This window comes from Chenopodium quinoa, unplaced genomic scaffold, assembly GCF_001683475.1.
Source record: "Chenopodium quinoa cultivar QQ74 unplaced genomic scaffold, ASM168347v1, whole genome shotgun sequence".
In the NCBI taxonomy this organism is placed as follows: Eukaryota; Viridiplantae; Streptophyta; class Magnoliopsida; order Caryophyllales; family Amaranthaceae; genus Chenopodium; species Chenopodium quinoa.
The window spans coordinates 2,155,733-2,222,500 of NW_018744304.1; the positions used below are offsets into that span (position 1 = coordinate 2,155,733).

Below are 66,768 nucleotides of genomic sequence, written 5' to 3' on the forward strand. Positions count from 1 at the left end.
CTCAATCCCAAGAAGTGTGTCTTTGGTGTTGAGTCTGGGAAGTTTCTCGGATTTTTGAGTGATTAAAGAGGGATAGAGGCTAACGCAGAAAAAATACAGGCTGTCATAGACATGCAGTCGCCTTCACTGTAAAAGAAGTTCAGAAGTTGACAGGTTGTCTGGCGGCATTGGGGAGGTTCCTCGGTTGGTCAGGCGACAAGTGCCTCTATTTCTACCAAGTTATTAAAAAGAAGACAATGTTTGAATGGGGGGCGGATGCAGAGGCGGCCTTTCAAACGATGAAACAACACTTGCACTATTTGCCAAGGTTGGTTAGTCCTTTGCCAAAAAAAGTGATGTACATGTACCTAGCCGTCTCTGACCATGCGCTCAGTGCTGTTCTCCTTGCTGAAAGAGGCGGCACCCAGCTCCCGGTCTATATCATCAGTCATGTTCTACAGAATGCAGGGTTGAGGTACCCCATGGTTGAAAATTTTGGACTTGCCCTCTTTATGGAAATCAAGAAGTTAAAACCTTACTTCCTGGCACATCCGGTAGTGGTTTACACAGACCAACCAATCAAGCGGCCAATGACAACCATGGAATCATCCGGCCGAATGATCAAATGGGCGATTGAAATTCAAAGCCTTGAAATTTCCTTTGAACCAAGAAAGGCAGTGAAGGGACAGGCGTTTGCCGACTTCATTGTTACAATGACAAGGTCGGCTGATCATGAAAACCTTGAGCAGGTTTGGAAGGTATATGTGGACGAGAGCGCCACCCTAAACGGTTGTGGTGCAGGCGTCATATATTAGTCTCCTGAAGGAGACAAGTATAAATATGCACTACGATTCAAGTTCCAAGCCTTAAATAATGAGGCAGAATATGAAGCCCTACTAGCCGGCATCCGCTTGTGTAAGGCGGCCGGGGCAAGGAAAGTAAACGCCTGCTTTGATTCACAGTTCTTTGTGAGCCAATATCATGGTGACTATAAGGCCACCCATCCGGCTATGATTAAATATTTGCAAGCGGTCAAAGAAGAGGCAGGGACACTTGATGAATTCCATCTAAGTCAGGTGCCCAGGTCCGAGACCACTCAGGCGGATGCTTTTTTCAACTTGCGTCATTCGCCTCCTGGGACACACCTAGGTCAGTCTTCTGGGAAGTTATGTAAAAAAGAAGCATTGAAGAAGATCCCATTGGAGTACTAGAACGAAGCTCAACCTGGATGGATGGCATCCGGGCTTACATAACAGACGGCACCCTGCCGGATAGTTACTTAAAGATGGTTGTAATTAAAAAACGAGCGACCAGTTTTGAAATTCATAATGGAGAACTCTTCAAAAAGGGATATCTCCAACCTTTATTGAAATGTGTCACCCCAGAGTGGGGACGAGAGGTTTTAGAAGACTTGCACTCAGACTTCTGCGCCTCCCTTATAGGCAGCAGGACCCTAGCAAAGAGAGCCAGGCGGCAGGGCTACTTTTGGCCCACTCTTAAAGCAGACGCCATGAAAATGGTGAAGAAATATGACAAGTGTCAAAGGTTTGGAAAACTCATCCACCGTCCGGCTACTCATCTGACGGCCGTCCATAGCCCAGTACCATTCGCCAAGTGGGGCATCGATATTCTGGGACCTTATACGCCTGCTACAGGCAGACGGAGGTATATCCTGGTTGTTGTCGACTACTTCACCAAATGGGTCAAAGCAGAGGCGGACAAAGGTATTAAGACTAAAGATGTTATCTCCTTCATTTGGAGAAATGTCATCACACGGTATGGGGTACCCATGTCTATGGTCTTTGACAATGGTCCTCAATTTGAGACGCCTGCTCTCAAGAGTTGGTTGGGAGACCAAGGGATCTCTCACTGTTTTGCATCAGTCGGCCGTCCTCAAGCAATCTACCAGGTTGAAGCCTTCAACAAGTTAATCTCAGATGGCATCAAAAAGAAAATAGAAAGAGCTGGCGGCCTACAGGCTGACGAATTTCCGCATGTTCTGTGGGCCATCAGGACGACTGAAAAAGGGGCGACTGGTGAAACCCCATTTCTCATGACTTATGGTGGTGAAGCCGTTTTGCCTATTTAGCATTATTTGCCGACTCTTCGAGTCATGTTATATGATGAGGAGGCTAACTAGGAGGTCATGCGGCTAGCATTGGACTCACTCCCAGAGCGCAGGGGCAATGCTGCCTTGCGCCATGAGATCTACCGTCTGAGAATGACGAGAGCCTACAACAAAAGAGTGCATAAGCGTCCCTTGAAAGTAGGGGACTTTGTGCTACGAAAAATGGAGGCGACTGGTAGGACCAATGAGCAGGGAAAGCTGAATCCCAATTGGGAAGGCCCATACCGAATCCATGAAGAAGTAAGAGGCGGCACCTACCACCTGGAAACACCAGACGGCAGGCAGCAAGCCAGAACCTAAAACGTAGACAACTTGAAAAAGTACTACTTATGCGACTTGTAATCTTATTTTGTACTTGAAGTATCAATGGAAGTTGTATTATCAACTTTTATTTCACTCATGGTACCGTATGTATAATGTACAGGCAACCTTATTTAATATTTCAAATTACTGCTCCAACACGAGCAAATTTAAGCTAAGTCTAAAAACTTAGCGGCTATGTGTTGTTCCTTTTAGAACAACTTATTGAGGCCAATGGCAAGATGATATAAGATTAAAACAATACGTCTGTCCCAACATGAGCAGGCGTCCGACGACATCCATTTGGGTGAATTCGTCGCAGAGAGCATCTCCTATTTGGGTGGCACATTGCTCTGTGAACTAATCAAATGAGACAAAGATAACAAAGACTACCGACTACTTTAAAAACATGCGATAATATATAATATTTGAGTCGGATGCGGACTATTGTTGCTCAGGGGCAACGCAGTAGGAAAGATTTGAGGATATAAGCTAAGTTCCACACTTAGCAGCTAATTGAGTAATAAGCTAAGTCCAAAGCTTAACACATGTAAGGAAACAACATGCGGCTAACGTCCGTCTACTTCTTCTATTTACTCAAAACAAGGTGACAAAGATTGATTAACCCCAAAGGTTAACTCATAGTCGCTCGACCTGAATAACCTAAAATGGAACCTAAACAATGCGAACGAAGCCGCCTATCCTTTTGATAAACAGACGGCATTCGGCCACTATTCCTATTTAGGTTAGCGAAACGATTAAAGCTACCGCCTGTAACCCAACAAGTGGTTGCTGCTTTAGTTAAGCATCCCGTTTGACGCCTGTTTCTGTACAGGTACAAAATAAACGGACAATTTACCAATCAATAAAATAAACTAAGTACAAAACTTAGTAGCTAAGCGTGGTTCATCTAAAGAACTATATTGAAGCCGAGATCCGGATAATGTTGTATGTTCGCCTGTGCATTGGCCGACTGACCGCCTGGTTTGGGGCAATCACCATTGTGATTGATTGACTTGGAAATTAGTCATACTCCATAAAGTGTCAAAAAATCCCAATCCAATCAATTCACCTTTGAAAACGAGGCGAACAGTTTCCCAGGGGCAAGAGTAGTCGGTATATAACGAAATAAGCATTCATGAAAAAAGCAGGTTACTTATACTTAGCAAAATTTATGAAATGCAAAAATTTTACGTAAGTGCAAATTAAAGAAGCCGGCCAAAATTTGCCAGACGATTCATATGAACAGTCGGCCAGATGACCGACAAAAAAGAGTTAAAATTGTTAATAAACCCGACCCCTCGGTCGGTAAAGATACAAACAGAGCATGCGGCACGTAGGCCGAAGAAAGTTAGAATAAAAACAAGAAAGGCTTAAGCAGCAGGAGGGGGTCGTTCAGTACCAGCAGCTGCATCCTTTTGTTCCCCGGTCGACTGCTGCTCTTTATTGGCATCCGCTTCCTCCTCCTCCTCCTGGTCCGACTCCCCCGAGGTAGAATCAGATGACTCCTCCTCTTCCTTTCCCTCAGCCTCTTGGGCATGGTTCATGACTTTCTCATTATACTCTTGAGAGGAGGCGACGAACTGATTATGCCAAGCCTAATAGCTGGTCTCCGGGAAGATAGCCCACCAAGTCATTTTCATGACGACGTTGCAGTCGTCCATCATGTCCTTAACCAGGGCCGCCTTTTCTTCCTCAGCCCTTAAAATATACTTCTTGGCGAGTTAGACTTCTTGGTTTTGTAGGCGAGCTTTCAACTTGTCCACCCGAGTTTGCAGGCCGGCTACTTCCTGGTCTGCCTCTTTGAGGGGCTCAAGCTTGGCCTTCAGATCCTTGACCTGCTACTCCAGCTCAGAGATCCTCTTCTTGGCCGCCTCTAAATCTGTTATGACTTGCAAGTTGCCAGCCGCCTGATAATACAGTATGTCAGTAGTCAGAAGTTTATTTTGAGCAATCTGGAACATAGCTGTGTCAAAAACAGAGGCGGCTTGAGCTTTCGCAGACTGTACCTCTTTGGTCTTTTCGTTTATGGGCTTGCGGAGACCGTGCACTCGCAGCATAGACTGCATTCGGCCAAAAAACAAACGTCAGTTACAGGCGGGCCACAAGTTATATAAACAAGAAATAGAAAATCTTTACAAGTATAGCTCAGCCAAAGAGCGAGGATGGCGTTCAGGTTAAGGGTGTCGACTCCTCTACCCGCCACCCTGTCCTCAAGGGAGATGGCTTTCAGCATGGACTTGGCCAGCTGTACAAGATCCGACCTTTGAGGGGCATCTGCACAATCAATACCCTGTAAGTACTTGGTATAAATGCGGCCAATAGACCGACTGCTTTCGAAAGGGCTGGTCGACTGCTGATTAAACTTAACCCCACAAGGCTGATTAAACTTAACCCCACAAGGGTTTGTTTGTATTTTTTAAAAACAAATTTTTGTATGTATGTGATAAATTTTGTTATTTTATTCATTATATATTTAGATAAAATACCTAATCTTAAAAGATAATATTTTGTATTTAATTTAAACTTTCAAATCTCATTCGACAATTTTGCTTATGTGGCATTTGAATTATTTAATTCTAAGAGAAATTACAAAGCTCTTATTATATTTAATTGACTATAACTAAAATTTATAATCCTATATGGCGCGTTAAGAAAATTTAATCCTACGTGGCTCTCTAAAAACTCGGAAAAAAACTCGCCTTTATATATGTACTAGATGAACCCCGTGCGATGCACAGTTTGTTTATATATTTTAAAACAAATATTTTTTGTATGTATTAGATAAAATTTGTTATTCATTTGTTGTACGAAATGTTTTTTTTGTAAGTATGTGATAAAATTTGTTATTTATTCATTGTACGTAGTATATCAGTTAATATTTTTATTTTAAAATAAATTGTAAATTTCCTTTCATTCTAACATATATTTAGATCAAATTCCTAATTGATCTTGTTTCAGGATTTTTTGATGTCCTGCGGGAGAGTTACAATTCCAAGACTGGTCTCTGGACGCTTGTACCTGCAAAACAACGGAAACTCTAGTTGGGTCGAGTTCCACCTCCGACGATCAATCTAGAACGTGTATAAGGAGTAAATTGCGGAAAGTAAAGTCTCTCTCGGGTTCCAAGAGAGTATCTACAAAAAGTAGTTGCTCAGTTTGAAGTGTCAGCGTGTTTTTTTTTTTTTTTTTTTTTTTTTTGAGGATATCTGAATCCTGTGTTCCCAGGGGGGAACATCTCCCTTTATAGGGTCTTGAAATGAGTGCCCAGTACTAGGTTTTTAGATACCTAGAACTGACTGGGCTTGTCTAGGAATTTGGGCCATTAGAGGCCACTTTCCCATTTGGCAATCTGCCTGCCACGTGTCGTGGCCTGATTGGTCCACCTTGTACCTCTCACGAGGTGACACGTGGCGGACTCTAGTTGGTCCACATGGATGACACATGGAAGAGTTAAATTGGTCCACGTAGCGGGAAAAATCCACCAATCATTTGCCCCTCACAGGGGTGACGTGGCTTGCCACGTGGCGCCTGTGACAGATGTCACATTCTAATTGGCCAACAGTTTTTACCGTTTTTTTTACTGTCTTTTGAAATTCACCCTCCTATAAATAGGGGATGTCCAAATAATTTTTTGGACATTTCCAAAAAAATTTCAGACAGCTCTTTGACTTAAGAACTTGTCATTTTTCGAGAAAGAACGACTTCCGCTTGCTACCAGACCGCCTGCTTTTACAGCCACCGAAGAGTTTTCAAGCACCTTTAACTTTACAGTTTTAAGGTAACCGCCTGTTTTTCTTTCGTGCTTTCTCTTTGTTTCTTTTTCTTTTTGAAAATGGTTTCCCAAAAGCACACGGCACGGCCAAGGTTAGTGATCAGCCGGTCACCGGGGACGGCTGAGTCTAGAACAAGGAGTGATGACTGCCCCTTGATAGACCTCTCTTTGCGAAGTACCCCGAGTCCGACTTTCTATGTGTCTGTGTAGGACACCATGGCTAGAATCAAATGAACAACTAGGGTGGTGAACTCGGACGGCTCCTCCTTTAGGGCGCCTGTCAGAGAACTGTCCGATGTGCGGCCTGGCGCCCCAAGTACCCCAGTGATTCCATTTTAGAAGAATCAGAGGAGGAAGTTCAAAATGAGGACTCGGGCTCTATTGGATAGGTCCCCCATGCGAACACTAAATATATAACGAATAATATAACAAAATTTATCACATCATACAAAAATTTTTTTTAAAAAAAAATACAAAAAAACCGTGCTCGACGGGCTTTATCAATGTGAGATGAAAGAAATATAAATAAAAAAAAAAGTAGTAGTGGGTTTTAGGTGGGGGCTATGATAAGATAAAGATACTCATTGTTTAGGGTAAAAATTAACCTAGACACATGGTTAAATCAGCAGGTGAACGTGTAACCCTAGGCATCGCTAAAAAATGAGCCAGTTAGGACATGACACGTGGCACCCCCATCTTTGGGAAATGGTGGTCTTCAGGCCCAAATTCCGAGGCACCGTAAAAACGGCGTAGTCCATTTAACTAGGTTAAAATGATCTAAGGAGGCACACGCTCCCACATACCTATAAATACTAACATTTATTGTTGGGTTTCATAGCGTCCAACGCTACGCGAAAGAGAAACCCGCCCAAGACCCGCTCACTAATTAAAGAAACTAAATATTGAATCACATAATTAACAACATAAAGAGAGAAAGAGAAAAGACATTATTACCCTCGACGCGTGCTTCGCTCGCAAATCGAGCTCTTACTTCAAAAGCTCGAGCGTCACAATCGTGACCGCCTCCAATGGCTCGTACCCACAAATCCGACCCGAACGGTCCAAGTCCCGAAGGTTAGTCGGGACCCAACCAATAAAAATAGAGTTTTACGAACTTAGAGGTTTTCTCACCTAATGGGAGATGCCTCATTGAGTTCTACTCAAGTAAATTCCCAAATGCCCAACCATTGGGTATTTATAGAGAAAATCAACTTGTCATCCCATTGATCAATGTGGGACAATTGCATTTTCCTACTAATTTATTTTAATCAAAAACAAATTAATAAACAATGCAATCAATGAGTTACAAGTGGCACATGGAGAGGAGAGGGTAGGTGAGGACCATTCCAAGAAGAGAGGGACCATAGCCTTGGTGCCCAAGGCAATGGCCACAACCCTTGGTCCCCACACACAACCGGATCCTCCATGTGGCTGGGACAGTTGGCTGCCAGCCAGCCTTGGCAGCCAAGGCAGCCTTGCTAGCGCCTGGCACCTTGGCTGTGCTTGCAAGCCAACACTGCTATCACATAGCGCAGCCAGCTAGCAAGTATCCCACCCACTGCCAGCATGCGTGCTGCTAGCGAGCCACGCATGCTGGGCGTTGCATTGTTACGCACACGCACAAGCACGCTGCTGCTTGGTATTGTGCTAGTGATCCATACGCACATGCACATGCATCGATGGTGCATGGTGCTGTGCTAGCAACGCACACGCACACGCACATGCAGCCATGGTGCGATGAGCAGTGCTAGGCCTTGCCTCGCGCCAGCGCCTAGCACATCTACACGCACATGCAATGTTGTGATGGTGCGATCATGCGATGGTGCTTGGGCGCATGGCCTGCTAGCACGCAATGCCCTAGCACGCCTAGTATGCTAGGCTTTTGGTGGATCTCGCCTAGCCTAGTACTCACATGGCTAGGCCAATGCGAGGTTACAGCTAGGTTCGTATTTGTAACTCAATTGATTTCGCGTCTATTCGAATTCTAAATTTGATTCGACTTGCGACGCTCGATCTCGACGCTCTAAGCTCGATATCCGACGTCTTTGTTTGTAAAACTATGACGACTAATAAAATCCTTTGGATTGATTCGTCGTCTCGGATCGGTTGTTCGATTGGGTTTGACCCGAAGGGTTTAGTCAAGATTAAGCTGTAATATTAATTGTACATTAATATTACTGATCAGAAGCGACCTCCACCTAGACATTCCGATCGCTTGATATTACTGAAGAATTAGCTTTCCGATAATTCTGAACCTTCTATCGGAATAATACACTTGTTGGAAGGAAACCATTCCTTTTCAATCTCCCACTTGTCCTTCCGGACAAGTGTGCATACAGTGTATAGCCCATTTCCTATGTCGCTTAATGTTTCTTTGTGAAGTATAAGGTAAGATTCATCATCATCCTTATTTTGTTTAGAAGTGTTTCTCAACCTCCAAGTTCGACTGTCAATAAGCAGATGATTTATAAAATCCATCTGAGCACGACCATGCATTTTCACAGTCTCGCTCTTCGAGCGGCCTTGTAAACAACAAAGACACATTCCCTACTGTTAATAGGGGGACATTCCTATTCTTGTACCGTAAGCTTCCCTTACTAAGAGGACCTAGTCACCCGAGTGTTTCCGTTATAATCCCCAGTTACGACAGATGTTTGACAACATCAAAACGACTAGTACTCAAACAAGAGAACTTCACGATACTCATGGTCGAGGAAAGAGGTTCCGATAGTTATAATGAGAAATGTACTTATGACAATTTTGAATCTCTTAAAGTACTCTCATAGGTTGATCCGGTGTAGTTCCAAACTACCACATGTGCAAATGATTTATGACAACTATGTCCTTGCATCATGAGAAACGGTGATGTAAATCATACTACACACTAATCTCAAGTGGTCATTAATCGTCCATCACTTAAATGACCTTGATTAGGGATAATTTTCGATTACAATGTTCAATGTTCACTTAACAGGTGTTTCTTTATCCATGACATGGTCTTGATACCCTGTTTTAAATATTCTTAGAAATCAAATGGACTCATTATTTAATTCTAAACCACAATTAAATAGTTTGTTAAATTTTATTAGTAAAATTTTATTCCACTATGAAACTTCCAAACGTTTCATCTTATGATAAATGGTTTTCTTCAAATGTTTTAAGAGTAATACTCTTCATTAAACATTTATAGAAATCACACTCATACTTAATATGCTTGATTTCTTTTATGCAATTGCGAATGTTGTCGTTCACTTATTGCATAGGTTTAGCTACTATTACTTTGCAAATCTTAGCATCTTCATTATCGAACAATTTTATAATAAGATGATAAAATTTTGAGAGTGTTATGGATCATATGTGATTTAGTATTTATTGTCCAAGTGATGAATACCACTCATTTTCATGACTTGAGATCTTTCAACTTGACAACCTACAATCAACGTTCGACAACGAACTTTCCATTGAACACTTTCTTATTATTGCCTTCCAGGCAACAATATTCTCAACATATATTTAAGTAACATTCTGATGTTGCTTTGCTCGGATTTTATTCCGAATGACTCACAATGATTTGGGAGACCCTAATAACTTGTGATTATGGAAATTTACCTTAAATTTCCGCACATTATACATGGATACGCGTCCATGTTACCATTCTCAAGCCACGACGCATTCTAGCTCGTGCTTATAAACGGCTAAGGATGTGCTTGCAACATCAATTCTCAAATTAGTTTCCATGCGTCAAGAACTTATCCCCTTTTACTTATCAAAGTACTTTGGATTTTTCTTGATCATAATCTAACGATTCATCACTTAGATTTAAATTGATTAGTATTTTATAATTCTCATGCTCTAAGCATGTAAGTTGAGTGACGACTCCATTTCATAGCATACATGATGGTTTTAATTACAGAATTATTCCCAATATGTTCCATTCATGTGACCTTTTAGCTCATCCAGTTTCACTGAGTCTTGCTAAATTGTTTGCTATGTGATACGGTTGAAAGTCTCTACTAGAGTCTTTCTTGTTTGATGACAGGAGGTATTTTAGGTCGTTTCTAAGACACCTCTATCAAATGATATTTGTAGTCCTAAACATGCAATTAAAAGAGCATAGAGGCAAGTTAAGGGTCGAACACAGGGAAACGATTAAGCACCGCTATTTATCTCCTAATGTTAATCTAATTCGATCAAGAAGTATGGTGGGTAAAGTAATGACTAAAGGGGATAGAATAACAATTAAAACAAGCACTAGGGGGAAGGATCAAACATGATATGAATTCAACGAAGTTGGGCATCGAAAAATAGGCTTACATGTAACCCAAGCAACTCATACAAGGCAATATCAAGAATACTCTCTAATCACCTATCGGGATTAAGAGCTTTCCTAGCTAGCATACACTCACACTATCGTCGTAAGGCATACAAGCTAAGGTCATGCAATAATCAATCACCTAATGACTATTCCTAAGTCGCACTATCGTCACGATTTTGTTCACGTCATTCAACCACAACATGCATATGGACATAAACATGGAGTGGCTAATAAGTATAAGCATAAGGAAGATTTAATCACAAATATTCCAAATTAACCTAGCCTAGCATACATCAAACTCAAAGCATATCTTCACCAAACCCCTAGCAACAAGAAATTACTCACTAGTCATAACTACAACTACAATCATACTAAGCAACATTATAACCAATGAAATAGTAAGAAAGACAAAGTTTTTATCAACTAAACTAACAAAGGTAGAAACTTTAATCATAAAAATAAGAGAAAATAGAGAAATATACCGAAACCTTCATTGAAATCCAAATAAAGAGCCATACATCATTCAATCTCCAAGCTTGACCATACATCAATGTTGCAAAATTACTTCTTCAAAAACTAAGAGTAAAACTAATGTTGATAGACAATGAAAATTACTCTAAAAATTATCAAGATTGTTCAATACAAAAGTGGCTAAAACAAAAACCTAGAAAAATTCCTTAAAAGCTCTCCTCTAAGGTTTCTATGCTAAAATAAAATCCCTATGATAGAATGTTCTCCCTCGTTAGCCGTTTTGCCTCCCCCTCTTGTTAATTTGGGCTGAAACCGGGATTTGAATCAGCAGCAAACAGGCGCGCCCGCGTTTTAAATGATGGTGCGGCCGCTCCTAGAAATGCGCGCCCGCTCCAAAGTGGGTATTTAATGGTTGGTCCAGCTCATCAACGCGCCCGCGCCTATAGGTGGCGCGCCCGCGCCATTTGCCTGGTCTGGATTTCTTCCCGTTTTGCCCTTGTTCCTTCCATCTCCGAATCAACGGCATACACCTGCAATCATAAAACAGGAAAGCAAGGCGTAATACAACGAAAGGGGAGGGAGCATAGACTACCTAAACCATATGAGTACACATTACGTGTCACAAAGGTAGAATACTCGAACTAGGCGGATCATAGCAAAAACATACTAAAATTGACCGAATTATTACTAAAACTACTAGAAAAGACTGTCCTAAGAGCGACATAAATGTCACTCATCAAATTCCCCCAAGCTAAACCTTTGCTCATCCTCGAGCAAAGCTAAAGGCAAAGGAGAATGAGAAACGATTATTCAAACACAAGCAAAATAAAATAAAACAAAGGGGGGAACGGAATTTACACTAACTCACTTTCGTAGGAATCACGGTTGTTTTTAGCATAAACAAGAAGCCATTTAAACCTCAAAGTCGCCAATGAGGACTAGTATGCTCTCGTGGGGGTTTCCAAATAGTTTAACCCACAACTCTTGGCAACATGCTCAAAACAAACCCAAACAAAGGAGCAAATAAAGAAGAAAATCAACTAAAAGCACGGAATAAAACATGGAAATGAAGAGCATAATGAAAAGACATGCATTGATGGATGACAATCTTTCTAAGTACTAAGAGTAAGCACGTTTTGGATGCCAATGGTTGATTGAAAGATAAGTTATGCTAAGCATAGAGAACTCTAACATGCTCCACTCCACCTGCATTCCATACATTCTTACCGCGTTCCCTCATCTAGATTCAAATCCACCCTTCAAGGTAGCATCTCATGACTCCACGAAGGAGCCGGAACAAATGAAACAAGGGTGACCCGACATCTTACCAAGTCATGCTCTCTCCATATGCTTGAAATCTAGCTCCCTCCACCGACTAGTGACTCAACCAATCCAAGTCGAAAGGACTTAAAAAGGGGTTGTAATGTAGGCTAGGAGGTAAAGGTGAGGAAAAATATGAAAATTTGGTGGTAAATCCTAATTGTGAAGCAAAGAATGGCGCCAATTCTCGAAAACAACGTAGAATATCACCAATTTCCAAACAAAAATACATCTCCCCCAAGCTTTTTCAACACAATCTCACAAAACTATAAATGAAATGCGTAGAATCTCTCCCCCAAGCTTGAATTGAGTATTGTCCTCAATGCGCAAACTAGGGAGGACACTACATCAAAATCTGATTCAAATTGGCAAAAATTTCATATATATTTTTTTTTTTGTAGCTCATGCTGTTGTCAACCTTGGATTACTTTGTCCGTGCCTTTTATAACTATGGACGGCTTTTTCCGAAATTCACATTTGCTTTTATTAAACACCAAAAATATCGAAGACAACCTTACTTTCCATACCAAACCATCATCTTCCAACTTATCAAACCAAAATCACAACAAACTTTCTTGGCTCAAACTTCACAATTCTACGGGGGAAAAATGAAATAAAAGGGCCATAGGGTTTGTAAGATGCTAAGAACAAGGAGATGTAGGCTCAACATGGTTAGCAAGGGGGATATGCAAATGAAATTACAAGGAAGCAACAAATGAAAAGCTAAACCCTAGGAAAGCAAAATAGTCACCGAAGAAAATGCCTTTGTCCTCCCTAGATATAGTTTGGTCGCGATCTCGGGTAGCTAGACATCAAGTTCTCGATCTAAGCATGCCTTGGTAAGGATCCTATGCCGCTCATACAATAAGTGTTGGAGGCTTGAACAAGAAAACTCACATTGGGTTACAAAAACTACCTTTAGGGCTTCAAATCCCCCAATGAGGGCAACACCTTCTTACCACAAACAAGTGAATTTGCGTTCGGTGGGCCTTACGAGTTCTAGCACAACTACCTTATCATAGACATATCTTAGAGTCAACCAATGGCAATCCAAGAACGTGGAAACTCTTAATCCTTAGGAAGAAAGTCATTTAAGAATGCAATCCATCAATTATTGCTCACAATAAATACAAAATATACAACAATCACATGATTAGATTTGAGCAAAAGAAAAATCCGATACAAAACAAAGGAGTATAAAGGCAAAAGGCATGCAAGCAAGCAAATAATTCCCAATCGTCAAACAAGGATCGTTCGGCATCAATACCAACGATCACCAGATTCCGAAGAATCAAGAGCACACAACCTCGAACCATTCAACTCCAATCTAAACTAAGGCTACCCTAAAGCACACAAACGAAAAATTGAGAGAGAAGAAAAAAAAAAGAAAGATCTCACCGAAATGACGCCCAAGTGAGAATATCCATAGTGAAAGCATGCGTCCTAGAAGGGGTGAGTATCCAAATAAAGAGAAAATAAACTATAAACACAAAAGGGGTTAGTCCGAATGAAGGCTAAAAAATATGAAAGATAAAAAAATGAAAAATGAAATTAAGAAATATAATGCAGCACTCATTCGGCTTTTTTTTTTTTTAGGTTTTATTTTTGCTTCACTATAAACTAATCTACCCTTACAAATTTACTAGATCTACTCTAAATTCAATCATTACCTCAGAAATCATCGAACCATATATTCACACGCCGGTCAATCGCCATGTCGGCGAATACCAGCGATCATCATCATCATCAGACACATCAAAAACTTAACAACCATATCAGTAAACAGGGGTAAAAACCAATGAAAGACAGGAGTCATGCAAATCAGCAGCAGCATAAAGGTACAAGTAAAACAATGAAAGACCGACAGGCAAGCAAGAATCCCAGCTGGGTCACTCCCTACCAAGAGTATATCTCCTACTCGTCAAAATAAGCATAGAAAAGCAGGGGAGAGATATATACTCAAGGGACGTAGCCTACTGGACACTAGAGCCAGGCTCACTTGGTGAGTCAGGCCGACGTGGCGGCTCGTCATAATTGAAGCCACCAGGGGGCCAAAAAGGCCCCAACCACCGTCAAAACCCGGCGGCCAACTGTAGTGACCTCTGTAAAGATCCTCTTGCCAACTAGGCAAAGGATCAGAGGGAGCGTCCTCAGACTGGGATTACAGAGGGGCGGGGTGATCGGGATGCACATAGGGGTAAGCAGGGTCCCCTCTAAAGTCACACCCGTCGGGCACACGATAATCGTACTGCCCGTCCTCTGGGAAACTACGGAGCTCCCTACTAGGCTCGGAAGGACCTTGCCAATAGGGGTAAGTGGGGAGATTGTCCCCCCCCCCCCCCCACGAAGGAACAGGGCCGTGCTGAGGCGGCCAATGAGGGTAGTTCACGGGGGGAGCAATCACTCCTCTATCCACAACTAAGTCATAGAGGACCAGTTGCTGCAGATGGTGGCCCTGCTGTGACTCATAAATTGCTTGCAACTGCCTAGCTATATCAGACAGCTGAAATGTACCTGTACCTGTGGGTTGCTGGGCAACCGGATGCTGCTGCTGCTCCTGAACCTCCTCCTCATTTCTTATCCCTACCTCATCGTCCCCATCAACATCGGGCACTTGCCCGCTATCTCTCAAAACTCTCCACACATTGGAGGACTGACGCGTGAGGGAGGTGAAGTGAGGCTTAGGGAGGAAACAATGGTGGGCTCCTCTAACTAACCACCTAAAAGCATTGGGGTTTTCCGTGGGAGTAATAAAATCAGAGCGGCGGAGTTGGTCCAAGTCAAGGTAAATATCCCCACTACTACCTACTGCCGTGCATAGAGGTAGAAGGTCAGTGTATCCTAACTTGGTGGCCAATCTAGTGACCATCGCCCCGTAGTGTAGATCCCCTGGCTTTTTCCCCTTTGCTATGGCCTGGCATGTTTGCATGAAGAGGAAACCCAAATTCAACCTCCTTGCATACTCTCCCTTTGTGGCTATCCACAGGAAAAGGACCTCTTCCTTAGTCAGCTTTCCTAGGTCCTGTTTACTAATGATAGAATACCCTAGTAAACGGTGTAGGATCCTAAGGGCAGGGTGCCAAATCTCACTGGCTATGGAAGTCCGAGTGTAAAACTCATTTGTACCTGAAATGGAACGCCACCAAGCGTACTCACTATACTCCCTAAAGCTCTCATAAAGAGGTAGTGAATGTCGACATCAGGGTGAAAGTCGAGGACTCGGTTGAACTCTGCCAATGACATGGTGTGGGGGTTGTTGAAGAGTTGGAAAGAAATTCGAAAGTCGTTATTTTCTAGACTATCCACTTGAAAAGACGAGAAAAACTCTAATGTGGATTCTTGGTAGGTCATGAATGAGGAGTTTACAAATTACCCTAGTCGAAGGTTGTCAAAAAGAATCCACAAATCATCGTCTATACCGAGTTTTATCATGTCTCCACGATGGTAGTGCCTAGAAGGTCGCAACTTACGTTTTTTCATCTCGGAGTATATGGAGGAGTGGCTTTTGTTTAAGAATTTCAAGGTCGGTAAGGCATTGGGTTGGTCTGACTCTGGGTTTTGGGACGATTATCCCGACTTTGCAGTTTTTCTCTTCTTCCCAATCCTTAGACTCATGACTGCCCACCTCTTTTTTTTTCTGTTTTCACTCCTTTTCAAAGCCAACTCCGGCTATTTCCACCCTTAACCTCCACAAAACTACAATGTACCTGTTCACAAGCAATAATAACCCAACCAACACAACGAATATAACCTAAGATAATAACCAACAACAACAATTTCAACAGAATCTAGCAGTAATTTCAACAATAATCAATCAAATTTCTCTAATAACCTAGAATAATCAAAATCCTTGCTTAAAAATTAATCAAAGAGAATAATTAACGAAGGAAATTGAATACCTTTACCCTTATGCGAAAAATTGTTGTTTTCGGTGTCAAATTGTTGAGGGTTTTGAGTAGCAAACGAGTTCGTCGCGGTTGGTGTTGAGGATGACTAATTGCTTGCTTTGATGATGAACAAACGGAGAAGATGAATGATTGAAGCTTGAGGATGATTGATTGAAGAGGATGGAAGAAGAAATGATCTTGAGTATGGTGGTGAGGAGCGGCCGCGAAGGGAGAGAAGGGTGATGTTGTGTTTGTGAGGGTTTGGGGAAGATTAGGGAAATAAAAGATGAACCGTATTTTTTTCTGAAACCCAGAATGGCGCGCCCGCTCCCGACAAAGGCGCGCCCGCGCCTAACCAGGCGCGCCCGCTTCCAAGGTAGCCGCGCCCGCGCCTAAGTGAGAACGCGGCCCGCTCCTAAATCGCGATAAAATCGCTCCAACTCCCTGGAAATCAGACCAAGCTATTGTCGCGCCCGCGCTCTGAACAAGCGCGCTCGCGCCACTTTGGCATCACGTGCCGCTCACAAATCGCGACAAAATCGCTCCTATTCTCTGGAATTGGGTGAGTATTTGGACCAGAGAGCTGGCGCGCCCGCTCCTAAAACAGGCGCGCCCGCGCCTACTTTTTGACGCGGGCCGCTCCTTAATCGCGCTTAAATCGCTCCTACTTTCTGGAATGGGAGCAATTAACATTCATATAACAGGCGCGCCCGCGACTAAACCAGGCGCGCCCGCGCCTTTCTGCTCTTGCGGATCGCGCTGAGGTTCTGTCTCTTTAGTATTCATTCAAGCACAATTTCTCAAAATTCCTCATTTTTGCTTTACTCTTGACTCTCTTTCCTCGTGGGCACACGCAATCACACCTACATCAAAATTGATTGGGAAAAGTGTTAGATGGATTAGCTAAAGCGATTTGAAAGAAAATAAAATTAAAGAGGTTAGAAACCGGGTTGCCTCCCGTAAGCGCTTCTTTAACGTCACTAGCTTGACATACTTCACACGGAATCATGGTGACTTGAAAACGTCAATGAGCGATAAATTTTCCGGCTTCACAATTAGTTGACCCTCATAGTATGGCTTGAGACGGTGCCCATTCACTTTGAATGGAGGGTACTTGTCATTGAATACCTCAACTGAGCCATAAGGAAAGACTTTGGATACTTGAAATGGACCGCTCCATCTAGACCTCAATTTCCCGGGGAAGAGCTTGAGTCTTGAATTGTAGAGTAGGACCTTTTGTCCTTCCACAAATTCCTTCTTGGAAATTTGAGCGTCGTGCCATGCCTTGGTTCTTGCTTTGTAGAGGCTTGCACTGTCATATGCGTTCATTCTCAACTCTTCCAACTCATGAAGCTCTAGAAGTCTTTGCTCACCCGCACTTTGGAGATCAAAGTTGATTTTCTTGATTGCCCAATGCGTTCGGTGCTCCATCTCTACGGGTAAATGGCAATTCTTCCCATAAACAAGCTTATAGGGGGTAGTCCCTATAGGAGTCTTGAAGGCGGTCCTATATGCCCACAATGAATCAATGAGCTTACTAGACCAATCCTTCCTTGTTCTAGCAACGGTCTTCTCCAAGATGACTTTCAACTCCCTATTTGTGACCTCCGCTTGACCACTTGTTTGGGGGTGGTAAGCAAGGCCTCGCTTGTGCGATACACCATACATTGAAAGAAGCTTGTTGAATGTATGGTGCTTGAAGTGTGAGCCTCCATCACTTATTATTGCCTTAGGAACACCGAATCTTGGGAAGATGACTTTCTTGAACAAATTAATGACCACATTTGAGTCGTTGGTGGGAGATGCCACGGCTTCCGCCCACTTGGAAACATAATCAACGGCAACTAGAATGTGTCGGTTTCCTTGGGATGAGATGAAAGGGCCCATGAAGTCAATTGCCCAAACATCAAAAATTTCTAGTTCAAGAATCGGATTTTGGGGCATCTCATCACGCCTTGATATGTTCCCCGTCCTTTGGCACCTATCACAAGTCTTAACAAATTGCCAAGCATCTTTGAATAGAGAGGGCCAAAAGAGCATGCATTGCAAAACCTTGGAAGCGGTCTTTTGAGCACTCATATGACCACCACAAGGGGATGAGTGGCACATTAAGAGCACATCTTGGAACTCTTCATTAGGAACACATCTTCTCAAAAGTCCATCCACCCCTCTCTTCAACAACATGGGGTCATCCCATATATACTTCCTTGCTTCATGCTTGAGCCTTCGGTGTTGTTGAGTGAAATCCGGAGGTATGGCACTACAAGCCAAGTAGTTCACAATATCCGCATACCAAGGCTCCGATTTTGCCTCAAGAGCATATAAGACATCATCCATTAGGGCATCTTCAATTGGTAAACCGTCTTCATGTATTCTTGCACCTCCCAACCTAGAGAGGTGGTCCACCACCACGTTCTCGGCCCCCTTCTTATCTCTCATTTCGTAATCAAAGTCTTGGAGGACCAAGACCCATCTCAACAACCTCGGTTTGGCCTCCTTCTTGCTTATCAAATATTTGAGAGCCGAGTGATCGGTATACACTATTGTCCTAGAACCAATGAGGTAGGTTCTAAACTTCTCAAATGAATGAATAACCGCCAAGAACTCTTTCTCGGTAGTTGTATAATTCCTTTGAGCATCGTTGAGGGTCTTGGACAAATAGTATATAACATGAAGTTTCCCATCCTTTCTTTGTCCTAGAACCGATCCAATGGCCTCGTCGCTCGCATCACACATTAGCTCGAATGGTAGAGACCAATCCGGTCCTTGGACAATGGGGGCAGTGCAAAGATCCTTTTTCAACCTACAAAATGACTCATGACAAGCTTCATCAAATACAAATTCTTTATCTTGTTGCAAGAGAGATGTGAGAGGCTTAGCAATCAAAGAGAAATCTTTGATGAAGCGGCGGTAAAAGCCGGCATGACCAAGGAAGGACCTCACTTCTCTCACATTTGTGGGAGGAGGAAGCTTCTCGATCACATCAACCTTTGCACCATCAACTTCGATGCCCGCTTGGGAGATTTTATGGCCAAGAACAATGCCATTTTCCACCATGAAGTGGCATTTCTCCCAATTGAGCACCAAGTTGGCACTCTCACACCTTTCTAAATAACGAGATAAATTCATTAGGCACTTCTCATATGTGCCTCCACCAACGGAGAAGTCATCCATAAAAACTTCCATTTCTTCCTCGATCATGTCACTGAAAATTGACATCATGCATCTTTGGAAGGTAGTTGGGGCATTACAAAGACCAAAAGGCATCCTACGGTAAGCAAAAGTACCGTAGGGACAAGTGAAAGTGGTATTTTCTTGATCTTTTGGGTCAATTGGGATTTGGAAGAATCCCGAATAGCCATCAAGAAAGCAATAAAAAGCATGCTTTGTAAGCCTCTCAAGCATTTGATCGATGAACGGTAATGGAAAATGGTCTTTGGAAGTGTTGGCATTTAATTGGCGGTAATCAATACACATACGCCATCCCGTAACAAGCCGGGTTGGGACCAATTGTTGCTTATCATTGACCATTATCGTCATACCTCCCTTTTTCGGCACTACTTGAACCGGGGATACCCAATCACTATGAGCAATTGGATAGATGATCCCTGCTTCAAGTAGCTTGGAAACCTCTTTCCTCACAACCTCTTGCATGGAAGAATTAAGCTTCCTTTGCCGTTGCGTACACGGCTTAGCACCCTCCTCTAAATCGATTTTATGCGTGCATAGGGAGGGGCTTATACCCTTGAGATCATCAAGAGTATAACCCAAAGCCTTCCTATGATTTTTTAAAACACTAAGCAATGAGGAGGTTTTCTCTTCCGTGAGGTTAGCATTGACAATGACCGGAAAAGTATCATTAGCATCCAAAAAGACATACCTCAACCCCGAAGGTAGTGGTTTCAATTCTACCTTCGGAGCTCCCTTACCAATGGAGATTTCCTCCTCTTATACTTGGAAGACTTCATATGTTTGGAGCATCTCTTGGTCGGGGGTTGTCTCCTCTTTCTCATCAAGCATTTCCTCATATAATTGCATCTCCTTTTGATCACCTACCTCATTCTCATTCAACAAAACATTCTCAAGTAGATCATTAGAAGCATGCATATGAGGGTATCTAAACTCATTCATCAAGTTTTCAATTGTATCTATTCTAAAGCATTCATTGCTAGAGGAAGGTTGTCTCATTACCTTATTCAAATCAAATTCGATAGAATCATCGTCAACCTTCAAGAATTGCTTTAGAAGTAGCTAGGAATGGCCTACCCAAAATTATAGGAATTCTTTCATCTTCATCCATCTCAAGAACATAAAAGTCCACCGGAAAAGTGAACTTACCAACTCTAAGGGGTATGTCTTCAACTTTCCCTATAGGAAATTTTGTGGACCTATCCGCTAGTTGGAGGGTGATGTTTGTAGGTGAAAGGTTTCCCACATTAAGCTTTTGGTAGACCGAAAAGGGCATTAAGCTCACGCTAGCACCTAGATCACACAAAGCCTTCCCCAAATGAATCTCATTGATGGAACAAGGGATGGAAAAACTACCGGGATCTTGCAATTTGGTTGGTAGCTTACTAGAGAGAATAGCACTACAATTTGCGGTTAGGTTAATAGTTTCAACTTCTCTCCTTCCATTCAAAAGGTCTTTTAGGAATTTAGAGTAGTGAGGCATCTCTTTCATAGCATCCACAAAGGGTATAGAAACATGCAAGCTCTTTACTACATCTAAAAATTTTCCGAATTGGACATCAAGCCTAGACCTAGCAAATCTTTGGGGAAAAGGCAACCTCTCATTCCTAGGTTGGAGATTAAGGGGTAAAGATGTTTGATCTTTGGTGCTCTCCTTTTCGGGTTCCTTCTCTTTCTCTTTCTCACCCCTCTCATTCTTTCCGGCACTTCCCTCTAGAATCTGATTCTCTCTTGATGACTCATCCTCAACCTCAAGTCCTATCCTCACATCGGGACTCTTCTCAACATTTAGATCACTCTCAAGGATCTTCCCACTTCTAGTAGTAATTGCATACATAGACTTGGGGTTGACACCTTGGCAAGGTAAAGAAGAAGATGAAGAAGGGGAGGATGAAGAACTTGATTGGGCAATTTGAGAGATTTGGGTCTCAAGCATTTTCATGTGTGCCTTGATTTGTTTCTTTTCTTCCTCTTGACTCTTATTATGGTTTTCTTGATTTTTAATGAAATTTTGAAGCATAGTCATCATAGGATCCGGAGGGGCTTCTATTTGGAGGGGTTGAGTAGGGGGAATTTGAGAATGGGGCCTTACTTGGTCAAAACCGGGGGGTCTACTATTTTGTTAGAAAGTAGAAGCATTTTGAGGTCTATTACCCCCGGAACCCTGATTGGAATTAAAACGTTGTTGGTTGTTGGAATAGTGTTGTTGGTTTTGATTCCAATTGGGCCTTTGGTTTGAGTAGCTTCTTCCATTGTAATTGGAAGAGTTTCCCCTACCTTGGCCTTGGTTATCATAACCACCACCACTTTTATTCCATTGATTTTGATTCCAACCTTGGTTTTGATTCCAACCACGGTTTAGGTTTTGATTCCAATTTGGCCGCATTCCATTATTTCCCTCACGGGGCACAAAATTCATGGCATTAACATCTTCAACATTATCATCATTTTCATGGGGAGGGGGACCTTCACTTATGGACATACATTGTTGAGAATTATGATCATAGCCTCCACATATATCACAAAACATACAACCGAGAGGCATGGCATTGTAATTAGAGGGAGAAGAAGTAGAAGGATTCATACCATGGCCTCCCTTGGGAGAAGGGGAGGAAGTATTTTGAGAACTTGATTTCATGAACTCCTCCATTTGTTTCGCCATCTTTGCCATTTGGTTGGAAAGATTTGTGATGGCATTGGTTTGCTCGACGGATTGTACCGTTCCTTTGCTAGAAGTGGCTTCCCTCTCACCTTCGTACCAATCCTCATAATTGCGCACAACATCTTCTATGATGCTCTCCACTTCATCTTCCCTTTTGTTCATGATTGGGCCTCCGGCTCCGGCATCAAGGCTAGTCTTTCTTTGAGGGGAGAGTCCTCCGTAGAATGTTTGGAGAACTTGCCAATTAGGAATCCCATGGTGTGGGCATTGCCTTTGTAACTCTTTGAATCTCTCCCATGGCTCACAAAGAGACTCTCCACCTCTTTGGCGGAAACTTTGAATCTTTGAGCGAGCCTCAGCGGTTTTCTTGTGATTGTAAAACCTTCCTAGGAACGACGTAGTTACCTCATTCCAAGTCGTGAGGGAACCGGGGGGGACATCCTTGTTCAACCAATGTTCCGCCGCTCCCATGAGTGAGAACGGGAACATCTTCAATCTTATGTACTCTTGGGAGACTCCGTTGATCTTGATAGTGTCACAATACTTGAGAAACTCTTTGAGATGCTCATGGGGATTCTCAAATTTCCCACCGGTAAATTGCCTCTTCTCTATCATTGAAATGAAATTAGGCTTTATCTCGAAATTGTTTGCTTGAGTGGTGGGGGCTAAGATCCCACTTTGAGAGGCATAAGGTTCGGGTGCTCCAAGTTGCTTTAGTGACCTTTGATCACCCATGTTTCCTTGATCAGCCATGCTTTGTTGATTATGGTATTGGGTAAATGGGTTGGGAATTGAGCCTGTGGATGGTTCGCTCTCCTCACTTGAAGTGGGTGAAGATGGGGTAGGGGAACTTCTTACTTCCTCTTGAAGTGGGTCTTCACCTCTCTCCCTTGCTTGTCTCCTCAATTGGGCTAGAGTACGCTCTAGCTCGAGGTCTATGGACACCAAAGGCCTAGAGAAATTAAGCCTCCTGTGCATATACAAAGCTAAGCAGAAAGTGAGCACTGACAAGATATGGAAAAACAAAAGAATAGAAAAGAACTAGTCTCAACAAGAAAATAAACACACAATGGAAACCGTTTCCCCGGCAACGGCGCCAATTTGACAGGCGGTATTTTAGGTCGTTACTAAGACACCTCTATCAAATGATATTTGTAGTCCTAAACATGCAACTAAAAGAGTATAGAGGCAAGTTAAGGGTCGAACACAGGGAAACGATTAAGCACCGCTATTTATCTCCTAATGTTAATCTAATTCGATCAAGAAGTATGGTGGGTAAAGTAATGACTAAAGGGGATATAATAACAATTAAAACAAGCACTAGGGGGAAGGATCAAACATGCTATGAATTCAACAAAGTTAGGCATCGGAAAATAGGTTTACATGTAACCCAAGCAACTCATACAAGGCAATATCAAGAATACTCTCTAATCACCTATCGGGATTAAGAGCTTTCCTAGCTAGCATACACTCACACTATCGTCGTAAGGCATACAAGCTAAGGTCATGCAATAATCAATCACCTAATGACTATTCCTAAGTCGCACTATCGTCACGATTTAGTTCACGTCATTCAACCACAACATGCATATGGCCATAAACATGGAGTGGCTAATAAGTATAAGCACAAGGAAGATTTAATCACAAATATTCCAAATTAACCTAGCCTAGCATACATCAAACTCAAAGCATATCTTCACCAAACCCCTAGCAACAAGAAACTACTCACTAGTCATAACTACAACTACAATCATACTAAGCAACATTATAACCAATGAAATAGTAAGAAAGACAAAGTTTTTATCAACTAAACTAACAAAGGTAGAAACTTTAATCATAAAAACAAGAGAAAATAGAGAAATATACCAAAACCTTCATTGAAATCCAAATAAAGAGCCACACATCATTCAATCTCCAAGCTTGACCATACATCAATGTTGCAAAATTACTTCTTAAAAAACTAAGAGTAAAACTAATGTTGATAGACAATGAAAATTACACTAAAAACTATCAAGATTGTTCAATACAAAAGTGGCTAAAACAAAAACCTAGAAAAATTCCTTAAAAGCTCTCCTCTAAGGTTTCTATGCTAAAATAAAATCCCTATGATAGAATGTTCTCCCTCGTTAGTCGTTTTGCCTCCCCCTCTTGTTAATTTGGGCTGAAACCGGGATTTGAATCAGCAGCAGACAGGCGCGGCCGCTCCTAGAAATGCGCGCCCGCTCCAAAGTGGGTATTTAATGGTTGGTCCAGCTCATCAACGCGCCCGCGCTTAAGGGATGCGCGCCCGCGCCTATAGGTGGCGCGCACACTCCTCTGGTGGCGCGCCCGCGCCATTTGCCTGGTCTGGATTTCTTCCCGTTTTGCCCTTGTTCCTTCCATCTCCGAATCAACGGCATACTCCTGCAATCATAAAATAGGAAAGCAAGGCGTAATACAACGAAAGGGGATGGGAGCATAGACTACCTAAACCATATGAGTACACATTACGCGCCATAAAGGTAGAATACTCGAACTAGGCGGATCATAGCAAAAACATACTAAAATGGACCGAATTATTACTAAAACTACTAGAAAAGACTGTCCTAAGAGCGACATAAATGTCACTCATCATTTGACTTAGTATTTGCCCAGCTTATACTTAGTTCAATCATTTACTTAGTTTTATACATATGGGTCGAAAGCCTTTTCAAGTTCTTCATGTTTAACACGGTAAATTCCTCTACTCGTTTAAAAATTTCATTAAGTCTATCCAATAGATCTTAATTCCCACTATGTACTAAGTGTCGCCTTTTGCTTGGTCCATTGTCGAAAATCCTTTCAAACCTAAGCATTTAGTATTTGATAGTCATTTCACAGTAGAGTTCACAAACTTCTTGTTGGACCATACAAGATTGACCCTTGCTCCCACTAAACTTCTTGTTTATAAGAATTTCTATGATTCTCCATTAGCCAAACCTTTTATTGACTTTAAGAGAATGCATGTTCCAATTCCTACATGCAATGCTTCATTTAATCCCACAATGGATTTCTTGAGCTTGCTTTCAAATCTAGCATTTATTTAGAATTACAAAACCCTTAGACTATTTCCATAGTTTCTTCCAAAATCCAATTTTAGGAAGGCGATTTTGTATTTTGCCATATTTCATATGCGCAATTTTTCTAGAACAATATTTTTCCAACATGCAACTTTAGCGTTCCGATTGGTGAAAAGGTTTTTATTAAAATCAAAGCCGTGAATTAATTGTATCATTTTCAACCAATCTAGCTTTGTATGCTTATGCATTTCCACATTTGTCCTTGAAAACTTATTTGCGATTAATGGGTCTGTCACCCTTCATGCAAATGAATCAAGTTCCAAACATGATTTACAAACATGGAGTCTATTTCAGATTTTATGGTCTCTAACCATTATTTGGAATTTGGATTTGTCGTAACTAATTTACAAGACACTATTCCCTCACCATCCAATGGTGAATAGTATGCTTGTAAGTCTTAGGTTTATTTCTAACTTAGTAGAAATTTATAGGATTCAATCCAAGCCTTTGGTGAATTCTATACCTATACGGGGTAATAGGTTAAGCATTTACATTGTCTATTTGATTCTGACCAATCTTATCAACTGCTTCTAAAGCATTTTGATTGTTAGTTTTATCAGGTTGACACTGTTGCTCGTCCTCTCGAACTTTGTTGAGTTCGATTTTCTTCCCACTTGTCATTTTGGAAAGGTGTTACTTTCCAGAAAGACACCATTTAGAGCAACAAATACTATGTTCTCAATTAGGTTGTGGAGGTAATGCCCGTAGTCTCACTTGAATACTTACAAAGAGACATGTATATTATCTTTGGGTAAAAGTTCGTTGTGAAACAAACAGTTAGCTCCTTCTCGAGCTATCTTAGCCCTTATTGAGCCACTTAGCTCCCACTGAGTCAATGAACTCCCACTGAGCTAAGAGCCCTAGTCATATACTTGAAAAGACGCTACAAACTATTTCTATCCATAACTAAATATAGTGTCCTTTCTTAGCTTCGACATTTTTGTTTAGTGTAACATTTAGTCATTTGTGCAAATCTTTAAGAACTTTATAGGAAGGGATGTGATCCATCATCATTCGAGTCATTTCCAAATGGCATCGAGGTCTCCGTCAAGAAACACTATGTTCTTTGTGGAGCTCATTGTGAAATTTCAATTTCATAAGTTTGATGTGATCACACTTGGCTCAAGAAAACATCGCTCGATCTAATCTAGCTAGACGTTGTGAATCTTGCCAAGTCGATTCTATACTTCACTGAACATTTGAGCTACTCAAGGTCCAGTTTTCTCACATTTGATAATATAGCCATATTCTTGCAAATTCTTGTGAGACATTGAAGTAATGAATTCCTTTTAGCTTTCGGAGTCAATTCTCTATACCAAGCACAATAGCTCCTTTGTTTGTCGATTTCAACAAGTAAGACTTTCTTGTCTTAGAACGATTCCGAATCAATCATTTATCAAGATTCTATCTAATAGAGCCTTGAGTACGTTCTTGTTGTTAGTGACGTTGCTAAAGGGTTTGGAACACAAATCATGTCCATGACTTGAACTTTGTGAGTTTCATGGTTGGGAAATGTTTGTTTATAATCAAGCATTCTTGACTCATGGCTTATGCGACCATGTCATTCAAGTAAACCTAGCAACTATTGCTTTTACTTTTGAATGTGAGTCTTTCCGTGTGTAAACGGATCGTTTGCTTATTATGGAACACAATGACCATTATTTGTTCCAGCCTTAGTTTTAAAAGGACTTTAAAAAAAACAAGTGACCTTACAACTGATGTAGCATTACTTGCTTCATTCTAAGATTGTAAGTCAATAACTTAGCTTGTCTTCAATAGTATGAGGTCACTTTCAAAGTGGAACACTCAAGTAGTATCCAATACTTGTGAAGATAACGAGTTGCTAAGTTGACCATAATAACATGAACTCAAGCGTAGAAAAGGAATCTCATACTTTTCTTTGTTCCTTGTTTCCTATATTTCTTACAGTACATCATCTCAAGCGTAGAAAAGGAATCTCATACTTTTCTTTGTTCCTTGTTTCCTATATTTCTTACAGTACATCATCTCATAACTTTAAGAATCATTTCTTTAAGTTCCTCGACTTTTATACTTTGTTAGGCATAATTAAGCATCTAATGCGCCGCAAAACAAAATTCTATCTTTTCAGCTAATTCGTACCTGAATTACTTCATCAATGAGTCCTACTCATAAGCGTATGAAGTGAAAAGATATGTTGGTTTGTCAACTACTGACAATTTTGAGTTTTTTCAACTCAATATTTCATGTTTGTCAAAACTACCTAGTATTTTGAAAATATGATATCCAACCGTCCTTTCGGACTTTAGTCGTTTATGAGAAGTTTTATCTTAGAAGTGCCCTTTTCTTTCTTCAAGAACCATTCTCGAAAGATTTCTTTTACCAATCAATGGAAACAATATAATTTGATTACGAATTCTACAAATATAAGTGCAAAGTATAACCATTTATCAAGTTAATATCATAATAAGTTTGAAATTTAAAGCCATACATGCAAACTTTCAATCTTATTACGCGTCTTATCCACGCATTATAAATTGTCCCTCTTAGGCGAGAATTAAACAATTTTAAGATCCCAAAAATCAGAAAGTGATTAAGCATGCTTTGGCTTGTCTTAACACTTAATATTTTAGGGTAAGCAATCCAATTGCTAATAGCTCCAAGCTACTCTTGGTTCGATAAAACGTCGCATCTAATGCTTCCTTGACATTTTATCTCCATTGCCACGACATCTAAGGACTCCTTACTGATATCGTTAAGCTTAACCAAGACAACTTGTATACCTAGTATACCTTACGTTCCTAGGGAAGTAGTGATGCCTCGCTTTGGCGTAGCCCATCACATACGCACATTAGTTCGGTAAGTGTTGTTCTTGGAATGGCATATTTTAGCTCAATATTATAGGGACCTAGGGTTTCTATGTTGGTTGATTTAAGTGAACTTAATTAATCATCGCAACATTTGAAATCCTAAACATGCATCTAGCATTCAAATATATATATAAGCATAACAATATATATAAAGCATAAGATAGATACATTTGGCAACTAGCATGACCCCTTGAAATCTTCAAATCTTCAAGAGTCTTCATCTTGGCTCGTCTTCATAGAAACACCATCTTGAGACATTTTCGCCAAAATAAAATTACTAGCTACTACGACTAGGATCAATCTAAATATTAAGGTACAAAAATACGCAACGGTACGCAGACCGTATTTAGATTTACAAAAATACATAACGGATCGCAGTCCGTATTTACTATCCTAATCGGGTCCCACTAGTTGCCATTTTCACGAAACCTGTGAAACAATATATCTTCCATTCATCCATTCACTATATGTGAATGGCCCATGCATTTTACAACGAAAAACAAGTAACAATGCATAACACGCGAAAACTAGTAACTAACTTAGGTGGTTAATCTGATTAACGCGCCTAATTAAAGCTAGTCAAAGTTGTTAAACATTTTATGTGATTAAGACGCAATTATATCATGCAATTAACAAAGCTCCCACTAAATTCCGCATCCGACATAATTAATTCAATTAATCAAGCCGATTAACCAAATTTAGTCAAAATCAAAATTTTGCAAGAGCCGGAAAGATCGAGGCCTAGCCTCGTTAAAATAATTAAATGAAATTAAGACGGCAAAATTTTGCAAAACGCATAGCCCGTGCATCGATAAAATCAGCCTACTCTTAACCGAGTGCCTAGCATCCTAGCCATGGGTTAGGCTTGCTAGGAACCAAGGCTACGGCTGGGGCTGCTTGGGCGCTGGCAGCATGCCTAGCAAGGCACTGCTGCGCTTGCCAGAACAAGCAAGCATCGCAGCATAATGCGCATGCTAGCATGCGTACAGGCTGGTGTGGCTGGGCCTGCTTGGGGCTCCCTGCCTTGCTGCTCAACAGCCATGCGAGCATCCCAGAAGCCTCGCACCACCTGCCACAAGCATAGCCCTTGTGCACCCTTACCCTTGCCACACAGCCACAACGCTTCGAGGTGGGAGCACCACCATGCGCGCCAAGGCAGCCACATGTGGGTTATGTGAGCAGCCCGGCTAGCCTTGGTGGCGTTTAGGTGATTTTACCTCGATTTGCGTGCTATTATTTCGGGATTTTAATCCCGATATTTGTGTGACATAGAATTAATTTTAGAATCAATTTAGGGAAAATTGAAATTAAAACAAGTCCAACTTAATTAAATTCAATTTAAATAGTGCACAAGCCTAAATTATTCAAGAACCATTCTTTATATTAATTTAGGTCTATCTTGATGCTTCAAAATTGAAAGGCTACACTCATAATTAATTTAATCAAATGTAAATTAACAATGAGATTTGACAAAATTAAGGGGTTTGAAAAATTAAACCCTTTCATCCAATGAAAATTTTTCCAACAATAACTTGTGTAAAACTGAAAAAATTACATCTTCCAATATGAAGATTAATCAAAATTCAATCACAAGTTTTGAACTTTAAGGACTTTAATCAACACAAAAATTATTAAATCAAAAAATTAATTCAACATGGAATTTAGCAATCAAAGTTCCAACCAAATAAACAATTAAAGATTGGATCTTTGAAATTTTAGGGTGATGTGTGGCATTTATGCCACCGTTTCAACCCCTTTCACTACCGATTTCCCCCGGATTTGTCACTTGCTTATGCCTCTTTTCACCCTTTTTATCTTGATTTTAGTCACTTTAGCTCCCTCTCGTATTTTTCCTCCCCTTTTGTCTTTTCTTCTAGTTTTTACCTCCTTTTTATGTGTTTTGACAGCTCCCAGCGCTCATGTGCGGATCACGAATTAATAGCTCGAGTGGAGATGCCAAAGGAGCTTGCCAAGGGAGTGGAGATGCCAAAATGGAGAGGGCGCGATGTTCTAATGGGCTGCGGGCGCGGACAGGAAAAGTCTGAAGCTAGCAGGAGAAAGTGGAGATGGCGAGCCACGGGCGCGTAGCATAGGGACCGCGGGCGCGGCATTGGCATCGCGGGCGCGGCATTCTGAGTTTGACGAGCCTATTTACCCAGCTTGGAGAGGGCGCGGCTGCCTCGGAGAGCCCTCTCCCTTGCCCTTTTTCCTCCTTTTTGGTAGAAGACTATAAATAGTCCCTTGCTTGAGTTTTTATCCATCCACTATTCCATTGGCCCAAAAATCACTTGTAGAGAGAGAAGTTCATGGTTTCTAGAGAGAGAAAACACTAGTGTTCAAGAATCAATCTTTGTAATCAAATATTCAAGCTTTCTTCTAGATTGTTGCTACTACTTTGATGATTTGGTAATCTTTCATCTTTATAATATCAATCTTTACTTTTGTTTCTCTAGTTTTTGATCTTCTTTGTTTTATTGCTCTTACTTGAGTTTATATCCATAAATATTCAAGCTTTATTAGTTTCTTTGATTTCCTTTCAAGTTAGAATCATGTTAGGTTGTGTTGGTATTGAATACATGCTTATGTTAGTTGTTATGGCTACTCCTTTCCTTCTAGCTTAGGTTTTTAGCTAGGGAAGGGGTGAAAATCATGTGTATTTGAATATCTATTGATTATTGATTGGGACTTATTCTTGAGTTGATGATTTGAGTTATAATATGCTTGGAGTTAGTGTGTGCACCTCTAATCCCAAGAGTCTAGCCCTTGATTGAATGCATGAGAATGATTTAATCCAGGTGTGAATGATTTCATCGACTTGCTTGAGTAGTTGCATGAGAATGAACTATCTTAGGTAGAGTTTATACTCCTAGAATCGGTTTCCCTTTGGTTTTCATTAGTACTCCTTGTTCATGATTGAATCCCCCTCTCCCTAGTGCTTTTGTCATTATTATCTCTCTAGTCTTGTCCATTTATTTGCTTTTAAAAGTGCTTAATCTATTTCCCTTATTTCTAGTTTATTCTAGGCTCAATAGTAGTTGGTTTGTCCATATAATTCTTCAAACACAAATCCAAATACCCCTTTTCTTGTTACTAGCAATTTCTCCTCGATTTCGTATTAATTGTGCTAAACCCCCGTTTCCTTGGGAATCGACCCTACCTTACCGCTATCTAAAGCTAAAATTGATAGAGTTGATAGGAGTTATAAATTGTAATTTTGATCTAGGATAGTAAACTAACGACCTATTGTCCACCGATCATAGGGGCTTCAAAATTGCAAGTTCATCACCATAAACATTCACACTTAAAGCATTTTATTTGCAATAATGTGAAAAATACAAGTTTATGTGAAAAGTGAACACACCAAAATTAAGCACCAATTATGACTTCATAAACATGCTTAATGAGGTTCATAATTGCAGTAGATTAGGGATGCAACCATACATTTAATCTACCTTCATCATGCAATAATTAATCAAAGTTAAAAGATTTAAAAAATTTCGTCAAAAACGAAAAACCCCTCGAAAAACATATTTCTGGGTGGATTTTGGCTTATGGACAAGTCTAAAATGGGCAGACACAATTTAGAACATTGATTCCACCCAAAAATCACTACTTATGTGTCGAAATCTGGGTTCATCAGCCAAAATTATAAAAATACGAGATTAAAATAATTAAAACGAGCTTCTAATCTAATTAGAAAGCACAACCAGAAATTTAAATCCATTTTAAATCACCTTAATTAATTATTAGTCAAAATAATTAAAGTGAGCGCGGCTCCGATACCGCTGTTGGGTTTCGTAGCGTCCAACGCTACGCGGAAGAGAAACCTGCCCAAGACCCGCTCACTAATTAAAGCAACTAAATATTTAATCACATAATTAACAACATAAAGAGAGAAAGAGAAAATACATTCTTACCCTCGACGCGTGCTTCGCTCTCAAATCGAGCTCTTACTTCGAAAGCTCGAGCGTCACAATCGTGACCGCCTCCAACGGCTCGTACCCACGAACCCGACCCGAACGGTCCAAGTCCCGAAGGTTAGTCAGGACCCGACCAATAAAAATAGAGTTTTACGAACTTAGAGGTTTTCTCACCTAATGGGAGATGCCTCATTGAGTTCTACTCAAGTGAATTCCCAAATGCCCAACCATTGGGTATTTATAGAGAAAATCAACTTGTCATCCCATTGATCAATGTGGGACAATTGCATTTTCCTACTAATTTATTTTAATCAAAAACAAATTAATAAACAATGCAATCAATGAGTTACAAGTGGCACATGGAGAGGAGAGGGTAGGTGAGGACCATTCCAAGAAGAGAGGGACCATAGCCTTGGTGCCCAAGGCAATGGCCACAACCCTTGGTCCCCACACACAACCGGATCCTCCATGTGGCTGGGACAGTTGGCTGCCAGGCAGCCTTGCTAGCGCCTGGCGCCTTGGCTGTGCGTGCAAGCCAGCACTGCTATCACATAGCGCAGCTAGCTAGCAAGTATCCCACCCACTGCCAGCATGCGTGCTGCTAGCGAGCCACGTATGCTGGGCGCCGCATTGCTACGCACACGCACAAGCACGCTGTTTCTTGGTGTCGTGCTAGCAATGCATACGCACACACACATGTAGCGATGGTGCATGGTGTTGTGCTAGCAACGCACACGCACACGCACACGCACATGCTGCCATGGTGCGATGAGCAGTGCTAGGCCTTGCCTAGCGCCAGCGCCTAGCACATCCACACGCACATGCAATGTTGCGATGGTGCTTGGGCGCATGGCCTGCTAGCACGCAATGCCCTAGCACGCCTAGCATGTTAGGCTTGCGATGGATCTCGCCTAGCCTAGTACTCACATGGCTAGGCCAATGCGAGGTTACGACTAGGTTCGTATTTGTAACTCGATTGATTTCGCGTCTCTTCGACTTCTAAATTCAACTCGACTTGCGACGCTCGATCTCGACGCACTAAGCTCGATATCCCACATCTTTGTTCGTAAAACTCCGACGACTCATCAAATCCTTCAGATTGATTCGTCGTCTCAGATCGGTTGTTCGATTAGGTTCGACCCGAAGGGTTCAGTCAAGATTAAGCTGTAATATTAATTGTACATTAAAATTATTGATCAAAAGCGGCTTCCACCTAGACATTCCGATCACTTGACCTTACTGAAGAATTAGCTTTTCGATAATTCTGAACCCTTTATCGGAATAATACACTTGTTGGAAGGACACCATTCCTTTTCATTTATTACAGTGGTAGCACAAAGACACATTCAATATTCATCAATTATTACAACAACATTTACTACTCTTATATCGAAAATCGAGAAAACCACTTTCTACCTTCAGCCTTTACTTTCCGTTTATTCCCTCATCCGATATTAACTTGATCGTTGGAGGCAGAACTCCGAACAACTGGAGTTTCCGTTTGTGTAGGCATAGGGCTCGCGGCAGACTGGTCTTGGTGTTATAACTCTCCCGCAGGACCTAGTAAAAACCTCGAAACAGATATAATGTTAAAATATAGTTTTTTTTACCAAAAAAAGGAATTGTAACACTTATCAAAACTTGGTCGCATTTGGTAATTGTAACACTTATTATAACACTGAGGGAGTACTAAATTGATGAAATTAGTCGGGCTTTTTCTTTTGAACTCATTTGTTATCGGGTTGGATATAAAGGTAGTAAAAACTGACGAGGCTGACGATTTGAAATTGATCAAAATAAAACTTTATTCAGATTTTGACTTATATGGATACAAATAACACTAACATAACTCAAATTTAATATAGACCCGACCCGATTCACACACCCGAAAGAATAACCTGAGGTGTCAATTCAGGCATTTGGGTAAGACTCGATGAGAGGTAGGGTCGGGTCTATTTTAAATTTAAGTCATGCTAAACTATCTATATTGTTTTTAAAACTCATAGGGACAATATGCTAACGCCCTGTGTCACCTTTACTTATGATTTGGTGTCACATATGCGACATGTGTCACCCTATGTGTCATCACTACCTTTCGTTCATTGCATTGTGTAGTAATGTATAGTTAATATGAAAAACTTTTCAATAGTGTGGCTTTAATTCTCTATAATAATGTTTAATTTACTTTAAAACTCTTCATTTGAAACTTTAATTCTCTATAATAATGTTTAATTTAATTGAATAACTCTTCATATGTATAACATCTATATTTAAATTTGACATATTTTATACATATTAATGAAAGATAATATAGATTATTATATTTTTATTCATTTATTAATATGTAGAATTGTTTAACATTAACCTGTTTTTAACGGGGCATCGCCCGGACCAATAACTAGTTGTGTTTATAAATGTCAAAATTTGAATGTGATTTAATTTTAAATCGGTATCAAATCGGGTCAAATGGATCAATTTTTGAAACCTCTACCTCTATGGATGAAACGGGCTTAACGGGTTGTCTCACCCAACGGCCCCAGACAAAACTTGTCAAAGGATATTCTTACACTCAACACTCAAGAGTACACTAAAGAGTAAAGACCAAGACATCTAGATTAGAGAGCTGGAGAGAGAGAATGAACCAGTGAGGAGGAAACTACTAACCTTACCAACTCCAATCTTTATTTCTTCATTCATCTTTGTTTTTCTCTCTCCTCTACAAATTCTGATGCTAAATTGTTAACCTAATACACAAATGAAGCAGAGGATTGAACCCCTTCGTCAGAGTTCAACCCTTATCAAACATGTTTTACTTGGATTAATAATATTTCTTGGCTTCTTTTGTCTTTATTTTGGTTCTGTTCTCATCCCCATTTCTCCTGCTCTTCACCGTGATGTTTTCTTCGATCAAGAAGGCGTCGATCCCGTCTTCGGTAGCACTCTTGTTAACGAGGATGACTCCATTGATAAACTCCCTGTTCAAGACGTTGATTCTCTGCTCCCTAAGAGTATACCTGTACGTATTTTTTATTATTTTATTTTATTTTAATTGTTTTTCAATAATTTGGGTTTCTTTTGAGATTGGAATTATGATTATTTGAGGTTAGAATTATGATTGTTTCATTAATTGAGATTTTTGTTATTAAATCCTGTAACTATTAAATTCTGTAGGAAAATTCTGTATGTTGTATATTTTTTTTTAAAAAAAAAATTTGAATTAGGATTGTTTTTCAGTAAATTGGCTTTCTATTGAGTTTGGAAGTATGAAATTTTACTGTTCTTTTATTTTAAAAATATGATTTTTTTGAGGTTGAGATTATGATTATTTCAGTAATTGGGCTTATTTGGTGATTGAATTGTGAATTTTTATTTGCTGCTGAAGCATGACTTTTAAATTTGTGATATATCTATGGTGCGTTGGTATGGATCACCTGATGTTAGATTTAAAAGATATCAGGAAAATTATTTTCATCATCGACATTATATGCGAGAATTCAATTGTTTTCAAACCACATGCTACTTATGAATATGGTTTACCAATGCACCAATTCTCTTGCTTTCGATTCGCTTTGCCTGTTCAGCACACTTCTATGTGGTGCACATCTTGGAAGCTCCCTCTCTTCAAACCCTTCTTAAAGAGCAAAGTGTCATTTTTTGTCTTTGCTCTTTTATGTATAGTTTAGGCTTAATAGAACAAGGTCGTTCTCTCTTATTAGCTTGACTTGACTTGAACGAGTTGGGTCCTTTCACATCAACATTGGTGTCTTTGCTCTTTTATGTATAATTTAGGCTTAATAGGACAAGGTCGTTCTCTCTTATTGGCTTGACTTGACTTGAACGAGTTGCGTCCTTTCACATCGACATTGATGCTGTGATTCTGAGTTCTCTCACTTATTTGGGTGTAAGCGTGAGGCGTGACACATTATTACCTTGGTGTGTTTGTTGCTCACTTCTTAACTGAGCTCTTATATAATTTTTCACATTCTGGTTTTTGATGGCCTAAACGTGCGGGTGCAACACTTTTGTGCACAAGACATGTACTATATATGTTAGATTTTTAGTTGGACATATTAAAGCAACATTTAACGTTAATGTGTGTTGGATTAACTTAAGAGCCTAATTGGATGATTGAAACAAAACAAATAAGTTATTCAATCAATAAATTGAAAAAGATAAATTTAATCACATTCAATACAATCAAAATTTGGAAATTTTCACTTTTGCTACCACTAAAACACCCCCTACTTCACTTTTGCTACCCCTCAAAAATTTTATTTTATTTTGCTACCACCTAAAATCACATAATTTAAATTTCACTACCACTTAACGGAATTTGTTAGGGTTCCGTTAAGTTTATTAAAAAAAATAAATAAAAATTAAATGTTTAAAAAAAAAAAAAGGGGAATTCACTTAACCCCAGCCCCTGGCAGCTCCCCCGTCTCCTGCCACCCCACCCACATCAACCACCTGCCGGACCACCATCACCCCAACCAGCCACTATTCCTGCCGGAGAACCTCACCAAGCCCCAACCCTTGCTTGTAACCCCACCTAGCCCCCACGTCGCCGCTTCCACATGAAACCCCGCCCACTTCGCCGCTTCCTCAAAAAACCCCTACCCACGTTGCCGTTTCCTCACGAAACCCCCACTTCGCCGCTTCCTCCGCTCAATCGAAGCTCACCATCGCCGAAAGCTCACCATCGCCAACAACCCCTAAACCCAAATCCACCATCGTTGAACCCAAATCGAAGGTCGCCATTGCCGAAAACTCAACCCAGAACCACCCACGATCCCAACCCAGACCGTACCAGAAACCAAACCACCAGCCCCTCAAACCAGAGAGAAGGGGGGTGGGGTTTCGGGGTGGTGGAGGAAGGGGGGTGGGGTTTCGGGGTGGTGGAGGAAGGGGGGTGGGGTTTCACGGGTTAGGGGTTTGGGCTAGGGTGGTGGCACGACGGGGAAAGGGGAGGGGAAGGGGTGGGGATCCTCCCAGCCCCTCAAACCAGAGAGAAGGGGGGTGGGGTTTCGGGGTGGTGGAGGAAGGGGGGTGGGGTTTCACGGATTAGGGGTTTGGGCTAGGGTGGTGGTGCGACGGGGAAAGGGGAGGGGAAGGGGTGGGGATCCGCCAAGGGGGATGGCTGGCTGGTGGTTGGAAGAAGAGATGCGGGCTAGGTGGTGGCTGTGGGGTGGAGGGGGAGTGGCAGGGGAAGGGGATTGGTGGCTGGGGAAGGAGGAGAGAGAGAGGCAGGGTTGAAGTGGGGCCCACAAACGGCAAAATTAACAGCTTCCGTCAACTGGTAGCAAATTTTAACAAATGTGATTTTAGGTGGTAGTAAAATAAATAAAATTTTTAAGGGGTAGCAAAAGTGAAGTAGGGGTGTTTTAGTGGTACCAAAAGTGAAAATTTCCTCAAAATTTTAATAAATTTCCGGTCTAGCAAAACAGCTAAAGAAGCTTTTACAATGTAACATATACTAGCATAATTTTATAAAACAAGCTACAAAATACACTGTAATTAATCATAGTTATTTTTATTTTTTATTTCTCTAGAATTCACTTTTTTACATTATTATAAGTTGTAACCTACATAATAAGTTTTCCAACACCCAACTCATATGCTACAAACAAGCTATGAATAAAGTATTAAAGTGCAACCTTGGGATGAATATAGTACAACTTCTTTCCCCTAGAAATGATTAATGTACAATGTAATTAATCATAGTTATTCTGTTTTTTTTTTTGGCTTATTCAAGTTTAACTAGGAAAAAAATAATGATAATTTCAAGGGTGCTATAAATCATTCAACCATAATTGTTTAACAATAATTTAGGATTCATTCAAATTGAACAACATTGATACCAACCAAGCAACTACTATTTAGTATATACAAAAATTTTAATTTAAAATTTAAAAGTGTATATTCAAAACATGATATAAATCTAAAGGATCATAATTATCTCATTTGTAAAATGAAAATGAGAAATATTATTCTCTCGATAATATATGCAAACTATAAAAAAAGGAGTGATTATTTGACAAAATATTCGTTCATATGTCAAATTTGATAACTTTGTTTTAAAACAAAGCATAAGCTAGTTTCTTTATGTTTCCAAAAATGTTGTCAACTTGAATTATAATAAATCAATATCAGTAGTTTTAATATTGTTTATATCAGTAATGCACACATCACGTGCATATAGGGCTAATATGTGAGGTAGATGAAGTGGATTCTACCTCAAACATCATCTTAACTTTGAGTAGATGTATCTCCTATCTTAGATATATTGTGATGGGTGTCTATTTTACATTTGAATAAGGTAAAAATGGACCCCTTGTTTGATTTTGGACAAATCACTAATGCTCAGTTGACTCTTCCTCCTCAAATTCTGTTTGGTTTATCTGGTGAGGGTTAGAGGGATTTGTTTGTTTGGTCTGACAATTGTAAAAGTATTGAAATGAGATATCTAGTTTATCAGCTCGCTTTCCATCCAATCCACTGATTGGCATATAAAGAAAAATGGTTTTTTTTTTTTTATTTTTTTTTTGTTGATTAAAAGAATTGTAAATTAGCCTATCTTATCACTTTGTATCACTTCTATATTGTCTCCCCCCTTTTCTATCCAAATTTTTTCTGCCAAAAAATATAAAAAATAGTTTAAAGAGTCTTGTGCTTCAATCCTTCTGATATATGCGTTATGGATTTGTGGACTTTTGTGGTGATTATTTCATCTAATGATTACTGTACAAATTTCTTCCAAGGAAAAAATATGAAATTTATAGTAGAGTATTAACCTCTTTTTGGGACCACCAGGGGGAGGGGGGTTGTTCAGGGGTTTTAGGATACATGCAGCGTTTCATTACAAAGCTGAGAATACTAATCTATTTTCTTCTTAATCCATTACTAAGGTAAAACCTTTTTTTTTTTTTTAATGACAGATATGTGATATGAGATATTCAGAGTTGATACCGTGCTTGGACAGAAATCTAATATACCAATTGAGGTTAAAGGTAAATCTTACATTAATGGAGCACTATGAACGACACTGTCCACCTCATGAGCGTCGGTACAACTGTCTTATTCCGCCTCCAAATGGTTACAAGGTTGGTCATTAGTTTCTTTTCTCCAGAGAGGGACTTGGGCTATACTTTTTTATTTTTTTTATTTTTTAATTTTTTATTCCAATGAGTTTGTTGTTAGAAAATCAGATACCTGTCAGATGGCCTGCTAGCAGAGATGAAGTGTGGAAAGCAAATATACCTCATACACACCTTGCACAAGAGAAATCTGACCAACACTGGATGGTTGTGAATGGAGAAAAGATAAATTTTCCTGGTGGTGGAACCCATTTTCATGATGGTGCAGATAAGTATATTGTTGCACTCGCAAGGGTATGCGGAAGTTTTTTCTTGCTACGATTCAACTCTATCTTAAAACTTATGCTGATGATTACTATTGCATTCATGCAGATGCTTAAGTTTCCTGGTGAAATACTTAGCAATGGTGGAAATATAAGAACTGTTCTTGATGTGGGATGTGGAGTAGCAAGTTTTGGTGCATATCTTCTTTCCCATAATATTATAGCTATGTCATTGGCACCTAATGATGTACATGAAAATCAAATTCAGTTCGCATTAGAGAGAGGAATTCCATCTACTCTTGGTGTGTTGGGAACTAAAAGGCTTCCATACCCCAGCAGGTCATTTGAACTAGCCCATTGTTCTAGGTGTAGGATTGATTGGCTTCAGAGAGATGGGATTCTTTTGTTGGAGCTCGATAGATTACTTAGGCCAGGTGGATATTTTGTGTACTCTTCTCCTGAAGCATATGCTCAAGATCCAGAAAACAGAAAAAATCTGGAATTCAATGTATAGTCTTTTAAGGAGGATGTGCTGGAGAGTTGTTTCAAAGAAAGATCAAACTGTTATATGGGCAAAACCACTGAGCAACAGCTGTTATTTGAAGAGAGAACCTGGAAGCAGACCTCCATTATGTAGTTCAGATGATAATCCAGATGAATCTTGGAATATTTCAATGAAAACTTGTATCACTCCTTATTCAGCAAGTAAGTGTAAAAATTCTTTTGATCTTCTGCCCCCTTTAATTTTGTCCAACTTCTAATATTAGCCTTGCAACTAAATAATTATAACATTTGAAGAATAGTAATTTACTAAATTTGCTATTTTTTGTCCAAATTGTTGATTAAAAAACTGCATATTCTGTTTCATGGAACTATAACAATTGTGTCACCTGAGTTTTCTTTATTGGAATTAGTTCTGATAGATAAACATGTATGCATTTTCTTGCTTTTGCATGATCCATGAGTTTCCACTTAAGAATCATACAACTGGTCTTAATGATTTTTATCATTACTTACATTCTCTCATTATTTGAAGTTCTACCAATTTTCTGATTCAGTCTGTTCCATGCAATTCTACTCACTTTGCATACTTCCTGTTTTGTTAAGCTCGCTATATTATTAAATGGTACTTTGTCCCACATACTATCTCTCTTGCATACTCTCTCTTTTCCTCAAAAAATATGTAACCCACACTTTACTATTTTCCAGGATAATAAACAAAGCAAGTTGGTCCTCAAAAGTTAAAACTTTCTTCACTGTTGCATAAAACTGAGTGGAACCTCAATGAACGGAGGATTATTAAAATATTTAGATCCACTATTCCTCTGTGATATCTGGAAACAGAGAAATAAGAGTCTCTTGATAGATGGGGCTATGTAGTGCCTTTTATGGTTCCACTTCTCATGATAAGCAGATCTAGCCTTATAACAGTTAAAATAGTGGATTAGTATTTAAAAAAATTCAAGGCGCACCAAGGCATGTGGATCTAGAACTTAGGTACAAAGTGCGGATATGAGGCACGCACCTCATTGAAATGAGGTGCACTTCTAAACTTAAAGTTTTAAAGAGAGGTTGTAGACACTATACAGTGGACTTAACAAAAGTAGAAGAATTTCAACATGAAGTGATATAAAAGTAACGACGATAGGTCTTCAAGCCTTATAGTGGCTTGGTGCTCCTCGCTGAGGCCTTTTTGAGGGCTTGGGCTGCAATGCCTTGGTCTTCAGCACCTTGATGCCTTTTCAAACACCAGTCATACTGCAATATTTTGATGAAATTGTAAAAAATAAAATGAACAATTGGTAAGTCTTTTTCACATCTTTATATTTCTTTAACATGTTCCTGCTACTTGTGTTCTATAGAAATGCACAAGGAAAAAGCAAGCGGTTTACTTCCCTGGCCACAACGGCTTACTGCATCTCCACCTCGCTTGGAGGATATTGGCGTCAGTTCTGAGGAATTTCAATCTGACACTGTAAGCTACCAACGTTTATGTATTTTTTTCTGTCCAAGTTATGCTGCGATTTTCCTTTATAATATTAGAGTTAAGGTTGACCAACTATGAGGATCCATCTATTACAGAGCACGTGGCGTTTTAGAGTGATCGAGTATTGGAACCTAATGAAACCTGTTTTACAAAAGAACACTTTGCGGAATGTGATGGATATGAACTCCAATCTTGGGGGATTTGCTGCTGCTTTGAATGATAAAGATGTTTGGGTGATGAATGTTACCCCTATTCGTTTTGCTTCGAAGCTGAAGATCATATATGATCGAGGCCTCATTGGAACTGTACATGACTGGTAAGAGAAGCTTTGTTCATGTATTTGTTTCTGATCCTGATCCATTATTTGCACAACATTGACGCTATTTTTTACTTTCTTTTATTCTTATTTTTTTTTTTACTTCAATATGACACTTTTTACAGGAGTGATTGTGGGGTTATAAAATTATATAGGAGTAGTTAAGGGAATAAAACCAAAACATTTCTTATAATTCAGAACAGAATGTAAGATTGGCTAATTACTCATAATCTATGTATGTGTATATTTTTATCTAAATTTTATATGTGTATAGTTTTATCCCGATATGATGTTAGCTTTAGAACTACACTTGTGGTGATGTCAAATTTTAGTTAGGCTGTGCTTCATTATTTGACAGAATGTTGAATCAGGGCCGAAGGTTTAAATTGGGCAGTCTAAGCAGCTGTGAAAGCCTGAAAACAAATTAGTGCCTTTTTTTCTATTTTTTTTAAATGTATTTGCTCATAGCTAATAGGTGAACAAGATTTTCCATTTTTCACTTGTTGCTTCAAATAAGAATTAGGTTCTGTTTGGTTCATCTGATTTTGTCAGAAACTATTTTTTATGAACTTAATTTATTTTGTTTAGATTTTTTTTTTTTTTTTTTTTGGAACTTATATTGTCTGAACTTATTTTATCTGAATTTTTTTTTTTAAAACTTATTTTAGCTGAAATTAAGACCCTTCATGAGATGCAATCTATATTATTTTTTTGGTTTGTTCACATGTTTGTGTATGGATCTGCGACGGATTAAACATCCTGCTTTGTAATTCAACATTTGTCTTCCAATCCCCAACAAGTGCATTATTCTGTTGCATCCTTGTTCTCCTAGTTAATGTGTGTATGCTATAGAATCACACACTAGTGTTTGTTCTATGACAATTTGTTTTAGCTTTATTAAAGATGCCCAATTATTGATCAGACAGTTACAAAAGAAACCTTTGCTGAAATTCCTGCTATACTATACTCAATTAGCCAAATGGTAAGCTCATTTTCTCAAGCTGGTAGAACAATCCTATGTTAGTCCACCTCAGCAACTGAAGCCAATCAACCAAATGCAATATATTCCACTTTCAAGCCAAACAAAACAATCTCTAGATAAATCATAGAGGAATGTCTTCTTGAACAAAGATACTACCAGCAAAACGCCATATGTAATCGGTTGGGATCATATTAGCGAACCTATGTGCCGTGCTAATGATTTTTATAAAGAATCATGACTGAGTTCCATGATCACTGGTTACAACTCGTGAGAAGAAAATATTTTTAAAAAATATCTCTATGATTACAGGCAGGACTTGACCGGAACCAGAATGGACCACGACCGGAATTCAAAATATTAGGGATTGGAGACCCGACTGGAAATTTTCCGGACTTGAAAATTCTAGTCAAGAAACCTGGAAGCACCTATTTTCTTGGACCAAACCGGATTGGTCCGGATCTACTTTTGTACACCCTTACATGCTAATACTTCATGGCATGTAATAATATCATAAAATAAAACAAGCTTTATTATGGGAAGATAACTGGGTTCTTCCTGCCCCTTTTCAAATATGACAACTTTAACTGCTTTTAACCCATAAGTTCGTGTAAGCAAGTTCATTTCCCAAGACATAAATAGGGATACTTATACCTCAAAGTTTGCTTTCCTCTCACATAATAGAATTAATCACCTCTATCCACATTCCATCAAATGATTATTAAGATAAACCTTTTTGAGGTCTGACTCCTAGTGGTAAATTCTCAACTAAACCTGGAGCTAGTCAGCTAGGTAGATTCAAGGACTAGGACCAAGCCCTCCCCTTGTAGAAAATTTGCAATAACGGACTTGCTTGAAAGGAGAGATTAAACTGAAGTCACGTCTCTCTTCATCGTTTTATTTTCTTAGGATTTTTAGCATTGGAGCCTGAGATTAGCAAATTGTTGATTATTTTTATCTTTATATATTGAATGACACTTCATGCGTGCACTCCCACGCGCGCACATACAGTCACACACACACATGTATGTATGTAATGACTATTGAGTTGATATAATGTTTGCTTTATTTTTTTCACTGTTGGATCTGCCCAATTTTTTGGCAACAATGGAAAAAAGAAGTTATAAAGTTGCATCTTCAAAACTCCACTTTTCTAATTGCCCATTTTATTGCTTTTCTAATTCTATATATTAATGGAAAGCAACTAGAGTTTGAAGCACATGTTGCATTGTAGGTGTGAAGCATTTTCTACGTATCCACGCACCTATGATCTACTGCATGCTTGGATGTTGTTTGCAGAGATTTTAGAAAGGGGCTGCAGTGCTGAAGATCTATTGATAGAAATAGATAGAATTTTGAGACCAGAGGGATTTGTCATCATCAGAGACCATCCGTTAGTCATTAATTATTTAAAGAAATATTTAATTGCCTTGCGTTGGGATGGGTGGGTTGTGGAGGTGGAACCAAGGGTGGATATTTTGTCAAGAAATGATGAAAGAGTTCTTATTGCACATAAGAAGCTATGGCGATATGGGGTTACAGTCAGCTGAATGTAGCTCTAAGAAGGTATGTACAAAACCTAAATGCTTGACTATATCATGTTATTCAGAAACTGAGGTGCCAGAAGGTGAAGTATGAACTGAAAAGTACGTATGTTTTCTAAAGTATAGAGAATCAATGGATGATTGAGTCCCTTAAGATAGGCTTCATTGTGTGTGTGTGTGGAATACATGATAAAGGAGCTTTTTCTTGCTTGAAAATGCAATATTAACCAACCCCAGAAATAAATATATAACAAGTTTAGTTATCTAAAAGTCTTGTCGTCACCTCAAATCACTTGAAGTCGCTCTAAATTTCACAAATGTCACCCCAAATCACATGAAGTCGATTTTACAAAAGGGTGACGTGTATGTGTTTTGGGGTGACTGATTATGCTCACATAAACACATCCATTCTATACAAGACCCACTGTTCTATGTTAGGTAGTTGTTGCTTTAAAATTTGCAGTTGTTGCTTGTCAGATTTAAAAGAACGATTTTGCCAAAAATAGAAATACTACGAGTAATTTTGAAAGCAGGTACCAGTCCCCCAATGTTACTCCCTCAATGTAAAAGAAAATGCTAAGTTCATATTTGAGCAAGGATGCTTCAGTTGCACATATTTGTTGGTGAGTTTTAGTTTGCTTCATCAGAGCATTATGGGAGGGGAAAGGAACTAGCCTTGTGTGAATTCATCTAAACTAGATAGCCTTCACTTTTGAGTATCTACCTACGGGTATGTTGATTGAAGACATTGTTTATACGTAATATTTATATAGATATTTTGTTATAATTTTTTTTCAGATTTATTATCATTTGACAGTGTAGTTTTTCCTCACTTGAAGGTGTTGCTATTATTATGAAGCATCTATGGCATTGTCACAAGATTTAAATCGTGGTTAGCAATTTGTGAAGTTACATTCTCACGTTCTGTGGCTGATGAGCTGCAACGATTATATGAGATCTTCTGGGAAAATGCAACTAAAACAAACCGAAGGTTTGTATTTGTTGTTTGGAGTATTCTTTTATGCTTCTCCTTGGCTAAACTGTATATGAAGGCCACGTAATTTTTTGGACCTTGGTATCTTTAGCATCAAAAATACTTCTATTAGTCCTTTAGACGATGTAGACTCCCTCCGACCCAGATTCTGTACTCAATTGTGTCCAAAAGTTTTTTTTTTTTTTCTTCATGTGGATATTTTGACAGTGTAATTTATAGTGACCAAGTTTACTATCAACTTCAATTCCAAACTCTGTTTGTTCTTTTCATACCCTATGTTTATGTCAAATTTTGCTTATTATCACGTCATTTGGTACTCCTTTTTGGCACATTTGCATCAGCGATGATGTCTTTTGCGCAAAAAATTGAATTTAGATGGATTATTTAATGTAATGGTTCTTGTGTGATTTATACAGGAGTGATGATGTCCAATCTCAAATGACATTAAAGAAGTTAGTTGCTTGATTGATCTAGGGATAGAGGAAAACTATCACTAGAGGTTGTTTATGTGATGCATCATAAATAAAAAAAACCCATTTATCGCTAGAGGTGATCTGATCGTTTGGACATCAGCTCTACTTACCCGATTCTGGGTTTCGACGCAGTTGTCTTTGCTACGCATAGGTCTTCATAGTATTGGTAGCATGACCGTTGCATCGTTTGTTGTGTTCTATAAAATGAAGGATAAATAATGGCTATTCTCTAAAATTTTTGGTTAGTGTAATCTTTCACTATACCATGCTGAAATAACTTATATATCTAAGAATAATTGAAATCATTATGTAAGTAATAAGCCAAGAATGATAAGGAACTAGATGAATAATAAGTATGTTATAGTTCACACAAATATCGTGAACATTAATTTTGGGATAAACTTGTTTGATTTTGCTGCCCTATACTCCTCCCCTCTCAATTTTAACTGGATAAACCTTCTATGATTTCCTAGACAATAGGAACGCTTCACATCTAGATTCACATACATTAGGACATACAACTCCTTATCTTCCCATGTTTCTCCTATTAACAGCCTTATTATTCATTCTAACCTTCTAATTTTGTTTGGATCTTTTATCCTAGATGCAATGCATTATTATATAAGGAATTGCATAAAACCTTTGAAATCCAAGATAATGAAAAGTTATAAATGATGAATGTAAATTAAGTAATAAATAAAAACAACAATATACAGTTGAGAAAAATAAAAAATAAAAAAAAAAATAAAAAAAATCTTATTCATGGCGAATCAATGTGGTATAATTGTCCAATTGATAGAACAATGGTAATAGAAGTTGAAAATCTCATGTAAAGGTTGAAATCTAAGGGGAGTTCTAGGGTGATCTATTTGATCATCTATTTGATCACCTTAAGGTAAAGGTGGGCCCATTGTGGTGGCAGCTTCATGACCAAAAAAAAAAAATGGTCCCCTCTACTTTTTCTTTTACCATAAAATCATTTACATGTTAGAAAATCTTTTTGAAAATAGAAATTAATTATTTTTGACAATCAGAAAATTAAAAAAAAAAAAAAATGGAAAAATATTTCTGAAAAAAAACAATCAACGAAACCCCAGCCCCACCACCCACGCCGGCAACCACGAAACCACCAACTAGCCTTCTCCACCCACCGCCAGCGACCGAATCTCTTTCCCAGCCGACCCACCGCCTCCTCTTCCGGCGTCGACCCACCACCGCTCTTTCCCTGCTTTCCGCCATCTCCGGCGATCCCCAAAACCTTCTCTAAAAGCAAAACCCGCCCCACCCTCTCCCACCGCCGGCATGATCGGCTTTTCCCTTACCCCGACAACGCCGGCGACCCATCCTAAACCCTTACTATAACCCGAAAACCCACAACCCTGGAACGGCCTGCGATGGGGAAGGTGCTGTTCATCTCAGGCCTGTGACGGCCTGAGATCGCGACGGCCTGCGATGAACGGCCTGTCGGCAGGGAAGGTGGGGCTGGTCATGGTGGGAATCCGCAATCAGTGGAGGGTGGAGTTGGTTGTGCGGTGGGGATGATGGTGATGGTGGTGGTGTTGGTTTAATTGTGGTGTATAAATTGCCACCCATGATAGCCTAAGGTGATCAAAACTTATTTAATCACCTTAGAATTTTCAAAATTCTAATCTAAATAATTATATGTGGTGTCATGTTATCATCCATGTCACACCATGAACATCATCATGACACAAGAGTACAAGAGTGACACATGTCGCCTTTTTTAGTTGATACACATTGGCTTTTGTACTATTCACAAATTATACTTCAACTAGCTTTTATAATTTAGAGCTATTATAAAACATACTCATGTGGTACTTGTTTGAATCACCTTAATGTAAATTTCATTAATATTACTTTTTAAAATATAACAAAGTTGATAATTAGATATATTAAACGTTAAAATTATACTATGGCAAGCGTAATAAAAAAAACGTATCAATTAAAAAAAAAAAGCAGTATTTATTTCTGTAACTTTCTTTTTCTTTATCTTTCCATGAAAAATGAGGACCTTTAGATTTTTTTAGTGTACTATCCTTGAAATAGGTGACCTTTACACCCATGTATCTTTCTGATTAAAAAAAACATTCCTTCTAATAGTTCTAAGCTCACATTACATGTATAGGACTAAGGAAATGGACCCGTCAATGACCGGTTTTAAAATAAAACTTAAAAAGATCAAGCTTTTTCCCCCCAAGTCATGATACTTATTCACTAGGTATTTTTATTTACAGTGACAAGGAATTTACAACTCCCAAGCCGAGTTCACCCAAATCAGAAACCATACAAGATCACCATAAATTTGAATCAAGTAAATTAAAGAAATGAAAGAATTTTAACCAGTAATGAACAAATGACCACAATATTCACACACAATGAAGACATTAGTAGAGCTTGATCCTTGTTTGTATTGAGCTGCGACAGATCGGACAATTCAAAAGATCTTGCCCACATTCAGCGCATGTCTGCCAATAACATGCATAAAATCAATCACATTCACAATCACACAACAAAAGCAGATATTCATAAAACATGAGAAGGGAATCATTTATAAAAGTTCATGTTCAGAATCTACCTGGTGTCCACAGCCAAAAGCCATGTCCTTGTTATTAGTAAAGCAAATAGGGCACAACTGTTCAAGAGCATCCGAAAACAATGGTTAACCCATTGATTAATCAAAACATGAAAGTAATTCTTAAGACAGCACAACTGAAGGGCCTAATTTGGTAATCAATTAGCCAGCCAATTCTGATACCTCAGATGAGTTAATATTCAATAAAAGAGACTATCGACTTACGCAAGATTTGTCAACAATAATAATAGTTGTGCAAGAGAAGAGGAAAGGCAAGGAATTGAGTTTAACAAAAAGAAAATTAGAATAGCATACATACATTGATAGAAATGAGATGCTAAGAAATCATACTAGACAGTTGATAGTCTTAGTCAAGAGAAAAAATTCACCAGGGAGAAAGGTAGATGATGTAATAGTATATTTAAGAATGACGTTAAAAATGTCATGAACCACGGAAAGAAAGATACTGGTAGTGTCATGCATATCTAATAATAAGTACTGAACAAAGTGTAAGCAGGCAATATTCAAACAGTAAATACCAGATTGTCATATGCAGAGCTCGCAGCAGGTGGGCTTGTATCGTAGGAAGAATTAGGAGCAGGTGGAGCTGTACCAACATGGCTAGGGGTGTCGTAATAGGCAGGTGCACTTGATTGAAAGCTTGTCAAAGGAGAAGGTTTTTGATAGTTGAAAGATGATGCATTGCCAAATGATCGTGCATTCTGCAAAGGTGGAGGTAGAGGGACTCTTTCTGGAGATGCTCCTCTACGCCTACTGCATTAATATCAAAAATAACAATCAATATTACAGTTTCATACTTTCAGTAGTGCCCATAATTAGAAATTAAGGAGAGTAGTTACCCCAATAGATTAAGCTCCATTGTTGCTTTATACTGAGAAGGAATCTCCATCAGTGCTGATAGAGCAAATTCTGTTTCCTTTCGAGTTTGATGGGTATTCTTTGCCATTATTTCAGTGAAATTCACAAACTGAGAGATTACAGAAAAATATTTACAACATGGTACCGAAAAGTTCTCAAGAATTCCAAAATCTTTCATAAATAGAAAAGAAAACTGAGGATACTAAGGCAGTCACCTGAAAGTTATCAAAATCCCTTGCAGGTATGTTATCATCAAATTCTTTCATCATGTCCCAAGGTCCGTCCCCCACCCCAACAACAACAATTGAAAGAGGATATTTGCTGTCATAATCACCATAACAATCATTAGAAAAACATAACTTGAAAAATTGACAAAGAAACAGGAGAAGAAAATTAAAACTAGAGATGGAGAGATAGTTTAAAATTTAACCTTGCTTTCACAATCGCATCAACTGTCTTCTGCTCCTGCGGACTTAGTCTACCACGCTCCATATCAATACTCCTAGTAACCTACAGAAACAAACCTCTTATCTATAGCTTCAAATTAAAAATCAAACTAATCTTCCAGTTTTTATTTAATAATTCCATAATTTTATTCACAAAAACACAATATTATTTCGATATGCAGGCAACATACGTTGCCCACAGAGAATAAGAGCATCAAAGGTTTCTGCTTATTGATCAAATTAACCAGGCCATGAATGCATCAACACATCTCTTTCATGAGGACTTGATATGATGTTTAACAAATAGAGATGATACACAAAATGACATTATAAGTTTTTTTATGGTGACAGTGCCACTTAGTTTTATATGTAAGCTTAGGACTGAAAAGGTAGTAGTAAAAATTTTCATTAGCAACATATTTAACCCCACAAGCCACGACAGCTTCAGAATCAGTTTATATAAGAATATACTGCTCTCCAGTCAAATTAATCCCACTTTTTAGACATAGTTGTAAGCCATATCTGATTCACCAACTTAGTTTCCTACAGAAACTTTATAAATAGCCCCTAGCGAAGAAAAGTATTGTGTTCTCCCATTGCAATAAGTAAGTTCCTTCAGGTTTTGGGACAAATATCAAATATATTACACTCAAAACAGATTGTTAGATTTCAGTTTGGTAATTGAGAATATGAAAAACTAAAGAAAATGAAAGAGAATTATCAAGTAACATGGGACATTACCACACTCAAGTGCACCTAAAGCCTAACACACATGCTCCTCCTTGTCAATAACTTCTTAAACTTAGGCTAGATATGACCCAAATCAAGAAATTTGTGAAGTCATGTGGTTGTGAGTAATGGAAACTGGAGAGTAGAAGCCTACAGTGTCAAACCTTCCAAATCTATCTTGATCATGCTAGGTCATATTGCATTACGGCCCTAGGGGAGATGAATTGGGTACCATATACCAAGAGCAATGCAAGTTCATTTGTCAACATAACATTTCAGCTCATTAATAATCAAATAGCTACTACAGATCTTATAGTGCAAAAAACAGAAGCTCAAAAGCATTGATCAACTCACACTTCAAATTAAAAAGCGAGCAAATACCTGCCCATCTGCAATTATCAATAAAACATGGTATTGTCCTCCACTCTGCTCAACAATTGTCATGGCCATCTCAATTACAGGAGCAAACGACGTAGGTCCTGCCACATCAAGAGATAAGGAACCATTAAATTTATCATAAAAATGTAACCAAAAAAAAAAAGTAAAGGGAGCCCATATAACAGAAATGCAAGGAGCGTGAGACAGGAACAACATCAAATTAAATAATAAACCTGCAAGTCGTAAATGAGGAACAATTTCTCTGTACCGGGATAAGACTTCCTCAAATCCATTACAAGCTCTATCATCCGAGTAGAAACTAAAGACATCTTGATCGTGTGTTGATGCTGTCAAATCATGATGCACTTTGTTGATTAAAAAAACAAGGAACTTAAGACCATAACTCAAGATGGCACAAGAAAGGAAACAACAAAATTAAATAACTGCAAATACCATCTCCAAATCCATAACATGGAATTAAATTATCATCATCGAAAGCAGCCAGTGTCTTTCCTATTATAGATATTGCTTGTTCATAAGGATTTAGTCCACTGCCAGTATGATGCAAACTTTGGTTGTTGAATGACCTTTTACCTGATAGTGAGTCACAGTTAAAAATGTAAGAAAAAGAGAAAATAAACCTATGACGATTTTTCAGGAAGCAAGCAACACTGTTGAATCAAGATATACCTGTCCACTCATTGCTTTTTGTAAAATCAATACCCACAATGAGATTAGAGGACTCAAGGCCAGCACGAGCCAATGCTTGAGTCACCTGCAATTGATTACAACAACAACAACAACAATGCCTTAGTCCAAAAATGACTGCAATTGATTAATTAATAAAGCAAAAACACAACTCAATTGGATCTCTTCTCTAAAGGATCCATAAAACATGTTAACTACAGGAGAAAATCAACCATTTTAATGGCAACTTACAGCACTACACTCACAGGCTGGTCTTCAGTTATAACAGCTAATGCGATATACGTAGTTCAAATATAAAACAAGCAACTTCTTTGGACTCAAATTTTTAGTAATGGTATCTATTGAATTTTCTACAGCTCTGAGAGAGAGAGAGAACAAACGACCATGATAATAAAATGTCCACAAACTAAGAATAATAACCTTTAGTAGGTTCATCCTTCATAAGGTCTCTTCTCTTGCTCTCCCCACTTCCCATTCCTCATTTTATATCCACTCTATATAGAATGCCAAATATTTCAATTATCAAAAGTACAAGGATGTAGTTTGCAAATTAGGTATTTTGTAGTATATGCTAATAGTTCAATCAAATCCTTAGTTTTGTTTTTTTTATAAGTCATAATGCTTTGTCAATAAAAATTTGAAATATGTTTTTCCTTAGTACTTTCAACCCCTTATAGTACATTTCCCTTACTAATTTTAACAAGTACAAGGATGTAGTTTGCAAACTAGGTATTTTGTAGTACATGTAGTTCAAACAAATCCTTAGTTTTGTTTGTTTTTTTAAAAGTCATTATGCTTTGTCATTACAAATTTGAAATATGTTTTTCCTTAGTACTTTCAACCCGTTATAGTACATTTCCCTTACTAATTTTAACAATGACAATGTGCCGAATAGCCATTGCTCAAGTGTCAACCACAAATTAAGTAATCCTACTTAAGACTCCATTTGATTCAACTTATTTTGTCTGAAATTATCTTTCGTGAACTTATTTTATTTGAACTTATTTGTCTATAAAAAAAAAAAAAAGTTATTTTGTTTAAAATATTTAACAAAAACATATCTAGTCTAAGCTTATCTGAACTTATCTTAATATATTTGATTGCAATAAGTCAATAATAAAATAAGTTGAAATGGACATGGGCTAGGTGGTATAGATTAATAATTAGGGATGTTAAAGGGTCGAAACTACTCATAGACTACTTAATTCTGCACAAGGATTCAACTCGAGTTCGGGTGTGGTTCGATATTTTCACAAGACAAGAGATATCCTTAGCTTGGCTCGAAAGCTCATATATAGGCTCAATTTTTATAATAGTAATGACTTTTATTAAAAAGTTTATAACATAAGATATTCTGCTCACACTTGGGCCTTGGGACTAAAATGAACCGGCAAATTTTAAAACAATTCATATTGTCAAGTCTCGGCATCATCATTTGTAATAGTAAGAATTCCTTTACTTGTTTCCACTAACAAAAAATTCTTTACTTCACACTTCCTCTAATTGACAATATTTACAAGATTTCAAGATCAAGCTCTCAACATTAAGACAAAAGCCCCTTAAAGCGACCAGATATCCAGGGAGGAACCTGTACAGCTATCTAACTCCAAAACCAACCACCACTTCAAGCCTTCGACACTAGTTCACAACTCATGCATTATTGGCCCGATTGTGCAGTGGCATTTATTAATATTCGGCAACTTTGAGGGGGTAACTTATAAAAGCAACTATACATCTCAAATAATCAATCCACGCCAACCCAAACAATTATCATACCCCCAATTTCTCTATACTCCGGCCATTGTTGAAGATTTTGGAGTCAAATCATTGCTCTTGCTTTGGCAACGCACTTCAATGATGATCAAGAAATTTTCTAAGAGAAAATAGTGAATGATACATTATATTATACTAAAAATAGTGGCATTATTGTTGTTGTTGGGGTAACTGTGAAGCTTATTTTCATCAAAATTTGTTTTTTTGTGCAATTGAGCTAAAAACAATACTTATTTGCATTGACCATGTCAATCAATGAAGAAGATGAAAAGAACAATAATGAAGATAATTAACAACGAAAAAGAAGAAAAAACTGCTAAGAGAAAAAATTGCATAAAATCATAATTTGAATTTAAAATTGAAGATTGCTATCATGCAAAAATAATAAATTGAGTTTGAAATTGAAAGAGGACAGAATATGAGTCTTATGAATTTCAAATAAGAGATAGGTATAATGAGTCTTATGAATTTATAGAGTGGACGAGGGGAGAAAAATTGGGTCGTATTATGTTATAAAAATAAAAGTAAAAGGTACAGAGAGCAAATTCACTCATTTTTAGCAACTTTATGCAAATGAGCAAATTATTTTATGCTCAATTAGAGCAAATATGACAACTAAAGCACAACTGATTTTATGATTATAATTGCCCTAGTTCCAAGTGTAGTGGACATAGCAAGTATTTATTTTTTGTTACTTTATTTTCAGCAAATTTTAAATTGTAAATCATGCTAATATAAACTATGAAAGACCAGGAAAAAAGGGAAATTTTAATAAGAACACGTTAAGACTAGATACAACATTTGATGATCGAGCCTTGAATCGAATTGAGCTCACGTTTAGGAGTTTCGAGCTCAAGCTGTGTAATAAGCCTCGCTGGGTCTCGGCTTCACTTGTTGAACCCCAAGGCTAATCCAATGGTTTCCTCTAGTATTTTTTTTCCTCCTTTATAAGTGATGATAAATAAAAAAACATAAAAAAATAATTAAAATGAAAACTACATACTATTCCCTCAATTCAAAGGCACCATTAGGCTATTACCAACAAATAAAAGACATATAGATTGACCAATTATGATAGTAGAAACATGACCTAGCTACTATTAGTCCCCTCTTTCTCTCTCACCTCTATACTAAGTTGAGAAGATTAAGGGAGGGGAAAGGTAATTGCTTGTCCATAAATAGAGCAACTATAGAGATTGCTTAGCTGAAATGTGAAGGAAATAAAGAGATAAGAAGTAGTAGTAATGGTTGTTATGGTGATAGTAATAGAGTGGTTTTTCAATTATTGGCTTCTAAATAAGTTTTTCCTCATTAGGCAGTAACAACAATGAATGGATTAATGAGAAAAAAGAGGATGCTAAGGAAAATTTATTATGATGGTTAGTGCTTGAGAATAAAGTAACCTAAACACTTAATAAAAGGGTACCAAGAAAGAAAACAATTTTTTTTAAAAAATCTGACTTAGCTCATCTGGTGTCTTAGATTCAAAGGTATGAAAGGATCAGATTCAAGCATGGGTTATTGAGTTCGGAGGTGATCTCAATGTCCATTTATCAATTGATCAGATTCAGATCGTGTAAAGTCTGACCTAAGCCTGACATATTGCCATTCCTATACTACCATGTCTAAACCCATAGTCTCCAAAAAGCTATAATGTTGCACTATTCTATTAAACACACCACAACAGCCAAAAAATGGGTGATCAATAAGTTCTAAAATCAAGACCTACATCGCTGACGGTTTATAACACTACAAAACTTGCTTTAGCCTATTGCAGGGACAACAGTGATTCCATTCTGCCCATGAATCCAAGCCACGGTGATCCTTAGTGATTACTTTATCACAGAGGGACAACAAAATGACATAAGGCAATGATGCCACCAATCAGGAAGCCAATATTCGAAGCAAGCTGCCTGATTACAGTCGCCAAAGTTCATTCGAAAAGCATTAACCTACCCTAAATAATACACACAAACCCTAGCTAATTACTCTGATCTTACTGTGCACCCTTTTGACTGAATACCCTATTTAAAACTCTTATTTCACAAGCACCAAATAATAACTCCCATGACTAAGCAATTGGACCTCTAACAAGCAAACAGAATAAGAACCTATTAACACTATTTTTACCGAAATTAAATTATTTTTACTAAGCTTAAATTAATTTTTATGAATATAAATTATTACCAACTAAAACTTATTTTAACTAATTTTTATAGATTAAAACTTATTGCGAAGAGAACAGGCCTAATACTATTTCAATAAAAACCAAAATAAAGTACACTATGACTTCAAAACCATTGGCCATTAAAATATATACAAATACAATACATACTTTACACAAGTATATATTTGCAAAAAAATGAATCTTTGGGAAAAGGGAGTTACAGCAATACCTCATCTAATGATTTGTACTCATCAGCAATCCTAGAGTACATCCTCTCAAACCTCTTTTTATGTTCATGGGTCGGACCAGCACCACCATAGCTCGACGACGAAGTCGAAGTCGGCGCAGCCGCTGGTGGGTAAGGTTGTTGGGTATTATAGTGTTGAAATTGACTCTCAGGAGGTGCATAATATGGTGCTGAATATCCTGCTGGTTGATTCTCATACTGATTCCATTGGGTTGATGAAGATGTTGACCTCCAATATTCGGACTTTGAACTATTTCCACCCATTTTACTCAAAATTACCACTGATAATGTCAAAAAAATTGATTAGCAACAATTTATAAAAGATGGGTTATTTTGAATTATATCGTTTTCATATAAATCTTGATAAATAATTTCTTATCTTTCTATATTAATATCTAAAATTACTTAACAACCAAGATATTTTGATGCATATCTTATTCAACAAGAATATATTAAATATACCAGAATTAGATAAGGATGCAAATTCTAAGAAATACCCAAAATAATGACCAAAAAAGTAAATTAAAAGGCGGCTAAAAAAAACAAGACTTCTACAAGCAATTGAAGTCTTCTCATTTACGTTTCAGGATCTTACCCTTTTTTTTTTTTTTTTTTTTTTTTTTTGTAAGGGGAAAAAAAGTCAAAAAAAAAAAAAGTAAAAAAAGGTTGGATTCAAGAAAAAGATGGGTCAAGAAAAACGGAAATAGATTGTGAAAAATATAAATTGCGACATTTTAAAGATCTGGGAAATTTCTTCAAAAAAAAATCTGGGAAATTTCATCAGTGTAAATTTGGTAGTAATTGACGGTTACCAAAATAAATATAAAAATTGACTGAAAATATGAAAATAATTGTAGTTAACGATTAGGAGAATTGTTGAGAGGGAAGAAGACGAACCTTGTCAAATTGAACCTTTTTGGTGGCGGTTGAGGTGGAGGAGACGGAGAAGCCTGGGTCTGACTTGACAAAAGGAGTAAAGGTCGAAGACCAAAGAAATAAATAAAGAGTATATACTAAAAGTAAAAGGTGGTAAAAAATTAAAGAAAAAAAATTAAAAAGGTGACAAAAATTTTAAAAGGGTGACAAAACTCACAAAAGTGACAATTGTTTTAGATGAGAAAGGGGAAAAAGAATTACTACGTACGTAAGTTAGAATTTGCGGGAAAGTGTTTAAGCTTTTTCTCTTAAAATAAAATTATTTGCTTGAGGTTTACTGGTAGACTTTTAAGACTTTTGAGTTATATTTAGGGGTGGGACTTCAGTCTGGCAGTTCGGTTTGACCTCAGTTTGAAACGGTTTTGGTTTGAAACGGTTCGGGTTAAAACGGTTTCATTTAGACGGCGGGTCGGTTCAGTTCGGTTTTGATTAGTCACAGGTCGGTTCAGTTTCGGTTTATTTTTGTACGATTTAAATTCGGTTCGGGTCATAAACGGTTCGGTTTATAAACAGTTCGGGTCATAATCAGATCGGTTAGAAACGGGTTGCTTCAGGGGCGGATTTACTCGGGTCAATGCCGGTTCGGTTTTTAAACGGTTCGGTTAATAATCGGGTCGGTTTGAAACAGGTCGGTTCAGGGGCGGGTTTACCCGGGTCAATGCCCGTTCGGTTTATAAACGGTTCGGGTCATGATCTGACCGGTTTGAAACGGATCGATTCAGGGGCGGTTTTACCGGGTCAACGTCGGTCCGGGTTCATATCGGTTCGGGTCATGAACGGATTATTTTAAAATGGGTCGGTTCAGGGGCGGGTTTACCCGGGTTAATGCTAGTTCGATTCATATCGGTTCGGTTTATACTCGGTTTGGTGCTAAAATCGTTCGGGTTAGTTTGGTAATCGATTAAATTGGATCGGGTTGAAATCGAGTTCTAAAAAGTGGTTTTGACCAGTTAGCGCGTTTTGTTTTATATCAAGTTGGGACTAGTATTTCCATTTCATTAGCGGGTCGGCATAGGTTGGTGAAAAAAAATAATGGATCGAGTAGAAATTGGGTTTTAAGAGATTTTTGACCGGTTAGCTATTTTCGTTTTATATAAAGTTGGGACTTCGTCACTTTATTTTCAGACATCGGATTATATACAATTACACAAATCTTCATTTATTCAATTATTCTATATCATGTTAATATGTTATGTTTCAAGTTTGGTTATACTCTTGTTGTTGTTTATTCGATATTATCATATTAGTCTATTACAAATTTATAATGTATTAATGTATTATTGTTTCATTATTAAATATATATTATTAGGTTATCAGCTTCTTGTTGGATTGTTTTAGATATCGTGCCATGACCATGTTTTGATGAGTTGCTACTTTGAATACGATAAATCGATCCAGATATCAGATTATATAGAATTACAAAAATTCTCATTCATTCTATATCATGTTAATGTGTTATGTTTCAAATTTGGTTATAGTCTTGTTGTTGTTTATTAAATATTAGTCTATTACAAATTTATAAGGTATTAATGTATTATTGTTTCATTATCAAATATTATCAGGCTATCAGCTTCTTGTTTTAAAGATCGCGTCATAACCATGATTTGATGAATTGGTACTTTGAATACGATAAATCGATAATTGATATTGTAATAAACTAATAATTTAATGTTACGGAACTATATTTGGATGTTTAATTAAAATCACGATTATTCAATTTCCCATTAGTCTAATAAAGTAATAATTGACAATTGTTTGTAACTATTCCATAATTTTGGTGTTAAAGTTATATTGCTGAATTACTTTGTTGTCTTACCCTCTCTAATCACCTTTTAAGATTACGTGCCTACAAGGCTGCAACATATATATGTTGCAACTTGCAAGTTAAAGAAAACGGGTGGGGAAGTAGAAGTATTCAATTAGATCGATCATCAACTGTTTTAAGTTTTAATAATCAGATACATTTATCGATTATCTATACATACCAATGATAGTATGATACCAATCGTACCATACATTATTATTTATTACATATACTGATATACATATAACTAATATACATTAAATATGTCATATTGAATCAATTCCAATTTCCAAACATTTGTGTTTCTTACAATTTATAAGTTACATAAAGTTAAGAGTACAGTAGTGTTTTTATTAGTACGTAGCTATGAATAAAAAAAAAACATATTATCCAAATCCATTATCCCACGATCCGTGTCACCGTCTTATATTAAATATCAGCCATTGATTTGCATGTCATCTAACGACCTATCATCGCACACATTCCAATTCACGATCCGTGTGTTTTCTTTTCCACCAATCAGATCACTCTTACCATCGTCTCTTTAGTACTCTTTTTGATTTCTCTCTCGTTTTCTTAATCCTCTTCTGTAATATTATCAATTTTTTGAAGCCATGGCTGCTAATATGCTCACTGCTCTCTCGTTTTCTCTCTCATCTTCTCTTCCTTCTTCCTTTCTTCTTCTTCCTTCTTCTCCCTTCTTCCGTCTATGTTCTCCTTTCTTCCATCTCGTTTCTCCGTCTCCGTCCACCGGCACCACGCACGACGGTTTTTATGGTCAAATTCGACCACGAAGCTCTAGATCTAGTTGTTTCATGATCGAATTTGGCCTTTTAAAACCAAATTCGAGGCCAAATTCAGGATTAATATATAAGGTGTTTTCGTTCTTCCTTTTTTATTTTCTGTTTTTATTTTTAATTTTTTTTCAAGTTGTGGGCAACGGAGGGGGCCGAGTTAGGGTGGGTGCGGCGGCGGTTAGACTGGGTTCGGGTGGGTGGGGAGGGAGGATTTTTCGAGGGAGGGAGGGAGTTTTATGGTGGGTGAGCAATTAGAGTGAGTTGGGGGGTTTCGAGGATGTTGGGTTTCGTGGGGTGGGTGGGGTGGGGTTACGGTGGGTTTGGGTTTTTTTTCGATTTTTTTGTATGGGGTGGGGTGGGGTGTGTTACGGTGACGGTGGTGGGTGTGGTTGGGGTTGGGTCTGTTTTTTTTTTTTTTTTTTTTTTTTTTTTTTTTTTTTTTTTACAGTGACGGTGGTGGGTGGGGTGGGGTGGGGTTTGTTAAGGGGGTGGGGTGGAGTACGTTACGGTGACGGTGGTGGATGGGGTGGGGTAAGGTTTGGGTCTGGGTTTTTTTATTTACGGTGGGTGGTGGGGTGGGGTGGGGTGGGGTGGGGTAATTATGGTGGGTGTGGGGGTGGTGTTAGGGTGGGTCTGGGTTGACGTTGGTGGGGTGGGGGTGGGTTACGGTAACGGTGGTGGGGTGGGGGTGGGTTACGGTAACGGTGGTGGGTGGGGGGTAGTGTTAGGGTGGGTCTGGGGTGACGGCGGGGGTGGTGTTAGGGTGGGTTACGGTGGTGGGTGGGTGGAGGGTGGTTGGATTGGGTGGGTGGCCAAATTTTTTCATTTTTTTATTTAATTTATAACTCCTAATTTAGTTATACAAGAATATAATTTTAATTTTATAATAGCAAAAAAAATTACAAATTTAAATCAATAATTATATGTAAAAAAAATTGTACTGTTAAATGACATTAAACATCAAATATATTTCGTGGAATTCTAACAAATTGTTAAAGGCTGTAAATAGTTCAATTTGAATGGAACGGGTTGTAAACGGTTCGGTTTAAATAGTTTGTAATCGGATCGGTTTAAACGGGTTGCGGTTTGAAAATAGTTCGGTTTAAACGGTTTAATGGGTTATAACAGTTCGGTTTAAACGGTTAGCGGGTTGTAAATGGTTCGATTTAAACGGTTTTTTCCTACGGTTTAAACGGTTTCGGTTTATAAACGGTTCGGTTTAATTAGTTAGCGGGTTAACATTAATCGGTTCAAACGGTTTCGGTTTATAAACGGTTTGGTTTGTTATTGGTTTACGGTTCGTAACGGGTTAACATTAATTGGTTCGGTTCGGTTTCGGTTTGACATTATACGGTTCAGTTCGATTTTCGGTTTAAAATTAGCGGGTTATAAACGGTTCGGTCCGTGATGGTTCGGTTCGGTAACGGACGGTTTTACGGTTCGGTTTGAAAAGTCTCACCCCTAGTTATATTCTACCACTTGGCTTTTAAATTAGTTGGTGGAAGAGGTATTTTAGGCCATGTGGATCGCATGTCAAATTTTAATTCGAAACCGTTTAACTACTTGAAACCAACCGATCAAAATGAGAATCGAACCGAACCGATTAAAAATCGATTTTTTGAAACCGAAAATCAACCTGCACCATATTTTAGTAAACTCGAAACCGAATTGATCTGAATAATATTAATCGTATAAGAATTGAACCCGTTAATGAACCGAATTGAAATAAAACTGAACTAAAATAAAACCGAACCGAATCGTTAATAACCCAAAACCGTTTCCAACCCGAAATCGTTTGAACATGGTTTAAAACCATTACATCGAACCATTAACAAACCGCAACTTGTTTACCACTTACAAACCGAACCATTTATGAACCAAACCGCTTACAAACCGTACTGTTTATGAACCGCTTACTATAAAGGGAAGATTAAAATCAGGTTAAAAGAAATTTTAAATGAAATCTAATTATGCACACATGTTTACTATGGAGTACATTATTGTTTTCCCTGACTTTTATATGTAATTATGGATTAAGCAAAAATAATCTTCGTCTTCTCTTTAAACGACATCATCAAAGTGCTTCATATTTTATTCACAATTATATTGTACCAAAACTGGCCTAGTCAAATTCTTATGATGTATTATTGTGATTCTCGAAATTTTTAGAATGAAATGATTGCACCTTTGATCTTTCAAAAATAAATTAAAGTCAATACAAAAATAATTTTATAATCTACTTCGTAATAAACTAGCAAGATAAATATGACTAAACTTGAAACATAACATGATATGTATATATAGAACCAATGAGGATTTGTATATAATATGATGTCTATAAATGAAGTGATGAAGTTCCGACTTGATATAAAATGAAACTTGCTAACTAATAAAAGCTAAAATTTCAAAACCGTAACCGTTTAACTGTCCGAAAACGACCAACCCAAATCAGAACCAAACCGATTAAAAACCTATTTTTTTTAACCAAAAATCGACCTGAACCATATTTTAGTAAACCCGAAATCGAACCAATCCAAATAATGCTAAACCGTAGAAGAAACCGAACCCATTAACGAACCGAACCAGTTCTAACCGAATTGAAATAGAAGCGAACCGAAATAGAACCAAACCATTGTTAACCGGACCAGTTTCTAACCCAAAACCGTCTGAGCCCGATTAAAAACCGCAACATGTTTGCACCGACCCGTTTACTAACCGAACCGAATTAAAACCGACCAAAAATAATTGAACCTGAACTGAACCAATAATAATTTTAAACGAACTAAAACCAACTCGTCGACCACTTAAACCGATTTCAAACTGACCCATTTCAAATCGAACTGTTAAACCGTTTTGACAGTTTTACATGTGGCCGATGTGGTAGAGTTGTTATTGGTGTTTAAAGTTTTCAAAGTTTAACCCAATAAATAGCAAACGGGCAAAAATAAAATGATAATTAGAGTATGTTTTATGCGTTTATACCTAGACCTGACAATACTGACCAGACCTGAATCACTCGACCCGCAACCCAAAAATGACCCAAACTTAAACTTACATAAAGACACCAAATTGTGTCTCCCTAATCCAAACTTGGTGATGAATGACCTATTACCGCCCATTGGTCAGGTTGCGTATTGGACGTAAGAATTGCTTGAAGTCTTAGCCCATTTTTATTTCAATCCACCTAATCCAATTCAATCCTATCCCAAACATCCATTCAAACCTTTTTTTTCCTATCCCAAAGTTACAAATCATAGCCCAATTTTCCTTTTTCGTGACCACTGCCCAAAATCGAGCAAAACTGAATTTTGAGCCTCATAATTTTGATCCAAATCTAATTTATTTGATAAGCCCTTGAAATAAGCTTTCCAATAATATATCATAAGCTCAATTCCGATTAAAAACGAATTGAATAAGATATGAGCAAAACACTAAAAATCGACCTAAAACCGACACCCTTGCACTAAATTTCCATAACTTAAAATATAAAAAATATTTTGACCTAATTCTAATTTCTTCGTAAAGTAGACTTAAAGATATTTCCAACGATATATTATATGCTTTATTCCGAGTTACGGATCAAAAGTTATGGACGTTTTAAAAACGCGTAAAATCTGCAAAAATACCGCGCCATGGTATAAAGTGACGTGGCCTATACAAAGCACCGTGGACGGCACATTGTACCATGACACGGTACACAATTTCATGCTCGACCCCTCTTTTTTTCGCCTTCTAGCTTATAAATATGACCCTAATTCTAGGTCTTTAGACAAGAACCTCAAGAACAAAGGAACACAAGAACATACGAGCCAAAAATACAATAATTCAACCCTTTGATCATCCTTATACCTATTCTAATCATCGTTTAATTTTCAAGCAATTCGAAGTTCCTTTGTAATAACTGGAGTTCTACTCATCAACCTAGGTGTAAAAGGTTAAATTTCTGAGAGTTTGGACAAATCTAAACATTATTTTATCCTTATCTTTCGATTTAATTTATATATTTATTGAAATTACTAACAATTTATTTATGATGTAACAATATAAAGGAGCGCGTACAATGTAAGTAATTTATTTATTTATTTAATTATTTATTTTATTTTTCTAGCATCATGTTTAAGTCTATTACCATGATTTGGATGATTTGACTAACAAGTAACAATCACTAGTGGAAAAAACTTTATTTGCAGCGCGCCTAAATCCCCTTTTGAAGCGTTTTCGTGCACTTCATATGTGAGCGATGCAATTACTGGATATTATTTGTAGAGCGTATAAAACGTTGTAAAAAACGGTTATTTGCAGCGTGCCTAACCATGTGCGCTGCAAAAAAGTTGGATTATTTGCAGCGCGCACAAGCTGAGTGACAAAGGAAAAACTAGGGTCATTAACTAGCTTACCTAAGTCAACAAAAATAGAAATCCAAACTCAATCCTAGTAATAGGGGCAAGTTCAGGTCAAACCACGAGGAATAGGTAGTATATCACTAAAGTCTAAAGTTAAGCTACTTTGGAATAAAGATGTGATTGTAATGTGAGCTAAACTAAGCAAACAAGAAAAGAAATCTAGATAGAATCAAATACCTGTAGGTACCTGATTGTGTCTCCGAAAAACCAAACCCAGTGATGAGTACCTTTCACGTATTTGATTAACGAGTTTGGTAAAGAGTTGAAAAGTCTCGTGAAGTTTCCTTCAGCCTTGATCATATCCCTAACCTTTCCTAAAATGTTTTAATCCAAAATCATTCATTTCGTGTCTTTAACCCAAAATCATTAATTTCGTGTCCCTCAAATCGTTCATTTCATGTCCAACTTATAAAAACATCCAAACCAGATTATTTTGGTCCATAATCCTGGTCCAATAATTGTTTAGTTGGATGGAGTTGGAAAGAGCTTTCCAACGATATATTATAAGCCCAAATTCGACTTAAAACGAATAATTATGGCCAAAATGCTAAACCGAGCCCAAACCGAGCCTAAGTCCACCTTACCTATGACCCAAAAATCATATGAGGGTCTAAATATCTTATTCCTAATCCTAAATCAATTAGGACTCTTTTAGAAGTTTCTAGAAGGTTCTAGTTTATTCTTTCGGAAAAGATAAAGATCTAATTTGAGATTGAATAAAACTTCTTTTTTTGATAATCCTTGTTCTATTCAAATTAAAAGACGTTCGGATATAATTTGCATAGAAAACCTATCAGAAACCAAACTCCAAATAAAATAGATTATCCTTAAAAACCAACGCACAACGCCAGGACCAACACACTGCGACAGTCTCAGCGCGGCGCGATGGTCCCAACGTGGTGCGTCAAGAGCAGTTCTATTCCGTTCCAAATTCTGATATTTTCTGATCGTCCAAATTCTCTTTTTTCCTTATAAATAGAGGTCGTTTTCCCCGCTTTCAAATCAGCGAGAACCATCAATCATAAGCTATAATCACCTAGCTCTAATCATCATCAATCATCCATGTTCTTAGCCTAAACACATCCTTGATACATCTTGATCATCCACAATACCTCCTTCGCGAGATCCGAATACTCTAAGCCATCCTTGACGTTGCCTTCGACCTCGACGTGAAAGGTTGATAGTTATGAGGGTTTGATCCCAAATCTATATTTCAATTCATATTTGATTTATTTACTTTATTGATTTAACTTTCTTGAAGTTTACTATCGTGTGTATTATTTTAATAGAAAGAAGGTTGAGGCATCAAAGTGAGTAATATAATTATCTCTTTAATTATTCTTCTGATTTTGGAGTAGAAATCATGTTTATAATATTATGTTAATTCCTAGAATCATGTTTAGGATGCTTATTATGATTTCTAGTATCATGTTTAGGATAATGCTTTGATTTGATTAGTAGTGACATGTTAGGATTTGTTATTAATCCGTTTAGTATCATGCCTAGGATCTTACTAACGATGTTTTGATAATGTTATCATGATGATGATTGTTATATTAATCATATGTTGCTTGATTATTCATGATTTATTGTTATTGCTTGATCACGCCTTTTTTGCAGGTTTAGAGGGAATTTGTACTTGAAATCACGCCTAATAAGATAATTAATAATCTGATCTAGGCTTAATATGATTTTAATTCAAGTGATCACCAATAATAGATTTGATTGTGCATTAATAATCAACCAACGTAGAATAAATAGGCTTAGGATTAACTTGTTATATGTATGTTGATTTGAAATTGCACATGAATATCATAAGAATTGAGTAGAGGCCTATTTAGGACGGGTACAATCTCTTTTAGGTTGGATTCGTACCATCATCCCCGAACACCCAGTCATGGTTCCGAACCACTATGGAGTTAGCGATCTCCGTGATCATGAATGAGGTGTAACCTTCACACTCGTGAACGGTTTACAAGTTTCTAAAACTTGTTGGTGACTCTTTTATCTCTAGCTTCTTTTCCTTGGAACGCCGCCATGCCTAAAAGTATGAACCACAGTATAGGGATCAAAGATGAGTTTGAAAAATTCCCTACAATACCAAAACGCTAGGGATTAGTTTCCACATATATTCATGATAAAAGTGCCAAATTAGGGGTAATACGAAGCAATAGAGCGTTGCAAGGACTAATGGAAATTGCAATCAAAGAGTTCAAAAGGTTATCATCTAATTGTCAAACTAGGTATCCACTATGAATGACAAACTAGTAGAATCACAATTCAAACAAATTGATAATTGAAAACCCTAAATCAAGTGGTCATGTCATTAGGATTAACAATGCAATCAAGCTTAGCAGTCTAGGTTGATCAATCCTATCAAACTAAACACATGCACAAATCCATTAATCAATTTAATCACAACAATCAATTGATCAAAATCCCCAAATTAGCAACAATCCATCAATTATACATGCTTCCCCTACACCCTAGCTAAGAAAACTACTCACTAAGCATATTGAATTGAAGGAACAAAACTAAGCAAATCATCATCATCATCATCATATTCAACTAATTAAAGAGAAATTCAAGTAATCAAGTAACTAATAAAATTTCAAACAAATCAAACAATCATCTAAGATCAAAATCAAAAGAGAAGAATTAAGGAAAAGTAATCTCACTAAATATCATTGATTAAAGGAAATCCAAGCTTGATTAGAGCAAATTTGAAGTACAAATCAAATATTCAAGTGTTTTTCTCTCTACTTTCTCTATCTAAATTTGGAAAAGTCAGAATTGTACTCATAAAAATGTCACACACTAAAAATGGCAAAGTCAATGCCTTAAATAGAAAAGAAGAAAACTCGGACCCTTGGCCCTGTGGTGCGCACGCACCATGAGGTCTGCGCGCACGCACCACAGGGTGTGTGGCCCTTATCAGCTCTCACTCCTCGCGTTACTCACAACATCACTCGGCATCTCTCTTGCACACCCCAAGCACCTGCCGCAACGTCACTCGCACCTCTCCGCACTAGCACACCGAGTCATGCGCGCACAAGCATCACTATCAACGACGCTCTCACATAATACCCACGAGGGGGGGAGCTTTCAAATCTTTTTTTTTAGTGGGTTCAACACCAAAATGTGATGAGAGCGTGGCACGAGAGCGCGAAGCCTTGAGTGGAAGTTTGCTTCTCAACTTGATCCTTAGGCATCCGAATGTTATGAGATCTCGTCCCGAGCATCAAAAAGACTTGGAGAATCTTCTAAAATAAATGTTGAGCCCCAAACGAGACCTACAATAAAGGAAAGTAAAGCGAGTAGAGTAGAGAAGACGAAAATACCCTTAAAATACAAGAAATCATAAA

General features: G+C 38.3%; 2 protein-coding genes and 1 pseudogene across 2 annotated transcripts; 1 reads left to right on the top strand and 2 right to left on the bottom strand.

Moving 5' to 3' along the window:
- Positions 1–20,397: 20,397 nt before the first annotated feature.
- Positions 20,398–23,004, bottom strand: LOC110695791. The gene is made up of 2 exons (XM_021873022.1): positions 22,116–23,004; positions 20,398–21,218 (listed from the first exon to the last, which is right to left on the bottom strand). The coding sequence occupies exons 1-2, from the start codon at positions 23,002–23,004 to the stop codon at positions 20,398–20,400; spliced, it is 1,710 nt and encodes a 569-aa protein (XP_021728714.1).
- Positions 23,005–34,473: 11,469 nt separating this feature from the next.
- LOC110695628 lies at positions 34,474–45,339 on the top strand (annotated as a pseudogene).
- Positions 45,340–47,593: 2,254 nt separating this feature from the next.
- On the bottom strand, positions 47,594–56,493 carry LOC110695629 (E3 ubiquitin-protein ligase RGLG2-like). Its single transcript, XM_021872839.1, has 12 exons — positions 56,361–56,493; positions 55,446–55,744; positions 51,259–51,343; positions 51,022–51,162; positions 50,802–50,915; positions 50,572–50,669; positions 49,446–49,525; positions 49,231–49,336; positions 48,997–49,124; positions 48,676–48,910; positions 48,140–48,196; positions 47,594–48,029 (listed from the first exon to the last, which is right to left on the bottom strand). Exons 2-12 carry the CDS (start codon positions 55,725–55,727, stop codon positions 47,949–47,951), a joined length of 1,407 nt encoding a protein of 468 aa, XP_021728531.1. The 5' UTR covers positions 55,728–55,744; positions 56,361–56,493; the 3' UTR covers positions 47,594–47,948.
- Positions 56,494–66,768: the final 10,275 nt, after the last annotated feature.

Excerpts from the sequence above, each read along its gene's own strand:
- LOC110695791 (XM_021873022.1), bottom strand. The coding sequence starts at position 23,004 with ATGCACAGGAGGCTTAATTTCTCTAGGCCTTTGGTGTCCATAGACCTC. Across the intron at positions 21,219-22,115 it reads TTATGAGGATTGGTACGAAG|GTGTCAACCCCAAGTCTATG; the intron begins GTGAGAGGGAAG and ends TACCTTGCCAAG.
- LOC110695629 (XM_021872839.1), bottom strand. The coding sequence starts at position 55,727 with ATGGGTGGAAATAGTTCAAAGTCCGAATATTGGAGGTCAACATCTTCA. Across the intron at positions 51,344-55,445 it reads AGTACAAATCATTAGATGAG|GTGACTCAAGCATTGGCTCG; the intron begins GTATTGCTGTAA and ends AATCAATTGCAG. Across the intron at positions 48,911-48,996 it reads ATGGAGCTTAATCTATTGGG|TAGGCGTAGAGGAGCATCTC; the intron begins GTAACTACTCTC and ends ATATTAATGCAG.